This window comes from Botrytis sinoallii (assembly GCF_014898435.1).
Source record: "Botrytis sinoallii strain Bc 23 chromosome Unknown BSIN_022, whole genome shotgun sequence".
NCBI classification, from domain to species: domain Eukaryota; kingdom Fungi; phylum Ascomycota; class Leotiomycetes; order Helotiales; family Sclerotiniaceae; genus Botrytis; species Botrytis sinoallii.
Window position 1 is genome coordinate 97,668 of NW_024066049.1, and position 72,089 is coordinate 169,756.

Below are 72,089 nucleotides of genomic sequence, written 5' to 3' on the forward strand. Positions count from 1 at the left end.
TGTTTTCCTACCCGCTGATATACTTCTAATAACCTAATTTAACTAAATGCCAGAAATATTAAAACCCTGTGCCTACAAAAAAAACTTGATTGGAAGAACCTTGGTTTATTCAAGATTCTAAGCCTGATAGACTTTTATGTCTATAAACTGAAACTCTCTGTTTTTATAAGGATTTACTCTATTTTTATATCAACCTGCTATATTCTGTATATAATGATTCTGTTCCTGGACAGTGTAACCTGCCGCCATTGTCTGTAGAAGTCGATGGCTTGGAGTATTTCGAAGTTGTCGAGATTCTGAATTCCTGTTGGAAAGAAGAGATCGTGGAGGACCTTGCTTGAAGTATACTATCTATTGGGTTGACTATAATGAGTCAACTAAAGAATCTACTAGCTACTTGGAAGGTATATAGAAACTAATCCACAACTTTTATTGTAGATATCCTGATAAACCTGAACCTACCTGATTTGAATTGTCTGCCTATAAGATTGTAAACTGTAATGTATTGCTTTATCGGAGTTTGGTTTGAAGGAGGGGGGTAATATTATAGTATGGATATATGTAATCGATAAGTAATAACTAGGCTCTATTAGGCTAGTTTATAGTGAAAATTCTATATATCTTTACGTTGGAATATCCTGTATCATAGTTTTTCGAGCTATGTTTTAGTCTACACCCTATACCTACTGTTCTTAGCACTGTCGAATATAGATTCCTGATCCCGCCTGCCTGCCCCGTGACAAACCAATATATTCCTAAATATTCAAATAAAACGATATCGATAAAATCAATCACTTAAAATACATTAATTGAATTATACAAAAAAGATCTTACAAAGATTTGGGATTAACCTTATTGATATAAAAGATTTGTCCTTACCTCCTGATATAGCTATACAAAATATAAACAAAATGAACTTCTTTGTCAAAACAATATAACACTATATCTTCAGATTGTTGGTAGTATTATCTATCTCTTAAACTATATTCGATCTAATATAATATATACTATTGGCTAGCTTGCTCATATTATACATACATCAAGGGAAAGTCATCTAATACTTACAAAACACTTACTTCAATATCTTGCTAGTATATATTCAATAAGTATAATCTATTCAAATCAACTAAATATGCTTATATACGAATATCGAGCTTATATAGATTCAACTTAGGGATCTATAACCGATAGGAAATCTATTTAAGGAGTAGCTCTTATTAGATATAAAGGAGCTATAATATAGTCTTCAATGAAATAGAAATCGATATCTTTTTATATAATAGAAGCTGAGATTATAGTAACAAATAAGAATGTAAAGAATTAGTTTGGATGGAAAAGTTAATAAAAGATTTAGGAGAATGCTTTGAGGAAGAGCTTTTTATCCCAATTTTATATTACGATAATACTAGTGGAGTTGATTGGATATAAGAAAATAAGTTCTATAGTAAGGTAAAGCATATCGATATTCGATAGTATTATATTCGAAAAGATATAGTTGATATCAAAAGACTATATGTCATATAGATTTCAGAAACTAAACAGATAGTCGATATCCTTACAAAACAGTTCATATATCTTGGCTTTATAACTTATGGAAAAGGTCTAGAATTAGATCTAGAATGCTGAATATGAATGTATCAAAGAGAGTCAATAGTTACATTTGATCAAATTAGTTATCTTGGTCGATTTGGTTGATTTAACTCAAATTGATCAAATTGATAAAAATTACCAAATACACTTATTTCAACAATTTCATCAGGTTTATCAGATTCACTATATTCATTAGATCTGTCGAATTTATCAAAAATTGTCCAAATTGGTGAATTGGTTAATTTATTATGAATTAATCAAATTAACTAAATTGACTATTTTAAGAAAACCATGTGGGGTAATAGATAAGCTAGAGATCTGTTTATATAAGATTGGATTTGGATTGTTTATTATATTAAAAAGGTGATCCTATAATCCGAAGATAACGAATTCAAAGTAATCTGTTAGTATATATACAAAAAGAATTTTACAAAAACAGATTGATATTCGAATTACTAAATAAATTGAATTCAATCTGATATAGGTAGGGAAAACAGGATTTAGATAAAGAGTACTCTTATATTGCGATACGATATTAAATCGTAAGACTGTCGAACTCCATTAGAAATGTAGACACTACAGGCAATTCTAGAATGTTGATATTGTCGCAGGAGTTAATGAGGCTCTTCACAAATATGTATATATAGAGAGTTTATGTGATTTAAATAGTAGATTCCTATTATAGGGGGGATATTGGAAATCATATGTGTAGTATGTGTGTGGTATGTATTTTATTTATTTATTTATTTATAGTGATTAGCGTCTATTATCTGACCTCCCAAGGGGTATTCTAAACATACTAAGGAGCGGGCCTACGGGCTGCTAGCGTTCCAGCCGCTCATAGTAGTATAATGTTAGCTAATCAGGGGCTTGTTGCCTCTGGTATTCCCCCACTCAATACCACTCATAGCGATCCTGCAGCTATTCTGTCTAAGGGTTTGTAGTCCTGTTTCAGAGGGCCTTGTTTCGTATGCCATCCGAGTGTCGGCGGATAATCAGGTCGATCGCTGTCGATCGGGAGAGCACTCGGAGCGCTTATAACTGTTCGGTGCGGGTCTTAGGTTGATTGAGGTGGAGAGCTCATCCTCGAGGTATTGGAGCAAGTTGGAATTCGCGTAGTTTCGCGTAGTTTGAGCATATCCTAGTATAGAATCTGGATCTAGCGAGAAGGTCAGTAAAGCTATATTGTATTCACAGAACGCGATTGACATATACTATCGCGTCCCATTCGGATCAAAATCGATTTGGTACAAGCGGCCAGTCGCTGCGTATCCGATTATTGATTGAACATTGAAAGAAATGCAGTGTGCTTTTCTCAATTCTGTATGTACAGGTGTTTGTACTATTTTTGTGATTGAATCTGATGTGATAGGCTGCAAAGTCACCATGTCCGGTCCGCATTGCTATGAGTTTGTATAGTACCCCACAAAAAAGCTTGAGGTTTTCCGGTTTCGAGGTATTATATACCGGTTTCCATGCATTATACGTTTTGGAGATCAGGCCCCTTTTTTCCTTCCACCATCTACTCTCGAAGCACTGATATTTGACACATAGGACAGAGTGGGAACTGCTGACTGTAAAAAAGCAGGATGGGTTAGGGTTAAGTGGCCCAACCATACCCTGATCAGTGAGGTGATTGGCTGCCTCGTTACCCTCAATCTCAGTATGCCCAGGGAACCATTTGATTACAATATCGTAATGTTGCATCGCTTAATAACACTTGTAGTATACCCATTGAGAGAAGACAACAACGCTTCCTCACATTCCCCAGATTACTGAGGTGCTATCAATACATAACCATATTCGTCCCTAATAGGGGCGATCAATAATACTCAGAAAGCATTCTAATCCCCGCCACACACCAATCGCCTCAGCGTCAAAAACATGCGACTGTTCGCGTACACGGCCGTAGCCGGTATCGATCTGTTGCTTGCCGCGGTAGATTGCAAAGCCGTACCCCACGCGGTGACCGTGTTCGTCGTATTGTTCAGACCCGTCTGAAAACACAGAGTAGTCTTCTTGGGGGATTAAGTCCCACCATTCCTTGAATGCTTTCGCGACGTCCTCTTTGTCCATACCATTCGTTGGATCGGTGCGGCACTCGGGAGAGAAATAAAGCCGTAAGAGTCTGGGGCGCTCGGTGGCAGGGATCGCCTATCCCATTCTTTGCAGTTTTGTATTGGGACCTTTCAGAGTACCTGTACCTTGTCCTCTTTTCCTGATGTATAACTTTAATCGATTTACAAATAGGTATTGTACATCCACTGTCTGAAGCCGAAACACAAACCTCAGTCTAACTTGCTCTAATGCAACAATTCCAGCTGAGAAACCAGCTTCTACGAGAAATGCGATCGTCGGGGTCGTTTTGTAGACGAGTAAAGCTCCCCGTGCCGCACTGTGAATCGTTTTGCTGACTAGATCGACATGTTTCTTGATCCCAATGCCAACCGGAATATAGCCTGCATTTGGGCGTTGTTTGTATAGCCCATCGAACTATACTTCGGAGCTGAAGAGGGCGACAGGGAGTATACAGGTAATGATCGCTTTTCGCAAGCAGGCTGCAGATGGTCCGTGGGCTGTATGAGCTATTGATCGGATGTGGGATGCAACACGCATAGCTTTCGCGGTGCGCGTTTTGACATGCTGTAGGAACGTTAGGCGCCGATCAAAAAGGACGCCAAGCCAGCGTAAGGTCGGTTGTGCTCCGTTGGTGAGCCCTAGAGGGGTTGGCGTGATGACTAGGTCCCGACTTATCCTTATAGCCGGGTTTGCAATTTCATGCTTCCTCGATATATGAAGTAGCTCAAACTTTTCCGGAGCGAAAAAGACCTTATTCTGATCTCCCCATCGTAGGATGCGTCGAACGGTTCGGCGGAGCATACGTGTATTCGTGGATAGGTCCTTAGATGTGTGATATATAGCTATATCGTCAGCATATCCGAAGCGCTGTGCTCTATCTTGATTGAGAAGCTCAGCAAGATAGAGGGTATACAGGATAGGGGAGAGTGGCGATCCCTGGGGGGTACCGCATGCGACCGGGAAATCCTGTGTTGTGATCCCCTCAAGCCTTACACGCACACGTCTCCCAGTCAGGAATGAATCAACGAGTCGCAAGAGCGCCATAGGCCAACCCTGCTTTTTCATACGTTGTAGGAGCCGTCTTTTAAGGAGTGCATCATAGGCGCCTTGTACATCCATTGTTACTAGTGTGACCACTTTGCCAGCTGCTAAAGCACGCTCAGCATCATGAGTGAAGGCAGCTGTGAGATCAATACCGGCTCTTTTCGGCAGCGCTCTGCAATGCTGAGGGCTGATAACGTTGTATCTCATGGCCGTCCATGCAATTTGACTGGCGATGTACCTTTCTAGTCCTTTTCCAATACACGATATCAACGCAATCGGCCTCCACGATCTCGGGGACGTCCTGTCCTTCTTACCAACCTTGGGCAGCATGACTACTTCAGCGAGTTTCCACTCGTTAGGGTAGTAGCTGAGCCTGAGGCAGGCCGCGAAAATCTCATGTATTACACTCTTCGTGCTAGGCCAGCACGCCTTGAGGAGGCGAACGGTTGCCCGATCGACTCCGGGTGACGTGCTCCTGACTCCTATTACATGTTTTTCCACTTCCTCCGCGGTGATCGTTCTTTTCCATGGTAAGGTCGTCTGGCAGCCCTGTTCCTGTAGAGGGTCGTGCTGTAGATCGTCCGATGCTTTGAAGCGGTCGAGTACCGTTGTAAAGAGTGCTTCGGCTTTTTCCCTGGTATCAGTGATCTCCTGGCCTTCGATCACCAGAGGAGGGGCCTTGAGGCCTGCTTCTGGGGTCAGCTTGTGCCAGTTCATGACTTTGTATAGTTCCTGATCGTCCTGTACATCGTCCAAGCGCTTAGTCCAATAGGCTCGTTTCGATGCTCGCACGACCCTCTGTAGGTCCTGCTGGGCAATTGCCATTCCGTCAGCAGTTCCAGTTCTCCTGGCTTGTGTGTATGTTCGGTGTGCCTCCTTACACTCGTCGGTCCACCACGGGGATGATCGGTAGGGTTTGCGGCCTTTCTGCCCCACAGCTACTACAGAGGCGCTCAGTGCGCTTGTGAGTCTGGCGATCAGTCTGTCGACATCGTAGGTAGATCGGAGGTCCGGGTTCTGGAGGTTCGCTAAGCGGTTGGCCATTATGCCTGCCAGGCAGGGTAAATCTGAATCGCGTATCCGGATGTGCGCTTGCTCGTATTCAGAGGTTCCTCTATCCGAGATGGTAGTGACTTGAGTGGCGTGATCGGAGCCGTTGTGCAGATCGTCATCGATCGCCGTCGTAGCGGTAGTCAGGTTGGAAAAGGTCAGATCCAGAACATGTCCCCTCGCATGCGTAGGGGCACCAGGAGTCCCGATATACTCCATTCCCTGTTCGGCAGCCCATTGTGCAAGCGTGTCACCTTGGTTGGCAGTTGCTACTCCGGGTTCCCACAGATCATACTTAGCATTGAAGTCACCTCCGATGACCGTACCAGTCCCTGGGGCGATCTCTAGTCCAAGTATGTATTTTATTGTCAGCGGATCGAGCGGGGCGCGGTAGGCATTGAGGATCGAGTACCCGTTAACATTGATCCAAAGTAGGTCCCTGCTTCCGGTCTGCCTCATTTGTCTGACCTTCAAGTTGCCTCCTTTTCGTACGTAGGTGATCACTCGTGGCCCATGCTCAGGGCCATCAGCCGCTCCCCAGGTGTCGATCGGCTGGTATCGGTCATATGCGGCATGATTTTGGGTTGCCGAGTTATCGTACAGTCGGGGTTCTTGGATACAGATGATATCCATATCAGCCTCTCCAGCGACCTGTAGGAGGGTAATATGATTGGAGTGTCCGCGCCCCACATTCGCCCACGCGATCGTGAGCCCCCTTCCCCCTGTTGAGTTCGCACTGGTTGTGCGACTCATACAGGGGTGGTGGCGGTTTCGTCGGCGTTTGACTCACTCCCCTCGCTCATTTCAGAGTCGGGAGGTGAGAAGGCTTTTTCAGCTATAGCTGCTACATTATAGTTTACCCCTTTGTTAGCACGGCGCGGAGGGTTACGGCCCGGGGTGTGAATCGGACTGTTGGAGGGGCCCTCCCCTGATCGGGCCCGTTTGGGTGATCGGTCCACCAGTTGCCATTCGTTCTCGTAGGCAGTGATGCGGGCCCCCGGTACAGGGGGTCTGGGGATGACCACTTGGGGCTGTTTGGCTGGCGTTGGAGCAGGTGCCTTTCCCTTGCGTGTTTCCTGAGTCTCCCTTCGGCCAGCGGTCCTGACTTCTCTCACTTGTCGGTGGGTGAGCCTGATCAGTTTTCCATTGACTGATCGTGGTGCCGCTGGGCAGTTGCTGTGCGCGGATCGGAAGGGTCCTAGGCATCCCGCACATTGAGCATCGTTTTGGCATTGCTCATGGATCTTTCCGTCGGTGTGTTTAGCAGTCAGTTCGCTGCACCTAGAGCAGCGAGCCGGGCGATAACACACATACGGGTTACAGTATAGCTGGCACCCGTTGGAGTGCTGTTGTGGTTGAGGGCGTCGCGACCTGTCAAGGGGCTTCGAGTATTCACTGACATTAAATAGCCGGAATGGTTTTACTGTCTTCTTGAAACTAACAATCCAGTTGGCCCTCCCTGTGAAAGGGTTCACCCCGTACTTAGAGACTCTGTATTGCATTGGTTCCTCTCCTGCCTGCGCCTTGATCTCTTCTCGGATGATCGTGTCTGGGAGTGTTGTGAGCGCGCCCAGCGTGTTGTGAGGGACCTGAGGCACAATATAGTTGTACCAGGTCTCCGCGGCTTGAGCATCATCCGCACCAAGCGCGGTGATCAGCCGTATGCGATTTTCGTTTCGCAAGAGGTTCTTGCATTCCTCTGGCGTCTTGCATCCCAGGGTCCACCCCGTCCTGTTGCGATGGAGCGAGGGGATCAGTTCGAGCCTTAATCCAGGAACTGCTTCTATAATCTTCAGTCGCAGTTCGAAGGGGTTATTGGCGATCATCTGTTGCCCACTTCCCATCTTTATAAGGATCGTGCGGCTGTTTCGCTCCCGTCGTTCGCGCTCCTGTATCGTCTCCGTCGTTTTGGGCGTGCTCGCCTTGGCGCCCTTCGGTGCCTGAGGCGCCCCCCCAGTCTTGAGCGCATCAGTATAGGATTTAGCAGTTCCCTCTGGGGTTGCTCTTGTGATTGGTGTAGGGGTTCTCTGTGTAGGCCCGGCTTGTCTTATAGTCTTGATCATGCCATCGATGCACGCAGACCTCAGCGCGTCGGCGTGGCTCAGTTCCGTCTTGCTCAGGGTTTTAATGCACGCGTCGATCGCGCTCGCGATCTTTAGGGTTACTCGTCGCTTTCCGTCCTCTTTATAGAATTGATCGGTTATTGCTTTGTAGATAGACCGTGTGTCGCCACCTCCACTCGCTTCAGTTGTCGATGTGGTCGTCGTCGTCGTCGTTGGAGCGATTGGGTCGCGACCCGACGCGCTCGGCGGCGCGACAGGTCGCTCACGACCGCACATTGACGGTGTCATGGTATTGTAAGATTCCTTCAATATGATTTGTTATGATCGTCGTATTTGAGATCCTGATTTTGTATGATTAAATTGTTATTGTTGTGATTTATTTTGATGTGTGTGGTATGTATACACCACTATAAAACTCCTTCTTCGGACTTCCCGGATATATAGATCTGATATACATATTTCAATATATCACTCCTTATGCGTAACTTGCTGTCTATTTCTGACAATTATATAAAATGTTTCTATAAGATTCGATTTAAATCGATCTTATTTATAAGCATAGAAAATACTGGAATTTCATTATAAACTATATAAACCTAGGATATTCTTTAAAGAAAACCTAGAAAAAGCAAGCAATTTCATCTTATTTAAGCCTAGCTCTTCCAAATTGACTTCAATTCAACCTTTATTATATATATTCGATTTATCCCTCAAGCTTAAATTGACTAGATCTTCTACTATTATTGTAATAATAATTATTCTTATTATTATAAGAGCCAACCTCCAAGAGTATGCTACGTCTCGGTTTGTACTAATTAGTCACAATCTCATCGTTAGCAATTTCTTTAAAAGCGGTGGGCGTCTGTTCTAAGTCATCTTCTGGGTGTCTATAATGTTTGAGGTATCAGGTATAGTCTAGTATATTTAAGTCGAGAAGTAAATCGATCTTTCCCTTTGAGAATATGTTATTATCCGATCCCTAAGTTGATGGAGTACATAATTATCGTAGGTCATGAGCTAGTATATGAGTATATAGTATATAAGAGGGAATAGACTAATATTAGTCTATTATGGGAAGCTGGCTCGTATTAACAACTAAATAGCTATGAAACACGTGATTTTCATAAAACAGTATATGATATTCTTATTTTCTTTTATCTATATTCGAGGGGCAATTCGAGCATTTTACTTCTAAGTGTTGATAGAACTTTCCTCTAATATTATATACTATACACAAGTGTACTGATGTAATATACTCGTTGATAATTTACATATTGACACCACCTTAGAGACTACCAACATATCCCCATTCTTCAGGATCTCAAATACAACAATTATAACAAATTATATTGAAGGAATCTTACAATACCATAATACTGTTAATATACGATCGTAAGCGACCTATCACACCGCCGAGTGTATTGGGTTGCAACCCAATTGCTTTAATGATGATAACGATAATCATATCGATAATTAAAGTGAATAAAGATAGCAATATACAATCTATTTATAAAGCAATAATTAATCAATTCTATAAAGAGGATAGAAAACGATAAGTAACCCTAAAGATCGCGAGTGCGATCGATGTATATATTAAAACCCTAAGCAAAACAGAATTAAGCTATATCAATACACTGAGATCTGTATGTATTAATAGTATAATCAAGATTATAAAACAAGCCGGGTCTATATAGAGAATCTCTATATTAATTATAAGAGTAATCTTAAAGGGAACTGCTAAATTCTATATTAATGTGCTCAAGACTGGGGGGGTGTCTTAGGTATTGAAGGGTGTTAAGGCGAGTATGTTCAAAACGATAGAGACGATATAGAAATGTGAATAACAAAAGCGAAACAGTTATATAATCCTTATAAAGATAGAAAGTAAGTAATAGATAATCATTAATAATCCCTTCGAATTGTGACTGAAGATTATAGAAGCAGTTCCTGGATTAAGATTCGAACTGATCCCTTCGCTTTATCACAACAGAACGGGGTAGACCCTAGGATATAAAATACTAAAGGAATATAAGAACCTCTTGTGAAACGAAAATTGTATATAGTTGATCACTATATTTGGTATAGATAATGCTCAAATCACAGAGATCTGGTATAATTATATTATATTTCAAATTCTTTATAATATACTAAATACATTTACAATACTTTTAGATACAATTATCCAAAAAAAAATCAAGATATAAACAGAAAAGAAACTAATACAATATAGAGTCTTTAAGTATGGGGTAAACTCTTTTATAAAAAAAGCCAATTAGATTATTAATTTCAAAAAAACAATAAAACCATTCTGGCTATTTAATATTAATAAATATTCAAAGCCTTTTAACAGATTGCAATATCCTCAATCACAATAATACTTCAATGGGTGCTAGCTATATTATAACCTGTATATATATTATTACCCGGTTTGCTGTTTTAGGTATAGTGAATTAACTATTAAATATATTAACAGAAAAATTCATAAGCAATACCAAAACGATATTTAATGTATAGGATGCCTAAAATCCTTTTAATTTATGTATAGTAATTATCTAGTAGTATTATAATTAATCAATAAAAAACTAATTAGGCTTATTTATCAATAAATAAGAGAAGTCAGGACCACTGATCGAAAAGAGATTCAGAAAATATGTAAGGAAAAAGCATCTACTCTAATACCAGCCAAATAGCCTCAAGTAGTTATTCTTAAACCTCCTATACCAGGAACCTGCATTATTGCCTATAAGAATGAATGGCAATTGGTAAACCAATCATCCAAATAGGCCCGATCAGGGGAAGGCCTTTCTAATAATCCGATTCATACCCCAAATCATAACCCTTCATGCTATACTAATAAAGAGATAAACTATAATATAACAATTATAGCTAAAAAAGCCTTTTTATCTCCCAACTCTAAAATAAATAAAGGGAGTGAGTCAAACGCCAACAAAACCACTATTATTTCTGTATAAATTATATAATTAGTATAAACTTAATAAAGAAAAGAGAGCTTATAATCACATAAGCAAATATAGGGCACGAATACTCCAATCATATTACCCTCCTACAGATCACTGAAAAAACTGATATAAATATCATCTGTATCCAAGAATCCCGACTGTATAATAACTCGGCAACCCAAAATCATATTATATATAATTAATACTAGCCAATCGATATCTGGGGAGCAACTAATGGTTCTGAGTATAGACTACAAATAATCATCTATATACAAAAAAAGGGCAACTTAAAGGTTAAATAAATAAAGCAGACTAAAAACAGAGATTTACTTTAAATCAATATTAATAGGTACTCGATCCTCAATGTTTACTGTACCCCATTCAATCCACTGATAATAGAATATATATTTGGATTAGAGATCGCTTTAGAGATTGATATAGTTATCGGAGATGATTTTAATGCTAAATATAATCTATAAGAACCTGGAGTAGCAATTACTAACCAAGGTGACACATTTGTATAATGAGCTATTAAACAGGGAATGGAGTATATCAAAACTCCTGATACCCTTATATATATAAGGGAATATATTCTAAATCTGACCTTTTCCAATTTAATTACTATTATAATAATAATCGATGACGATTTGTATAACAGCTTCAATCACACTATTTAAATCATTATCATTTCGGATAAAAGAATCTCTAAATACGAGTAAGTGCACATTCGGATATACGATTCAGATTTACTCTGTCTAATAGATATAATGACCAATCGCTTAGCAAACCTCCAAAACCCAGATCTCCAATCTATTTACAATATTAATAGACTAATCACTAGATTTATAAGTGCACTGAACGCCTCTATAATAACTGTGAGACAAAAAGGCCGCAAATCCTATCGATCATTCCTATAATAAATCAATAAATGTAAGGAGGTATATTGAATATACACACAAGTCAGGAAAACTGGAACTACTGATGGAATAGTAATTGTCTAGTAGGATTTATAAAAAGTTATACGAATATTGAAACAAGCCTATTAAACTAAATACTTGGATAATATATAAAATAATCAGAAACTATACAAAATTATAAACTAGTATAAACTGATTCCAAAAGTAAACCTCAAGACCCCTCCTTTAATAATCAAAGACCAAGAGATTATTGATATTAGAAAAAAAGCCAAAGTATTCTTTATAATAATATTCGATCGCTTCAAAATATCGAATAATCTATAGTACAATCCTTTATAGGAATAAGGTTATCAGACAATTTTATTATAGAAAAAAATAATTATTGTAAAGGAAATGGAAAAACATGTAATAAAAGTTAGAAGTATATCACCCAAAGTTAATTGAATAATTGTTCATTTTTTCAAGATGTGCTAGTCTAATATAAAGAATATAATATATGAGATTTTCATAGCCTACCTCAGGCTTAGCTATTATTCTAATAAGTGGAAACTCACTAAAGTAATTATACTACTTAAGATTAATAAAAAGAATAGAATATTCCCAAGATTGTAGAGGCCGATTATATTGATATTATGTATTGGAAAAGAATTAGAAAGGTATATCATCAATCAAATTATATAGATGGCTATAAGATACAACATTATTAGCTCTTAGTATTACGAAGCGTTACCGAAAAGAGCCGGTATTGATCTCACAGCTGCCTTCACTTATAATGCTAAGCATGCTTTAGCAATTGGCAAAGTGATCATACTAGTAATAATGGATATATAAGGTATCTATAATATACTCCTTAAAAGATGGCTTCTATAATATATAAAGAAATAGAATTGGTTTATAATACTCTTATAACTTATTGATTCATTTCTGACTGAGAAATGTGTATATATAAGGTTTAAAGAAATCACAATATAGGATTTCCCGGTTATATACAGTACCCCCCAGGGATTGCTATTTTCCCCTATCCTGTATACCCTCTATCTTGCTAAGCTTCTTAATCAAGATAGAGCACAGCGTTTCGGATATATTAACAATATAGCTATATATCATATATCTAAGAATCTATCCACAAATACATATATACTTCACCGAATCATTCAATATATCCTATAATAAGGAGATCAGAATAAGGTCTTTTTCGCTTTGAAAAAATTTGAGCTATTTTATATATTGAGGAAGTATGAAATTGCAAACCTAGCTATAAGGATAAGTTGGGATCTAATTATTATACTAATCTTTTTAGAACTTATCAACAAAGTATAATTAATCTTATATTGATTTAATATTTTTTTTGATTAACATTTAATATTCCTATAGTATATCAAAATGTATATTGCGAAAGTTATGCATATTGTATTCTATATCTGATTAATAGTTTATATAATCTATGAATCATTTGTAGCCTGCTTGCGAAAAGCGATTATTATTTATGTACTCTCTATTACCCTCTTCGGCTCCGAAGTATAGTTCGATGGGCTATACAAACAACACCCAAATGCAGGCTATATTCCGGTTAGCATTGGGATTAAGAAATACATTAATCTAGTTAGTAAGATGATTCATAATGCGATACGAAAAGCTTTACCCGTCTATAAGACAACCCCGACGATCGTACTCCTTGTAGAAGCTAGTCTCCCAGCTGGAATTATTGTATTAGAACAAGCCAGATTGAGATTCGCATTTCGGCTTCAGATAGTGAATATACAATACCTATTTGTAAATCGATTGAAACTATATATCAGAAAGAAAGGACAAGATACAGGTATTCTGAAAGATCCCAATACAAAACTGCAAAGAATGGGATAGGCAATCTTTGTCATCGAGCATCCCAGATTTTTATAGCCTCATTTCTCTTTTGAATGCCATATTAATCCAATAAATGGTATAAACAAAGAGGATACCGTAAAAGTATTCAAGGAATAATGGGATTTAATCCTCCAAGAAAACTATTCTGTATTTTCAAACAGATTTGAATAATACAATAAATACGATTATTATATAGGATATGGCTTTGCAATCTATTACAATAAGTAATAGATTAATACCGGCTATAACTGTGTATACAAATAATCACATATTTTTGACATTAAAACAATCAACGCGTAGCAGGGACTAGAATGCCTCCTGAGCATTATTAATCGTCTCTATCAGGGATGAATATGGTTATATATTGATAACATCTCAGTAATCTAAGGAATACAAGGAAACACCGCTACCTCCTCTCAATGGGTATATTATAAGTGTTATCAAGTGATACAATATTACAATATTATAATCAAATAGTCCTTTGGGCATACTGAGATTGAGAGTAATGAGGCAGCCGATCGTTTCGCTGATCAGGGTACAGCTGGGCCACTTGACCCTGGCTCATCCTGCCTCCCCACAGTTAGCAGCTCCCGCTCTATCCTACATACCAAATATCAGCACTCCAAGAGTAGATAATGGAAGGAAAAAAGGAGTCTGATCTCCGAAATATATAATATATAGAAATCGATATATAATACCTCGAAGCTGGAAAGCTTTAAGCTCTTTTGCGGAGTACTATATAGATTTATAGCGATGCGGACTGGATATGGTGATTTTGCAGTCTATTATATTAGATTCAATCACAAAATAGTATAAATATCTGTATATATGGGATTGAGAAAAGCCCACTGTATTTCTTTCAATATTCAATCAATAATCGGATGTACAGCAATTGACTGCTTATACCAAATCGATTTCGATCCGAATAGAATATGATAGTATATATCAACCGCATTTTGTGAATACAATATAGCTTTATTAACCTTCTTGTTAGATTCAGATTCTATATTAGGATATATTCAAACTATACAAAACTATACGAATTCCAATCTATTCTAATATCCTGAGGATGAGCTCTCCATTTTAATTAATCTAAAACCCATATCAAATAGCTATAAGTATTTTAAACACTTTCTCAATTGATAGTGATCGATCTGATTATTTGTCGACATCCGGATGGTATATGAAATAAGGCCCTCTAAAATAAGATCACAAACCCTTAGACAGAATAGCCGCAGGATCGCTATGAGCAGTACTGAATAGGGGAATACCAGAGGCAACAAGCCTCTGATTAGCTAACATTACACTACTATAAGCGGCTGGAACGCTAGTGGCCTATAGGCCCGCTCCTTAGTACGTCTAGAATACCCCTTGGGAGGTTAGATAATAGATGTTAATCACTATAAATAAATAAATAAATATATTCGAGGGGAAAGGCCTTATTTTATGCTTTTTCCTACTAATCTAGCTTTTCACTTTCGTTTATTTCTCGTAGATCTCTTCCTAATCCGGCCATTCCATCAAATAAAGCTTTTCTTTCTTATTCCTTATTCGATTTCGCTAGTACTATGTCGATCTTACTACGAATGGATTGAAAGAACTAATAAAGAGCTAATAAAGAATTGATTTTCAGGCCGTTCTGGGCTAAGAGCTCTCTTAAGCGACGATCATGTGATTTGATCATGTGATCCTGTGATTCGCTCTTAGTATACTATATGAATATAGAACTATATATATAAAAAGATATATTATTATATTATTTTTTATATAAAAACAATAATAATAAATGAATATTTAGAGGTACTAACAGTACAGTACAGCAGCTGAAGCATAGAACTTATCATTCCCGTCTATGAACATGCAAATATATAAGATTATTCACCTTCACTTGTGATTCATATCCATACCTATCTAATGGTGTTTCTGAACATGAATGGAACTATGTTTCAAAGGGTCTTTGACCCTTTGATGTGCATCTCTTTTATAAGACATGTTACTCTTTGTAGACTAAATAGTAAGAGTTCTGGAACCTACTTACCGCACCCCTGTGACAAATATGACAAAATCCCTGAAAAATTCATGTTTTTCTATATAAACCAAAATATTAACGTGGTTTAACAGTGGGTCGGCCATATCAGTAGGTCAGCTATTTTTATTTCGAATTATTATTCTATAACGTAACGTATGAGGAACTCGGACATATGAGGAACTCGGACACTTTTAGCCCATCACCAACTTGAAACCGCAATAACTTTTATTATGTATACTCAATCACCTTCTACATCTGCTCAAATTGAAGAAAAGCTTCAAAAAGCTATAATTTCACTTCAATTGAAAGAATTTAAATCAATTAAAAGATTGCAAAGCATTTTAAAGTCCCTAAGTCTACTCTAACTAATAGGCTGATTGGAAAGAAAACACATTCCCAAATCCACAAAATAACTCAAATTCTTTCAAACATAAAAGAAATACTCTTATACAATAAATTTCATAACTTACTATTACTAAATTCCCTGTTATATCTATATTGATAAAAGAAATAATCAACAAAATTTGTCTTTAATATATTCGGATTGTATTATTTTGAAATCCTATCTTGATAGAAATTCTATTTATAGGTTATAAATGGATTTATAGATTCCAAAAACAATATCCAGAATTTAAAATATACTATTTATATCAATTAGAATCTAATCGAATTAAAAAAACAATTCCAGAGAATATTCAGGTTTGGTTTGATGCTGTTGGTTCGAGAGAGATACGGAAGACGTGGTTCCCACTATCAGTAGGCCCTTAAATGTCTATTTGTATTCAATCTAAAGAGCTAGCTAATGAGGGGAAATAGTAGGCCTTATATAGGCACTACTGAAAGAGCTAATCTCCTTCGCATTCGCTTAAATATCTTTGATATAATAACCATTGTATTGAAATCATTCTTTTGAAATGAATTCTCTTATTCACACACTCAGAACTTTTTTTTATAGTTTCAAATATAATAGCTAAAAAGAAATTCGTAAAATCATAAAAATCCTCTATCTGCTAGCTAAAGTCCCTGACCTTTTATTAATAGAACTAATCCTTTTCTTTAATCCTATTCCACCTACTTCATTACCTTCATCTATTCTATAGATAAGGATCACACAAGCTCATAACAACCATATCTACAGATATCCCGAAATCACATTATATAATACATATCAGTACAATCGCTGTAGCGCTCCGAGCTGCTTGACTCAAGAATACTGTCACAACAGAATCAAAGAGAGCCGGAAAACCAACTATCACCTATAGGAATAACAAACTCTCTGATCGATTTTGATAATCGCTTCTTAACCACCACTCCGAAGAGAATACGGATTAACAATAAAAATACTAATCCTCTTTCAAGTTTATTCAAAAGCAACTAGAATATTATTGAAATAATTGTAAAGACAGCTATTCAAAAAAAGATCGATATATAGTAGAAGCATATTGTAAACAAGGCTTTAATACTTATCAGCTTCGAGATGATTCTTGTATAGTTTGCAGTGTAATTTGTGGAACAGAATCTGAGCTAATTAATAGAAAAATTGGTATATAAAGCACTAACAGCTATTATAAATAATATAAAGGAATTTACAACTTGAAATTAACAATAGAAAGCGTAAAGCCAATTATATAGATATATATAGGAATACTTTGAATCTCTAAAACCATAATCATTATTCTCTCTAGCTTAATTATAAAAGTAGAGATTGCAAACGGATTCAAGTGGGTGATTAATGGAATATCGAGATTAGAATATATAAATGAAAAACTTTCCCTCTAATTTGATAAACAAATCAAGATGGAGTCGTTTTTATAAGGGATCAAATAGGTATTAATAAAAGTGGTCTTAGAGATTACTATTCTAAAGACTAAAGTTATTATAGTAATAATATTCACTCAAACTGGGTGGGTAATTATAGTTTTCCCAAAAGCCTATATATGTCACGGGGTGACACTAAGCCCTTTCTGTCCTGTCCTGTCCTGCTATATATGTGAGAGTAAGGTAGAACTTCCAGTTCTACCTCCTAGTCTTTTGGGCGTTTAGCTCAGCGGTAAAGCTTCTGAATACTCCCAGAGGTGATCCCGTGACAATATAATCCTTTTTATAAACAAACAACAAACTATAGCAACTATTAAAACTACAGATCTTGCAATTAATGAGCTATAGTATATATATATAGCATTAAGGGTCCCGATAATCATTATTAATCTTCTAGAAATATTTATAGAAATTGGAGAAAAACAAATAAGGGAAGAAATCTGGTATCAAATAGGATTATGTTTAGTACAAATAGCGAGATCTAAGTTTAAAGTAGATAAATAGAATCGAATTATCTGAATATTATTCTTTTAGGAATAGCCACCCTCGTTATAATCTATTTAATGAGATTCAAATGTTTTCAGTAAGTAGAAGACGAGCCTTAGAAAAATACAATCCAGAGTGTTAGCAATACTATGAAAACTGGAAATATAAAAGAAAAGCGGTATATAGAAAGTGTATATATCTATTATTTATTTATAAGCCAACCAGGGATTGTAATCACTCAATACAATATATAGGATACTATAGACCCTTTCCAATAAATTATAATAACTATCTCAACAAACCCTAGTGAGTGAATAGTAAGATGGTATACCCAAATCAAAAACAAATTTAGATTATTCGATAAACAGAGGAGATTAATATTATTATTGTTTTAGTATTAATAATAATAATTTAAATATTAATAATAGTATAAAGAAGAAAAAGAAAATCTAGAATGAATATAATTTCTTGATATGAAGATGGTAGCAATTCGAAAAGCGATATTAAAAAAGAGTAAGTGAATGATATCTTGGGGAGTTTAATGGATAAAGAGTGGGATGTGTAAGGTCAATGTATTATTTGTAATAGGGCAATTGTCATGGTACGGGTAAAGACTTATATTGTACCATAAGGGTAGAAGAGCTATGGAAGAGTGAAGCCCTACTTATAGGAAGTAGGGCGCGCTAGTATTCTGTGCCTGAGGTATGAAGGCAACTATAGATCATATAATTGGCGCTATAACAGTACCCCCTGCTCAAGGCAATCGGTTTACAATCACAATACCAATTAATCTTTTAGAATACAAAATAACACTAAAATACTCTAATTTCTATTATTGGATTAAAATGAACTTTTTTAGGAATAGTAATCAATTGATGGAGCTTTTTAGATCTACCTCAACCTCGATTCAGGGATATGCTTGGTATAAGTACTAGCGGGGGATCAGGAGTAGTAGATCTTTTGAAACCTACCCAAGCAGACGGTTCTAGCTTATCTGGATTTGCTAAGTGGAAAGCAATAATCGTGTCTTCCTAGCCGCAAAGGTTTTCGGCAGGTTATCAGAATACTAGATGATGTTTCTATTTGATCTAATAGTGAAATCCGTCCTCATTATAATAGTCGAATAGTTTATCGAATTCCCACCGCTTGGTTTCTTCGTTCGTTTCGTTATCTCTTTCTAAAATACATCCTTAGTTCCAGCGGGATTCAGTATTATTGATCGTTTCTTAACCGGCTAATTCGGGTGAATAATGTGAGGATTCATAATAAGTCCACTAAATCACTTATTAATATCTTACTAAATAAGGGATATCTTGATGACTAATACACATATAATATGATCTTATATTATAAAATCATATTATCATATAGTTGTATAATAGTATCTCTTATCAAATTGATTTATAATGGAATAGAACGAAATGGAACTAGATGGAAGTATACAGGAAATATCGCTAAATTGATTGGTTGTACTTTCTTTTTATTATCTAAAATGATTCTATAAGATACGATTTAAATCGATCTTATTTATAAGCATAGAATATACTGGAATTTCATTATAAACTATATAAACCTAGAATATTCTTTAAAGAAAATCTAGAAAAAAGCAAGCAATTCATCTCAACTCAACCTAGCTCTTCTAAATTGACTTCAATTCAACTCTTCTATATATTCGATTTATCCCTCAAGCTTAAACTGACTAGATCTTCCACTATCATTATAATAATACTATTCCTTATTATTATAAAAGCTAACCTCCAAGATGTTCAATATGCTTATAGATCGGAATGAAAACTCTTTATCTTTAAGTACATCAGCAATCTCTTTGTTTGTCCACACTCTATATGGTGATCGAATTGCATCAACTAAAGCTTCGTAAACAGATCGTATTGTATAAATGCAATGCTTTGCAATAAACAAGCCATATGAGCGTAGCTCATATCGAAGCTTGTATAGCAAATGTATACCGAGAGCTTGAAAATACTCTGATATGAAATATTTGAATGCTTGAAAATAATCCAACCATAATTCGTTGTTGAAATAGCTCTTTCGCTGATATTCGTATAGCTTGTATCTGCAGAAATCTCTAATCTCCTTTATATTCACTCCAGCAAGATCGATAGGGTGATCTGGCCATCTCTTAGCCAACCTCTCATCTTCGCGTTTCAGCTTGTACTTCATAAAATCGTCTTCGTATGATCCTGCCATATCGATGGATAGCAGGTAGGAAATGAAATGAATACCAAAATATAACTTTGCCAAAATTTGACAAACTTGTTGCTTTTTCATAGAAAGTATGTGTTTGCTTGATTCGAGCTGGTAGCTACTGGTTTGTACTCTTCAACACACATTACCTTGAAGAATAAAATATAGACTAAGGTTAAATATAAGGGTTGTCGCCACATTGCCGACTAAACTCGATTTTTGTTAGTATTAAACCATATTAGATTAATGCTGAATGCAAAAACTGCCGCCACGTTGCCAATGATCCTTATTCACACAAGAGCAGATATCAAACCATATTACTTTGATACAAGAGCTTATACCTCTTCAGAGAAATACCAACTTTAATCACAAACCCACATTGCGTTTGAAATTAAGGTGCCAGGCTCCTGATCTGTGATATCACTGATCAGTGTTGGTATCACCATGGGGATGGTGAAGACAATATAGTACTATGGTTCACACTGTTGTAATATTGCTTGAGGTTCTAAAAGCTAAAGGCTACGAACGTATATGCTATAGTGCGGGGGCGCTAGCGCATGCGCTAGCGCGGTCAGTCACATGATCCCTATCCCAACAGTTTTAATTGGTTTCAAATATATAAATGAAATATAGTATTCTCGATTGTGATTTTTATAATTTTAATGAAACAGGCTTTATGATGGATATAATATATTCCGGAATGATAGTAACTGGTATTAAATGAAATAGCAGAAGCAAGATAATATAATCAGGTAATAGATTGATTGATTGATTGATTGATTGATTGATTTCATTTACGTCCACCTTCAGTCTAAGACTATATAGGACGGCTAGGCCTCTAGAGGCTCTAGTAAATAACTTTTTATTCTACAAAAATGGATATATACGATTTTAGGGAAATGAAAACAAATACTGGGGAACAGTGCCTGCTTATTATATATATTGTATATAATAAAAAAATTATAAAATCAAGAAATTGTAAGGAAATCAAAGCCCTTTCTTATTTCCCTAATTATTTCTTCTTTATTCTCTTTTCCTTTCTTCTCTTCTACTATTATTCCTTTCTCTATTTCGTTTTGTATGAGAGCCTTGGCCAGGTATTATACTCTTGTAGCGATTTTGGTAATATTGATGAATTTAATAGCTAATTCAATATCTACTTTTGTATAAAATAAGAACTGTATAGTAATCTTAGATAGTGGTATATTTTTGAATATTTCTTTTCTTTTTGTTTTGTATATAGGACAATTAATAAGAAAGTATTATAGAGCTTTAATATTATTATATATACATTTGTTATTAAAGAATTTGAATTGATGTAAATAAGATTTGATATATCTATAATCTAATTTGAATTGAAAATATATGTTAGTAGTGTTTTACTTGATTTCGCTTGATAACTTGATTTTCGATCCTATCTTTTATGGAAATAGTTTTGAATAGATTAAAGGGGATTGATTTAATCTGAATTTGTATTGATTGAGAGTAGAAAGCTATTGATTTGAATTGTACTCTTTGATTATTATATCTAAAAGTCCAAAACTTGTTTTGTTTGAAATAAAATATATTGTGGTTGCTTTCTTTACTAGTTTATTTGCTAGCTCATTTCTTTTTATTAAAGTATATCCTGAAATCCAATTTAGAAATACTTTAGCTTTTTTTGCTTTAATGATTTTTGTTACTTTGATTATTCGAATCTGATAGATCTATCCAGAATAATCTGATAATGTTTTTAAGTGATATAGATTAGTTTAATTATTCGAATATATCTTGAATTTGTTATCAATACAGATAATTGTGCTAGTATATTCAATAGCTTTAGTAACCCTATAAAGCTCTTTATTATACACTAGTTGATTATTACCAATATTCAATTATTATTAATATAAAATTCGATTATTTGATTGTATTGCGATTATATCTATATCTATATCTATTCCTTTTTCAGTAAAAGAGGTATCAGTATAAATATAGATAGTATCTTTATTTCTATAATTGAAAACGATATTGTAAAGAATAGCAGTATCTTTTTTTGATGAATTACTAATATTAACTCTAAAGGGAGTTTCCTTTTTCCATAGGGGGAAATTGAAATGAATAATCTTTTCAAGTGAAATAGAATTGAGATCTTGATTTATTGATTCTTTAATTCTATCAAGTTGGATTGATTTATATTGTTTTTTTTGAGGAGTAGGAATTACTTTCAAATCGATTTGATATTGAGCTGATATTTCTTTTTCGATATTGATTGGATGGTTTGGCGAAAGTTTAGTTAGATGAAATGTGTATTGTCTAATATTTGAATCTAATCGAATTTTTGGGGGCTTTAGGCTTGTTTCTATTTTCATTGAAAAGATTGGGGCTGTTTTGAAGATTCCTAATATCTTTCGAAAAGCTAGGTTTTGAAGCGATTGTATTATATTCTTGAAATAAATTTGATCTTTTTATCAAATTATTGATTTGTAATTAGTTATACTGATTATATATACTATATATAATTATCTAAGGGCTTTAGAATTAAAGCTTTTTTCGATATTAGTTAATCAAGCCATTCGATGGAAGGCATTTTTCGTTTGTATGATTCGAATATTAATATATTAATCGAATTTGAGATTCGGATCGAATCATATTCCTAGTTATCTAATAAGAGATTGGGGTACAATTATTTCCAAATTGAATAGCATGATTGGATATTTTTTTATCAATTTGGATAATGAAAAGTGTATTAATTCTGTTTTTGCTAAATCGAATTGGATTGCATTTCTAGAACTGAGTTTATAGATTTGTTTTGTAATTTTCTCTAGGGTTTTGATATTCTTTTTTTATATAAATAAATATATGATTAAAGCAATATTATCTATATAGAAAAGAAACTTGATTGAATTGGATAAAAAGAGCTCCCTAATATATATAAGGAAAAGAATTGGAAAAATTGGGCTGTCTTGTGATATTCCAATCGAAATTGGTTTGAAAGATTCGATTTGATTATTAAAAGATAATTTCAATTATCTTTATTAAAGAAATGAAACTATCCAGACTATCAGATTTATAAACAGTTTTAACTTCTTACAAATATCTAATAGTCGATTTCTCGAAACATAATCAAATACTCCCTTTATATCCATAAATAATATTGAGATCTTTTTATTGACTTATTTGTTTCTTTTGATTTCTATAATCAATAAAAGTGTAGTATCGATTACTGATTTCTTTTGGTGTTTTTTTATTTGATTTTTATAAAGGAAATGAATTGTTTCTGTTAAATATCCTAATTGTTAAACTAAAATCCTTTTGCTTATTTTACCCAGGTAATTTAAGAGTATAATTATTTTATATACTTTTGAAAAGAAATAATCTGGTTTGAAAACTTTTTTCAGAATAGCTTTTATAACTTGTTTCCAACATTTCGAGTAATATCCTAAATTAATAAGTTTACTAAAAAAAATAAAAAAGATATATAGGATTGCTTTATAAGCCTTTATAATAATCTCTTGAATAATTCCATCTGGGCCAAAGGTTTTTTCTTGGATTTTGACTGAACAGGCATTACTTAATTCGATTTGAGTAAGATTAAACCATTCCCATTTCTTGAATTGTTTATACTCTTCCCATTATAGTTTTAAAATAATAAGAAAAGATGGAAACAGAATTGATCTGAAAACAAAGCATTTTCCTTCGAAAAAGCTTTCTATTACAATATTCGATATTCTTTAATCTTAAAAGTTTTTAATATAAACTATTACTTTGAAAATTGTTTTTATATCCTCCTTTTTTAGAAACTTATTTTAATAATCCTTTTTTATTGTTTTAATAGCTTGAAAGTATTTATTTCTAGTAATTCGATATCCTTCCTTAAAGCTATAATTCTTCAGATCTGATTTAATTCTTTGCTTTGCTTCTCTTAATTCTTTTCAGAAATCTTTCAATTCAGATATTCACCATAGTTTGGCTTTTTTGATTAAAATAATTTTAGGTATACATCTTTCTATTACTTTTTGAATAATCCTAATAAGTTCGCTTACTACTTGATCTAGAATTAGATAGTGATTGTCTTTGTTTTTCAAAAGGTTTAAGGAATCCTCTTTGATTGGAATAATTAATTTTAAATTAGATAGAATAGGGGAATATAAGAATTCCGATTTGAATATTAATTCGAACTTTTCCCAATTCGTTAACTTAATATTATATCTAGCTATCGATCTAGTATTAGAAGTACTTAGATCTTCTTTTTCTTTTAATTCGAATAATATTCCTATATAATCAGATCCTATATCTGAAAGTGTTTGCTAATTGTGAATTTAAAAAGAGATTTCTTTTAATACTAGTATTAGATTAAAAATACTTGAATTAAGAAGATTAGTTTGATAGAAAATACTGATTCCGGGTTTATTTAAAAGAATAAGATTCTGATCTTCAAACCATTCAATTAATTGATTAGCGTTTCTGCTTTTTTTCGAAAAAGAATCTTATTATAAATGATAAGCATTGAAGTTGTTTAAAAGAATAGTTTTTTGTATAATAGATATATTATACAAGTATCTTTCAATTGTGAAACCTTTTTCTTTAGTTTAATTAACTTCATTATATATATTGATAATTTGAAAGGTTTTGTTTTCATTTTGATAATTGAAAATCTATATATCAGAATCTATTAAAGAATCGGAAGTTAGATTGATTATAGCTTGAAGAGTTTTTGATATATATAGTAATGTACATAGCTGGTAATTAGGATTAAATCTTGATAATATTTGTATAAAATTGAAGTATATAATGGATTTTGAATTTGAGTAATTAATTTCGTTTTTAATAATTTAAGGTTCTTGAATTATAATGAGATCGATATTAAGTTCTATTATAAGCTATAAAACATTCTCTATAGCTTATAAACTCTGATTGAGATTTATTTAAAGGATTCGAATATTAGTATAACTTATTAATGAGTAGTATTCGATTTTTGTTGAATAGTCTGATAGATTTTATATGTTTTCGAATTTGCTGTATAATTCTCTTAGCAATTCAAGCATTTTACTTTTAAGTATTGACAAAACTTTCCTTTGATATTATATATCATATACAAGTATATTAATATAATATACTTGCCTTTACATAATCCACAAAAAGGGTTCCTTCTACAATAAGCATTCTAATACCCAAATCCTTGACATTTCTGATATTGTATAGTTGGTTTTGATTTGTAAAATTATTCTATTTTTATATTATTTCTAGTAATATATAATCGCTTTCGAATAGTTAATTCTGCTTTTGATTTTGTAGTAAAAGTAATAATAATAGTACCCTCTTGTTAATAAGCTTTTCTAGAAACAAATATAAACCAAAAGAGGATTCCTATAAACTTGAAGTCTGAATTGAAGATTTTGATTTTATTGAGTATAAGATTCATTCCTTTTATACCTGAGAATTCTTTAATTGAGATTTTGTGAATAATGACTTTATACCATTCTTAATCTTTTTGGATTCTTTTAAATTTGATAATATTATTCCAAATCGCTTTCTTTTTTAATAAGAATTGTAATATAAAGGGATTATTTGTTATAATAATAATATTATTATTGAAGGATATAATTACTGTTATAATAATTAACCCTTTGATTCTGATTTTTTGAAAGGCTTTATTTATTTTATTTCGAATAATTAGAAAGGAAAAGGAGATAGGATTTGGAAAATCTGGTTTGATTAAGATAATTTGTTTTTGGATAAGGTTAGATTTCTTTTCTATATTAATAGATATAATGTTTTTCTCTTTGGGGATTAAATTCCATTCTTCTTTTTTTGAAATATCAGTATATATTGGTTTCAATATAGTGGTAGTAGTAGTAGTGAACGAAAGAGGTTTAGCTAATACTTTTGCTTGTGATTCGATTTTGTATGTAACAATTTTCAAATGGGTGATTTGAGAGGTGATGATATTCGAAATTGTAGTAAGCTTCCCCTTTTCAGTATATTCTCTAAAATCTCTAGAAGATCTAAAAGCTTGGATTATTCTTTATATAATTAGGAGAAAAAGAAAACTAGCATTATAAGATCTCTAGCTTTCAAAATAGCTTCCTTGAATATATTTGGGTTGTTTTGTATTCTAGATTGTTTGTTTTGATTGCTAAGGGGTATTATAGAGCCTTGTTTTTATTCTAATTGAATATATAGATAGTATTGGTTGTATTTTGAATAATAAAGGGGTTACTAAGTAGATTGAACTCTTCAAATCTTTTTCCAGTATTAGCTGGCTGATTAGTTGATAGAATAAGACTAGAGATTTCGAATTAAGGGTTTTCAGAAGGCGAAGGAGGGTTTGAAGGTATTAAGGTATTTAGGATAATAATAGGATAAGTGATTGATATAATAAAGGCTTCAAAAGGAATCTTCATTATAATCATATCCCTAAGTATTGATGGATTGTTAAGAAAGCTCATATTGAAAATCTTATTCTTATTCTGATAATTCAAAGTGAGAAAATTTTACGCGAATTTTCGTATATGTTTTGTATTCAAAGTGTTGATAATAATAATATAACAACTATTAATTAGAATCACTAAAGAGCAATTATAATCAATTTGGTTTAATAATTATAATCTAAATCGATCACGAACAGATTGTATTTCAAAGAAAAAGTTTCCTTCGAAATTTGTTGTGTAATAATCAGGTAATAGGGAATGGGCTATAGTGATTATATATAATAATAAGAAAAGCGAAATTATATCTCCATTTCTAATAATTCAAGGATAGGTTTATCTTTCCAATTGGTATATCGAAATCGATTTCTCTATAGATTAGATTATTAAACTTATATCTAATAAATAAACAAATAATAAAACAGATTTAGAATAACTAAAACATTTCGATAAATATATTAAGAATCGAAAAAAGGGTAAATATCGAATGTTAGTATTAGATAGGTATAAAAACTACAAATCAAGAGCTTTTCAAGTATATTACAAAGAGAATGATATTATATGCTTAGGTTTATTATTATATTTAAGTTATTTAATTTAACCATTTAATATAAATTATTTTAGCAATCTGAAATGTTTATATAGTAATCAAATTAATAAATTTATTAAAATATATATCAATTATATTTCGAAAGTTGAATTCTTTATAGCTTTCAAAACTACATACCAAGAATTAATTACAATTCAGAATATAAAATCAGAATTCCAAAAAGCAGATTTAATATCTTTTGATTTTAAAATTGTACTTTCGAAATTAGATATTTAAATTCATATATTTACTCCCTTCTTTTTCGATTTAAATTAATAAATTTCTCAAATCTTTTGTAATCTAATAAAAACTCTTTTTTAATCAATATTAATTAAATTTCAAATAATTTATTATTAAGCAAGTTTTTCTATAACATGTTTTATCAGTGAGTGGGTCATATCAGTGAATAGGTTACTTTCACCTCAATTCATTCTCTCCTCTTTCAACACACATTTTATCAACAACCCATAATGAATCCGAATAATCAAGAAGCCTATATACTTCTTACTATTAAAGCTATTCAAAAAAACAAAAAAATAAGTATTCGAAAAGCTGCGAAAATGTATAATATCCTGAATACAATATTACAGTATAAAATCAATAGTTCTATTCCTTGTTCCGAATATCGATCTAAATCTAATAATTTTTTAGAACTAGAGGAGAATATCATTTCTGAATATATAATTGATATAAATATAAAAGGATTTTCACCTAAATTAAGAAATATAAAAAATATAGCGGATTATATTCTCGAATTGAGAAATGCAAATCGTATTGAGAAGCTTTAGGTATATTGATTTGTAAAACATCAAATCAAATTAAAGATATATTTTAGTTGTATTTATGACTTTCAAAAAGCTCTCTACAAAGATTCCAAGTTTATTGAAGATTGGTTTCGATTGGTTGTGAATATGTAAGCGAAATTCGGTATTTTGAATAGCGATTTCTATAACTTCGATGAAACAGGCTTTATGATGGGTATAATATATTCTGGAATGGTGGTAATTAGTGCTGAACGAAATGGTAGAAGTAAGGCAATACAATCAGGCAATAGAGAATGGGCTACAGCAATCATATGTAGTAATGGGGAGGGTGAAACTATACCCCCATTTCTAATGGTTCAAGGACAGGTTTATCTTTCCAATTGGTATACCGAAACCGATTTTCCTATGGATTGGACTATTAAACCTATATCTAATGGATGGATAAATAATGAGATGGATTTAGAATGATTAAAAACACTTTGATAAGTATACTAAGAATCAAAGAAAGGGTAAATATCGAATGTTGATGCTAGATGGGCATGAAAGCCACGAATCAAAAGCTTTTCAAGCATACTGTGAAGAGAATGATATTATATATTTATATTTATCATCACATTCAAGTCATCTAACTCAACTATTTGATGTAGATTGTTTTGATAATCTGAAACGTTCATATAGTAGTTAAATTAATGGATTTATCAAGGCATATATCAATTATATTTCGAAGGTTGAATTCTTTATAGCTTTTAAAGCTGTATATAAAGAATTGATCACCTCTCAGAATATGAAATCAGGGTTTTAAGGAACAGGTTTAATCCTATTTAATCCTAAAGCTATACTCTCGAAATTAGATATTCGAATTCATATACCTACTTCCCCTTCTTTCAATCCGAATTAATGAATCTCTCAAACCCCTCACAATCTAATTAAAACTCTTTCTCAATCAATATTAATCAAATCTCGAATAACTCATTATCATTCAAACTCCCCTACATCTATATTTGAAACTATACTAACTCTAGCTAAAGGTATAAAGAGATTAGCTTATAAGAATATACTTTTAAGTACAAAGATCCATACACTTCGGGCAGCAAATAAAACATTAAGCAAATATCAATACACAAAAAAAACCCAATTATATTAAGGAAAAATATTTACTAAACAAAAGGCTCTTGATATATTATCTCAATAAAAGATTGATATTCAGATTCAATACAATGAATATCAAAAAGAGAGGAATCCTAATAGAGAAGTATCTTTTAATCGATATTGTAGTAAATATAGAAAGACAGATCATAATACAAGAACCTATCAAAATGATATAATAAATCCTAGATTATTAGAATCTTTATAGTTTCAATTAATTGATATTGTTATTGTTGAATAATATGGTTTTGAATAAGTGAATTGAGATAAAAGTGACCCACTCACTGATATGACCCACTCACTGATAAAACACGTTATCTATATTTAAGATTATATTAACTCTAACTAAAAATATAAAGAAATTAGTTCATAAGAATATACTTTTGAATACTAAGATTTATATATTTCGAAAACAAATAAAGTATTAAGTAAATATTAATATATAAAAAAAACTCAAATATATTAAGAAAGAGTATTTATTGAATAAAAAACTCTTAATATATTATCTTAATAAAAAATTGATATTCAGATTCAATATAATGAATATCAAAAAGGAAGGAATTCTAATAGGAAAGCATTTTCCAGTTGATATTGTAGTAAGTGTGGAAAAACAGAATATAATATAAGAACTTATTAGAATAATACAATAGATTTTAGATTATTAGAATCTTTATAGTTTTAATCGATTGATTTAATTGTTATTGAATAATATAGCTTTGGAATAACAATTCGAGATAAAAATGACTGATCCACTAATATGACTAATCCACTGTTAAACCACGTTATATAATTAATTCAATTATTAACATTAAATTACAAAAACTTTTTAATTAATAACATAAATCATTTTTGATATATAAAAATTTCTAATCTATTTTTAAATATTTTTGTTGAAAAGTTATATAAGCTTTTAGTTGAAAAAGTTCAGAATTTTTAACTTGTAACGCTTTTCCCATACAAAATAAGCGAATTTTTCGAAATTTTTCGAATTTTCAACTTTAATCCTTCAAAAATACTATTATAAAAATATTTAAAAATAAACAATTTATTTTTTTTGGATAATTTAAGTAGTTATTAATCTTTCTATAATACTATATTCGATTTTGTCTCATATAATTATAAATAAATTAGGGTATAAAAAGCTGAATAATTGTATATTTTAGCTGGAAAAGCGCTACATGTGCGGTGAGTAGGTTCCAGAACTCTTACATGGGAGGAGGGATGCAGAATGTGGCAAATGTTTCCCACACTGTAAGTCTCAGATATTGAGTTATCCAGCCCCAACACTGGTACAGGTGGTTGCTCGTGAGACAAACTGTTATCTTTGACGCTATAACAACAACAATGCCGCAACGATGGTAGGAGCAGTTTGAGCGTTGGGGATGATTGAAGATGGCGATGTTTGATGGCTTCCCTAGAGTCTCAGATCAGCAGAGCTAATTTATCTCACAATGTTTTATTCATTCCAAGGTGGAGTCAATGAAGTCCGAAGAAGCCCCTGATAAGATCAAAAGTCAATTTTCACATTTCACAGCTTGCAAGATTATGCCTGTTAAATGGATCCTTACTTTTCTATAATAGCATAAATGATTCTAGACACAGCGCATTACATCCGAAGAAACACAGTTGGTTGATTAAGATGATTCACATATTAATTATGTACTAAATAAGGAAAAGACACCATCGACTCGATAAATTATCAGCATTCATTCATTCATTGACCACCGGATCACAATCCTAAAGCAGTCTGCATATTTCTAAGGAATTGGATTGTAATTAAGCCAAGTTGGCGACAGCAGCGGCAACGAGGATGCTGACACCACTGATGAGGAAACCGCTGGCTGAATTGATTTGCTGGATCGCACCACTGGTAGAGGTAGCCTTCATAGAAATTAGCAATCCCTCAATCTATTAACAAAACAAAAGAACACATACCGAAGCAGAAGATCCAGTGGCAGTGCTGCTGGAAGCTGATCCGGAGCTAGCAGTCGACTCAGAGCTAAAAGCTGCGGCAGTTGTTGTTGCAGAGTTGCTGGAAACAGTTGCAGTAGCGCCGCTGGCGGTTGTAGTGACGTTTTGGGCGAGCATGGCGCTGGCAACGTCGGCTTGAGTTCCGGTCAATGGCACAGTGGAAGATCCACACTCCACAGCAGCAACAGTCAAATATGGACCATAGCATTGCCAGATGTCCTCGTTATTCTCGCCAGAGCATTGGAGACAGGCAGCGTAGTCAGTGGAGAAGATTGTGGTGTTGCAGAAGCCATCGATTTCAGATTCGAGGATGGCCTCACCTATGAAGGATGTTAGTATCGATCTTGAGAAGTTTATTTGGCTGTGTGTATGAAGAGGAGACCTGATGGGAAAGCAAACATACCGCAATTGTCATGGCAGTTGTAGGAATTGGTACCGACGGCGTTATCCTCATCTTGACGCTTGACGATCAAAGCTTCTGGTAAAGTAGCAAGGACTGTTGGAGCGAGAAGTCCGGCAAGAGTCGCGACCTTGATAATTGACGTGATGAAAATCAAGATGCTGATTGAGGTGATGATTTGTCTTGAGTTGACGACTTGGGTGGTATGATTGAGCTGTCTAAGATAATGAATAGATGCATACTTGATCGGCGACGTGCCTTCATATATAAGAAAGAAATGAAGGGCCAAAGTTTACGGTCCCGAAGATTGAGACACGGTCTACTTGAATCTCCACTTTGACTCACGACATTGGAAATGCCAAGGAGATTCGGCGACATTCCGAAAAAATTCCAATATGGGTCGATGAGGTCGATGGACTATTGAAATACAAGCAAGATACTTTGTGCCGCGTCCCTGCATGTGGACGTGGTCCGATGATTCAAAAAACGTCGCACTTGACCTAACGTTCGTGAGAGAAAAGAGCGAGACGGGGAACTCTAGTCTAGGCTATTCCTATGGACGGAGATCGATTAGATTAGATAAGATCGAATCAGATTAGATGAGGTGGAGAAATTTTCTGGGGTGGCTTCAGAGTACCACAAAAGATTGAGACTGACTTCAAGTTAGATGCCCCGTTTATGCCAATAATTGTCTGACCGGAGAGTTCTTTGGAAAGAAGCCAAATACGTAGTGGACGGGAAAATTCTTGATCCAAGTGAAATGATTCCTGTTGGTCCCAAGAACAAATCAAAAATGTTAGCTTGACGCCGATACCATTTTGCGCTGCCATAACATCAGATTTTCATCTGATAAGTTTGCACAAATTTATTGGCTGATATCTACTCCACCCTCTCCATTTTCCAGTACCTCGTAGTCACATCTGATTAGATTGAAATTTCGGATCAGATAAGATGTAAAATTTCGCGAAAAAGTGGGATGTGCATGAATATTTTACCAAATCACATATCAGAGTGGAGAAGAAGACCAGCCTACTCTGCTATGTCAACCCTGCTGCCACATTCCAATAGCTTCTTTTACTTGTAGAGCTTATTTTCCAAGTCTGATATGGCCTGTCAAATCGTGTGAATATACCCGACTCCGACCGGTCTACTTGGCAGCGTTGTATGCTTGTGACTCTGTTTTGTGCTATGGTTCAAACGCACACTTTCACATGCGTAATTTCGCATGGAATCGAGGCCAAGAGCTTTCATGATTGGTACCTTGCTACGTTTCGTAATGGATAGAAATCATTACTCAGAGCAAGGTGATTGAATGTTTCATTCTTGATTTTCAAGCTCTATAACTTTCGGGTTCGGACCCGCAATAGTTTTTGGTTTGGACGCGTGCATATATGACCTAGTTCTCTCTTGTCTTGATAATTGTCGACCGCTATCCTTCAACCGAAAGAATCTAAGACAGTTTGTTTCAAGATGCTCTTCAAATATCTTCCTGTTTTGGCTTCATGTCTCATTCTCAACCTCGATCGTGTATCCGGGGAAGCAGAAACGGCGAACGGTCCAGTTGAGTTCGTGTGGCCAGAGCAACGTACTTGGTATGCTGCTTGGCAAAATAACAGGCCCTGTGGAAGAAATGATGGAACGGTTGGGAACCGCACGGATTTTCCTTTAGGTACGATCCTCTTGAAAATTGTAACATAGTCATGGCTAATATACTTCAAACATACAGACTCAGGGAAAGTTGCACTTGTGGTATCTGGAGAAACCTGGGATGTCGTTGTTCGTATAGCATATATGGACAGTAAGACATAGCTGACGCATCTTTTCTTACCAAGACTAAATGTATCTCAGAGCCAACCACTCAATCGGATTTTACTACCCAGATTTTACATACAGTCTCCGAACTTGATGCCGGACATCAGTGTTACACTATACCAGACTCTCCATCCGATATTGAAGCTGGTACAAACGCGACAATCCAGCTTGAATATACCTCAACATACGATGGGAGTGGGAACGAAACATTTTATGCTTGTGCAGATATTGTAAGAACCCCGATTGCAAAAAACTGAACACATCGCTACAGGAGACTGATCAGGTTATACATTTAGACTTTCATAAAAGAGAGTGATTTTACTACAAGCGTCTCCTGTTTCAACGCTACTGTCACTGGTCCCTCTACTGAGGGCATTGCGAGCTTTGTCGCAACATCAGCTGCAACTTCTACAGCGACAGCTTCATCGTCTACCACCTCAGACTCGTCATCGTCGGGTTCTATTGGGCTGTCTAAATCAGCTGTTGCTGGTGTTGCAGTCGGTTGTATTGCGGGTGGTCTAGCTTTGGTTGGACTTGCAGTATTCTTGTTGATAAAGAAATACTCGTATAAGCCTCGATTCAGAGGAAGAGAACGTGTCGAAAGCGTTAGATTGAGTACGATTGATGATAAGATCACACTGTAGAAGAGCCCGGTATCTCCTAAGGTGCCAGCTACTGTTATATGGATATATATATAGTAGTAAGCTATCAGGAAACAATCCCTGATACTGTGCCTTTTGGACAGATTGCGTGTGTGGCGTAGTGGTAAAGCTTACAACTCCTATTGTGTCCGCTTACGTAACAGCTACAGCCGGGTTCGCTTATAATTCCTTATCAGCCAATCAAAATATTGTGATCTGAGAGTTCTTGAAATTATAAATTGTATTTATTTTTGTAATAAAATATAACAATGTTTAAAAACTCCACCAAATTTATTCTTAAAATAAAATAAATAAATTTATAATTAAACTTCTAATTATTATTACATTAATAAATTTTAATCTTAAATTTCAATTATATAGTTTTTATATTTGATATAATTTGTAAAGCTGTTGATATTCTTACTTATGCACAGGCCACATTTCCCGGCCGTAGTTAGCACCTTAGGGGATAGAAGCTGGGCGGGGGATATAAAATTCCATTTAGGGGACATAGATATGTATTGGTTGGAGATGATTACCGTGCTTTTGATTGGGGAAGCATTCATAATGGATAAATGGGCAGGAATGGTAGATGTCATAATGAAAGTTAGAAAGAATATGTGATCGTGAGGAATGAATGATGATAATACAAATATTAAGATACCAGATGGATAAGTGCAGTACGTCGATGTATTAGGTATCGCTCTATGACTTAGATAGAAATCGAAAGTAATACAGATTTAGACATGCATCTTTGATCGATCCACTTGATTATTGCAACCAAAATTGCAAGACCTCCCCTTATGAATTGTCAAAATCTGCCAAATAATTGCCAAAATACAAGAAGGATATTTGGCATCGTTTAATGTGTTTAAGAATAATGTCTCATCTCTCCACTCCCATTGCCTTTGCAGTAGCACGGTCGCGAAAATTTCAGCTTGTGTGAAGTCGATATGCTTCGATTTCGAAAGGCTTCTGGCCAGCAAGCGGGGATCTAAGTTTGTGCTTTTCAAGTGTCCAGTCAACCGAAGTTAGGCTTGAAAGTGAACGTGATATTGCCAGTAGATGTATATTGGGTATTCCTGTTAACGATCCTTCATTGAAAGTAGTGAACTCACGCCTGGCAAATGAAGATGCATCCTAGGCGCTCTTCAGTAATGTCGCTTGTGCTCTCCGATTTTGGACTTAAGAAGAATGTGAAAAGAATCCACAATACGATTCTGCATAGAGAGGACAAGTACGCCAGATGGGACGAAAACGCTGCCGTCCAACGAACACTACAAAATTTAAATCACGATCGGTTACACGTATTACCCACCCACGACTTTGGTATCTAGTTTATTCCAAAGCATAATTCGAAATCTTGGCTTGATCATGAGGTTTCTCGTGACCGTTGAAATGCAATGCGGCAGCTTAATAATTTGGCATCTACAGAAGTAGACTTCATCCGGTACAATAGTGACATTTGGCCAGCTTCTAGCGTTTGTACCGAGTTGAATTGGAAAAATATGTAGTATCTGTTTTGCAGGGTTTTTCCATCTTGTAGAGATGTCGAATAACCTTTCGAACGCGATGAGTATGTTCTTTCTAGGAAATTTGCATATCCAGCACATAGGAGTCGGATACTGGCTACTTAGTCTGATAACTTAACGGGAGATGCCACAATCAGAAGATCGAATCAAGATTGCTCTCTGACAAGAAGAGCAATGTCCATCCCGTCTCTACGTAAAGGTGGAGTACCAAAAACACGCATGAAGGGCAAAACGAAACGTGCACCACTGGAATGGGTTCGTCTAATATTAAAGATGGAGCTTGAAACAGTAGAGCAGAATTTGAATTACATAATTCATCCAGAGAGTGTGTTTGAAAGTATTCTGATGTTATGTCTCCTATCACGGATAGTATACATAACCATTGCCATGATCGTCATTTGTGAAACGCACCCAAGAACTTCATAACCCTTTCATATAATAACCTGACATCTCTAATCTTAATACCAGTTGTCCAACTGTGTTTTCTTCTGCCAGATCCGCAGCGTCAAACAAGCCTCCGCTTCCTGCTTGGGCATTGAAAGTCTTCTCGCCGTACCCCTTCTTTTCGGTCAATCCCCTACAAACAGTGACAAATACTCCTACTCTCTTTTTGAATTTTCCATACATCATTTGGATATTCTCATCTTCGCCTACATCACCCGAATTTGCCTTTGCTCCCGAAGCCTTCTCTCTTGAGTGCTTCGAGAACCGTAGGATCAGGCCGAATATTTCTTCTAGTAGTTGCATGACTGGTTTCTGTCTCTTCCTTAAGAATAATGCAAATAGCATCTTATCGAGCACACGTTCATGATACTCTCTGAGACTCTCCAGCCCCTCGTTTTGACCGAGCGAAAAATCCTCAGAGTCCATGCGTTCTTCAATCTCATCTAATTTCCTCTGGAAAACACCCCATGTTGTTGCGATTCCAGTGTCGAAAAAATATCCACAGACCGCAGAAACGAAATGATGAGCCTCGATACGAAACTTCTGAGCAGAGGGATGTATATTTTGCCACGAGGATGTCCTATCCGTGCCATCACGGAAAAGTGCTGACACAACATATAGCATTCTGAGAGTACGAAGGAGTTGTTTGAAAAGCTGATCATACTTGTAGAGGATAATGGGAGTTAGAATCGATTCCAACGGCGCAGGAGGTTTGTATGAAAGCCGTAGGAAATCTAGGGCTTCGATTGAATTGGGGTCCATACACCGCTTGATTTCTTCTTCGGACATATCTCGAACAGCAAAACTCAGATCTCCTGGCAGAGATTTTTGTCTTTGAAGATAGCTATCAATGGAAGAGAGATTCGCAGGTTGATATGATGCATAACTTTCGGTTAGCACGCCCATCAAGGCAAGTCGTAATTCAGAGCTCGCTGGTGGCCATGTATCTCTACCGCCGAGTCGTAAGCCCATGGTTCCACCAGATAAAGCCACTCCCTTTTGTCTCTCGGCACTTTCTAATTCCGGGTCAAATAGTGCATGAGAGAGTCGACTTGAGAAAACACCGTTTCCCAACAGATGAAAGTCTCTTTGAAGTGATAGATGATCTCGTAACTTATGAGACTTGAAGAATAGTTGCATGCAAACACCATTGACCACTCTAGCTTGCGCAGAAATGATTGGATTGAATGAGAGTATAGGGGCCAGCGAAATGGGCGGGGAAAATATTGATTTATCCACTCGCGAAGACTCCGGAGCCGATGAAAGACAATCCTGCAAAAGACGTTTAAACTTAACAGGAGTTAGTGGCTCCTTTAATTTTGAGTCCAATCGATTGATGGAAGCTACAACACGATTTTGAATCTCTTCTTCGGGTCGGCCGAAGAAATCCATATCAAAATTGTAAAGCTCAAACCTGGACTCGGTCGCTGTGGGTTCCTCCGTCGTTGAATGATCTCCCGAGAACTTTTGGAGCGCGGCTGCCAAATCCTGTTCGTATCTCAAGGCTTTAGTCTCTACATCCAGTATATCCTGCCAAGAATACCTCCATTCAAGAACTGGTGGTGCAACTGACTCCACAACCTCCATTTTCGACAAAGGATGGTCTATATGGTGAGTACGTAAAATTCGAAGGCTCCTACCCACTTCAAACATTATTCTGGCATCTTCAAGTGGCATGAACGAAGGAACATTTTCAAGGTCCAATATAAAGTCAGGTTCATTCAATTCGAGACCAGCTTCATCCACCCATTCTTTGTTGTCGACCCTCACAAAGCTCTTCCCAGAACCATCCTTGGTCAGCGGTACGCCATCTTCTCTTTGTAACCCAAGCCATTCACCTGTAAATTTAAGCCAAGGTATTGATACCCTCGAGAGCATTTCAAGAAGAATGTCTCGGAGAGAGTCTGTCCTATGTTCTAGAAGTTGGATCTCTTCAAAAAGCGTTGACAGTATTGCTTCATCACTTTTCTTTGGCAATGCATTCGTCACCAATCGTTTGAAACATGTAAGAACTGAGTGAATTGGCTGAAACAATGCTTGCAGCTGTAAGATGCTCTCATAATCAGAAGCGCTTACATTCAGCTGTGACTGGATTGTTGCAAGAACAGTTGAAATGGACTCCGCCATAGCAATTCGACCTGGTGACTTGTTTGATGAATAGGTCTTTTCGACAAAGTCTTGAAGAAATCTGGTAATATTTCCGCACTCATAAAAAGGAGCCAAAAAGCCGGTCAGAGATTGTGCAGTGTGACCAGAGACTCGGAAATTCTGAAGGGTCGCATAAAATGATCGCTTCTCTACGTCCCACACGAAGAAGGTCGAATTTCTACCTAGTCCCAGTGCGAGGACCGAGGTGGCAAAGATCTTCGAATCCACTACACGATGAACAGTATTTCCAGCATTCAAAAAATCGTCTTCGGCAGCTAATGCGGTATCAAGTACTCGAGCTCCAGCTTCGGTCAAATAAGCCGTTTGAGGTTCATTAAATTGGTCGTTAGTAAAGGAATCCCAGGTTTGATAGTTCACAGGCTCCTGTAAAGGCTCTCGCTCCTGTACCATCCAAATATCGAAGTCTTCAACTTCCTCGGGCCCTACCCGTTCGTTGCAAGATGTGTCGCCAAGAGGTTCATCAGATTGAGATGGAGGAACAATTGGCTCTGCTGGGCCTATGGGTAGTTCCGGTATACCAAAGAACAATTCATCATGTTGACATTGCTCTGCAACGTCTGGTAGTTTAAAGTCAATGACTGTAAATAATTAGCACAGTATATTTGTTTACTTCACGCAAATAATTGGAACGAACCAGGGAGTCTAAGATCTGAGAAAAGACTATTTGGTTGTACTACATCATCAACACATCTAGATAGACCCCAAAGGTCTGGAATTGCAAACACATCCCCTGGATCCTTTTCGTCATCCATTTTCATCATCTCAACTGAGATATGAATGTACTGTGCTCGCAGGCGGGGGTTGTGGATGTTTGACGCGCTCCAACGCGTCTGCGGGTTTTGCGGACGTTAAAACCCGCTAGCGTATTTATTGCAAAAGGCTGATGGTGAGGCTGAACTTAGTTGCAATTTGATGTCATCCTTCAATTCATCATTTGGCAATAAAGATAATACCGCCAAAATGCCACCGAAAAAGAAGAAAGGAAGCACACGAGCTGCTTCGACGCCCGTTGAAGATCAAGATGTCATGGCAATTGATACTCCCCAAAAGGCCGAACCACTAAAACCAAGCTACAATATCTTGAAAGACCCATGGACGGATGAACAAGAAACCTCATTGTTCAAAGGTATTGTCAAGTGGAAACCAGCGGGTAGGTCGATAATCGTTCTTCAATGTATGGTTTAGCAGATCGGATGGACTAATCATTGAACTCAGGTATGCACAAACACTTTCGCATGATTGCACTTTCAGAACATCTACGGAATCACGGTTATGATCCTCGTGTTGAACGGCATACTCGGATCCCTGGCATATGGGAGAAGTTACGAACCTGTTACAATTTGGATGTAATCGATGATCGCGAAAATTCATTCGATTACGAAGAGGATACCGAAGATCGGTTTCCCGAGTTTACATTGCCCGACGAGGAATATGGAGAGATGTGTTTCATGCGAGGGAAACGAACGAATGAAGAATTAAGCGAAGCACCTTCATCACCTTCAAGATTGATGGAAACTTCGGAGCCAAAGGAGTCACCAGAGCCCGAGGTTCATGGAACCACCAGAAAAAGGAAGAGGGGAAAAGAGAGAGCAAGTACTGTCGATACAACGGAGACGAGAACGTCACCACCTGCACAAAGTTCGCCACCAAAATCTACCAGAGCGGGAAGGAGTGCCAATAGAGCTGCGGGAAAGGCAAAAGCAGAATCGAGTTCGAGGCAGCAAAGTGTTGCAACCGTTACAACCGTGGAAGATGGAGCCGAGGACGACGAAGAAATCGATGAAGGCCTCGAGGGAACACCGACGAGACCTAGAGGAGCGGATACGAAGAGATCTAGGGCACAGTCTTCCAATAGGAAAAGCAAAAGGAAGAGATAATGTATGCGTAATTGTGTATATCTGTATTGTACCAAGACATGATTATGAGGAGCGAGGCGTTCTTTGGTGGTTGCTTATATCTGTACATAGTGGTTCTTGTATCATATGGCGTATGGCTTCATAGCATGAGATAGAGATCGAACTGGATGTTTTAGTAGCACTTTTACCAGAAACATGACTGGTATGAAGAAGTACCTACTAGGTACCCTGTTAAAAGTGGCTGGTTTTGTACTGTAGAACAAAAAGCGGAAACATCTTAAAAAGCCTCGAGAGAGCTTCTGCTCGGTTTAAAGGAGATGTGATTACGAGGCGAAGTATATATGAGCCGTTTCTATAGGTTTATCAAATTCTCAAAACCCCATATCACGATCACAACTAGGTCTATTACACAGCCACAAATTTCATTGGTTTTTGTCTGCCCAATGTTGAGCCACCTTCGAAAGCCACCCGACTCCCGAGGTCACCAATAGAACTTCACCAATTTCTAAAAACCTTAAAACCCCGGCATAAATTCGCCGCCAAGAGTTGCCGAAGCTCCAAAGCTTAAGATTCCTAAACGTCACGATTTATCTCAAGATAACGACTCTTGACAGTTTAATACACCCATTGAAGTTGCCCAATATGCGTCGCACATTACGGCAATTTGCAGCTGTTAAGCCTGCCAGATATCTCGAGGCCAACACACCTACTGGTCTCACTGGCCTCCATACTCATCCTTCGCCCCGCTCCGCTCTACTCTACCTCTACGCCTCTACCCTCGACAAATTGAAAGAATTCCCCTCCACATCTCTGTACCGCCAATCCACCGAGGCCCTTACAAACCACCGTCTAAAAATCGTACAATCTGTTGTGCCAGCTGGATACGATGAATGGGCAGCGAAGGCGAAAGAAACTCTTGCTGCGCATCCAGAAGTTTTCACTACCCCAGAGGGTGGCATACACTTTGATCAAGGGAAAAATAAGAAACTGAATGCCGGAGGCAAGGTCTTCGTACAGTCGGAAATTGAAAAGGAGGTTGATTGGAGTAAGGAGGAGTGGGACGGAGAGGAAGGGAGTGCAGAGTTGGAGGGTGTGAGGACGACACAGGAAAGAAAGGGACAAAGTGTTTTGGCTAAAGAGAGACCTGGTGAGGATGAAAAACAGGTCGTCTGGGAGAATGAGCCTGCGTTGAATGTCGATCAGTGAGTTTGATTTTTCTGCTTAAGATGAGATGTGGACGTACTGACATGCGCTGTTAGAATCGAGGAAATCGAGAATAAGATTGGCGCTGGATTGATCGAGGAGGTCATTCAGGTCGCCGAGGGCGAATTAACCCTCACTAATGTCTTATTGAAGGCCAAAGTGTAAGTGAAACATCACAGCGTCTTTCGATTCTTCGTGACTAATTGAAAATTGTAGATGGGAGGATCTCGAGGAGAAGCCTGTCGAGGGGCAATGGACATATTTCATGCGCGATAGTGGTACCCCAACTACCCAACAACCACCTCAAAAGTAATGCTCTACCTAAAGGTTCGGAACCAAAGAATGTATAGTAGAGTCTGTACATAGAATAAATACATGCAATGAAGATCGTCCAATAGAACTTTACCCTTTTGTAATGACGAAACCATAACCACATCTGCAAGTGCAGGCACGTATTCAACCATTGGTGCCCTAGCTTCTCAATTTTACATGGACATAGCATGCAGCACTACATTCTCAAATTTACGAGCATTCAGTCATCTCATCGATGCCCATTCAAACACTCGACGATGAACTACTTCCACCACTCCGTTTCTTCACCTGTATCCCCGGCTTCACACCAACAATGGTTCCCAAGGCTCTCACCCACCCCAACTCCTCATTAGGCTTTGCTGCTCCCCCAATTCTGCCACCGCCGCTTGTTCCGTGTCCATGTCTGTCGCTCATACCCGTTTGTCTTCTATGAACTTTTAGTGGCTGTTCTTCTGTTATGACGACAGTATCAGATCCTCGTCTTCCAGATGCCGGTGGCGGTGGAGGAGGCCCAAGTCGTATCGGTACCGACTTCTGTTTATTGCGGGATTTCGAGTGACGTGCTGCCATCCAGCCCATAGTTTCAGTCTGCGTAGATTTCTTCATTCTCGGAGTAGGTCCACTCATCAAGCCACCAGGCTGGGTTGCTGTAAATCCAGGTGGTGGAGGAGGTGGTGAAAAGTTGCCGGGATGTCCTGGCCTAGGAAGCATAGACGCGGGTGCTTGCCTTCGCGGCTCCGGCATTGGCCACATGTGCATGGTTATCAACCAGCCAGGCTCAATAACTGATTCCCATACTTGAGGGAGGATAATTTCGCCGGTGGGGCCAAGGAGATCGTAGTGACCATCATTGACGTGAGGACCAATGATATCGACATGAAGGAAGGCTTGTTTCACTAAGCCTTCCATTCCCTAAGATGGTAGTAGTCAGCGAGGAATCATGCAAGTGTCAAGAAACAATGAGGATTAATTGGAAAAAAAAAAGGAAGGAAAAAAAGGCATACAGCCCATGTGGACACTAAATGAAACGGAAACGTGAATTTCCTTCCCACAGCATCCTTGAACTTTATCGCTGGTTTTACTCCCTTGTCATCGGATACCACGGGGGAGTAAGCTCGATCTTTCTTCCCTTGGCAGCTTTACTTTCTGCAGCTTTTTTCTTGTATTCCTCTTCGGCTATTTTTCTCGCATACTCCTCTTCCGCTCGCCTCTTTGCATATTCTTCCTCTGCTCGCCTCTTTGCATGTTTCTCTTCCATCTCCGCCATCCTCTTATGACGTTCTTTTTGCCTCAACTTCTCAAGGTATTCGAGTTTCTCTCTCTCTAGTTTCGTTCTAATGTGTTCCTCCTCTGATAGTTCTTCTGGTGATGGGTGACAATGGTATCTCAGTAGGATCAGTGTTTGGAGTTGGCCGCCTTGGGTAATCATAATAAGCCCTATGATAGGACCGTCGTATTGTAGATCGTCTTCGTGGTCTTCCTCGGTCTTCCGAAACATCATCATCATTCTTTACGATATCATCTGTCGCACGTTTTCTTTCCTGCTCTTCGACAAGCTTTTCAGTCGTTCTGTCGATTCCATGTTTTCTCTCCTCAGACGTTACAGAATGCTCGGACCGGCGCCGGCGACGTAAAATGATCTCTCCCTCGATAATGCGCTCGAAACCATCTCCACTGCTTGGATATTCTCTGCTTCTCCTTCTGGTCAGTTGCCAGTCATCATTTTCTCTCATGCGTCTTTCTAAAGAATGACGTTCACGATCCGTGGCATAATCCGAGTCTGCATGACCTGGAGATACAGATCGTTCAGGGCGTATCCCCTCAGAACTGTCTTGCTCCCGCCAGTCATCCGAATCTGAATCCAATGGAGGTAGTGGTATCTCTGCAGGGTCTGGTGTAGATGGAGGATTGGCTGGATGCGAATGGTCTGGGCTATCGAAGTCATCATTCAGACTTATCGTCTTGCGCTTGCCCTTCTTGCCTTTTTGGCTTTCTTTGAAGGAGTTCCCCAAGATCCCCAGCTTGGCTCAGAGACTACTGGCTCAGGGACTATTGGTTCAGGGATAATTTGGTCAAGATCGGGCGACGGAAGGCTAATTGGGGGTGTTTCTGGCGGTGCTGGTCCGGCGGTTGGAGAGTGATCGGAAGAAAGAGATCCTGGAGGATTATTTCCAACAGGCATGGGTCTCACCGGTGTAATTTTTGGTGAAGATAGAATAGGATGAAATTTGGATGGCGGAGAAGGTGAAAGGGGCGCAGAAGGTGAAGATACATTGTGATCCGAATGTGTAGGAGAAGACAGGACGTTCTCCGGATCTGAATTTCGATCCAGAGGTTTCCGTCTCCAAAATCGCCAACTCCTCAATCTTGGCACCCTTTTCTTTTTCTTGCGAACTAATAAATCTCCATCTATGGACAGACCTGGAGGCAGCCGAGCACTACTTATAGAGGATGAACCATCATCGCTATCGCTGTCGCTATCTGTATAGCCAACACTGGAGGAAGAACCAGCTCTGCGTGGATTCCAAATATCAGGAATACGCGATCTAAGACGTTCTTTGATGCCTGCTTTGTATGAAATGATCTCACTGCCAGAAATTGATGAGGTAACCATATCATCAGCTTCTACCGTCACTGCAGCATACCCGTACTGTTGAGCGAATTGCTCCAAGGTCATTCGCCGAATACTATCCGCATATATTAAAACTGTTGTAAGCATACATACTGGAATAGCAATGACCCAAAATATGAAGAACTGATCTCCACCCGGCTGAAAATTCCCACCCATCGAAAATATTGCCGCAATTATGGAGAACGGGAGCAACACACCGCCAAGATAGGTCACTCTGTTGATGCTTTGGCGGGTTTCCAGATCTAAGGCTTCTCCTCCACGAATATGCACTCCCGACTTAGAAGAAGCCGTGGAAGTGGTATCGTCGTCATCCTCATTGTTGCTCCCACTTTCAGTTTTGGCCTTCGTCTCAAGACCCTCCTCCAAAATTTGTCCCCATACAAGTAATTCTGCATAACGATTTGCTTTCTCCAAAAGTCTTTTGAATCCTTCCATCCTAACGACATAACGAGGGCTCCGGGAAGCCTCAGTACGATCCAAAGTCCAAATATTAGACTCTATTAGATCACATACTTGATGTACTCCGTGATAAGGAATCGATCTAGATGCACATGCATGTTCAATTACTTCGCCCAAGGCAAATTTCCATTGTCCGAGTACGGTATCAGCAAGTATCTCTGTGAGGTTATCCCAAATCAGGATGCTACCTGGAGATTCTATAGAATTGAAAATCTCGTCTGCTAGAGTCAAAGCTGGATCATGTTTTCGAGATGGTTTCCATTTTTGCGTTCCTTCTGGAAGACTCTTGAGGGCATTTGCAAGAATACTATGGTAACCCGCAGTTTGAAACTGTGCGCCTCTTCTCGCCCACGACTGATTTTCTAGAAGCAATAATACTTTATATAGCCACTATTAGTATATCTTCGAATAGAAGGAACGCTCAATCTTACAAGTTTCAGTTCCATCTTCTTCAGCAAAGCACGCTAAAGTCACGTGACATAATCTCACACTTATTCCATTCCACCCTTCATCGGAGATCTCTATCGTTTGACACGGCAGCATGAAATCACCAACAACTCCATCATTGGCTTCTGGTGGCGGAGTAATGTTTACCGTAATTTCAGGATGGTCCAGAGCAAAAGTTCAAACTTTCTTCTCATTCCCTGGTTTCGTTGAAAATTTCAGCTTATTCAATTGCACACTCTTTCTCATCGCATGCGAATCAAAAATATCCACATCTATGTTGAAGTGCAGCCCAAACACCTGTACAAATTCAATCGGTAGCCCTTCCAAAACATACAATTTCCTCTCCTTGCGACGCGGTATGGCGCGCTTCAAGTGATTTGCGAGCTCATCTGGGCTCGTAAAGAACTTTCTCGTGAGGCTACCATTTTTATCTTCGGTGAAGCACGATGTGGGTGGTAATTCGACGTTGAAGCGTGGGGGGTTAGGAAGAAACTTGGGATCTGGGGGGCTATCGCCTTCAATCTCGACGGCAATGCGAGCCATTTTGAATGTGGCATTTATCTAATTACTTACGATGCTCATTATGTGGGCTTCTTCACTTCTTATTGATTCTTGCGGTTAAAGGTTGTGCCTGGTAAGAGCAATTGCGCCCCCAAAAAGCCCTGACAACATGGACAGGGGGTTGTGCATTAGCGATGTGCAGCCACCGATATATTTCTCGTTCTACGGAGAAGAGAGAAAGTTTATAACATTCAATCTAGATCAAAAGATACGAGTGCTAAATAATTGCTGTTTAGATAGGAATTCGAGTAATTTTTCGTTATTGAATAAAATGAGAAGAAAATTCTGTATATGTCAAGACTTTTGAATATTGAACTTGGGTGACGAGGGTCCACTTCCGAGTCCAGTATGAACACAGTCCGTAACATCACGAAATTGAGGGAAGCTTTTGCGAGAGAAAAACCATCAAGATGACGGGGTAATAACTTGTTACAGTGCATAAAATAGCTAACGTTTGGCTATGGAATTAGATTTGTGACTCCTTGACATCTTGCTTTACCTCTGGAATTGGATTCAACATCGTCAGTTCATGTTGACGTACATAAAGATCTCGATAGGTCTGTATCATAAATTCGTATACCGCTCAGGAATGCATCGCCAGAAGCCAGTCATAAATCACAGGAATCATCCTTGAAATCTAATACATTTTTGTTATGTGAAGTCATCTAATTGGCCCTAAACTGGGGGCATAGAGGTATCTGGGTTGCGCTTTGGGATTGTTCCACAGTACCATTGAACCCCATCATGGCCCGTACGTGGATGTGTGTTGGATCTCATGAGCTTGCATGGCTGCTGTCGATGTTCAATCTCACATACCAACACTTTTAGAATTCTAGCAGCTTTTTCATCATTATTAAAGAGCCTTGTTTGCCCTCTTCAGTTATGGACCCTTCATCTCCAGTCAAGATTCTTATATAAATCCACGCAAATATTTCAATCCCTGTTCTTATTTCCAATATGGGTACGCTAAAAGCATGTCACATTCTTTCAAAGCCTGTAAAAGATATCATTTTGACCTGAAAAAATCGTCACGGCAAATTGTATAGCCTTTTACCGTCAACGTGATTAAACCACGTAGTAGTCACTTCAGTCATAGAAAGATTTCATAGGCCACTTAGGCTGGGTTAGGGTGCTGGTATGCTCATATTCAAACATCAGAAATGTATATGTCATCGAAAATAGTTAAGAAAACTTTGCAAAAGATCCTAATTTTATAGATGAATCGCCAGCAAAGTCTAAAAGACAAAGGTGATCGACAAGATTCTTCAATATGATTGGTGGGAATTGATCATTTATTACTAGTGTGAAATATGAATGATTCACTGCAATTTCTAAAATTAGCGCCTTTTTAGTTGGCGAGATTACATTCAAATTGAAACTCAAACCCGCTCAAATTCACACGATTGATCAAAATTTGGGAAACGAGGGGCCCATTCCCTATCAAGTCACTATGGAGTTATTTTAATTGTAAGCATAGAGATATAATCTGAATATCGCAATACAAACGAAAGAATATGAGTCCCACTGAATGCACTCCTGTCATATTGGTCCTACCATTTATTAGTGTTTACTAGGCCCAAAATAAGCGAGACTAAGGAGAAGCTAAAGCGCAGACGACATGTGGTTCAAAATAGAATCTATCTACAAAAATGGTTATGATGCCTCGATAATCGTCGAGTGTTAATTTATATTGCAAAATTGGTCAGAATTCACACACAAGTGACGGATTTCCATCTGAATGACGTATAATGCCTTAAATATTTATTGGCTTCTCGAATTGTGAGAGCTCTTAGTATCTCTTGGCTTCTTAGTATCGAAAGTAAGAGCAGAGATTTCAATATTCGTGACTTAATTCGTGACTTGATTCGTGACTTATCCAAAACTAGATCAAACCGTTTGAAGCCGCGTTACCACTTTCAGATTTCCTAAACCCGATTCTGACAACCATTCGCTCATCATGAGCACTCATATCTATTGTGGGTTGTGTAAGAGGAATCTGGCATGTTCTAATATGAACTAAGAGCTCGAAAGAGTTTGCGGGGGTGGAGAAAATTTCGTAGACTACCTGGACTAGTCAGTCTGTTGGAAATCTGGAGTCTACTTAAGAAATCCTTCAGCCAACTTCTACATCGAAACACGACCACATATACATCCTACATCGTACACCATAACTCAGATAATTGCCTTATACTTGTCAGATTTCTCAATCAATTATCCCTTCAAGAATACCTCATACACAATCATATTCCATTGTTGTACATACCACAATATCGCCACCAGTCAGAACTAAGTTCTTTTCTCAACTCAACGTAGTTGTGATATTCACAATCATCATTACCAATTCAAACATCTTTTTTAATATCACGACACTTACATTATATCCGCCCTACCACTATCGTTATCAGCAATCATTTCACAATCACATACAAATGTGTTACATCTAATATATCACAATTACCATTGCCAATATCAAAATATCGCCTTACACTTAACGAGATTTCGCAACCATCTCGAATCTACGCCTTCACCGCCACAACTTCGAATAAATCCAACAAAACTACAAATCAAGTCATCACAAACCTCGACTTCGTTTCGACATAAAATTCTTCAATTGAAAGCAAAAAGTCACTTACTCCAAACCCCACATCTTATTTCGCAATGTCCGCTTCAATTCTATCGCCTAGACAATCGAGCCGATTGACTTCCCCGCGTGGAGTTTTTCGCTTCCGCGATCTTCCTGGCGAAATCCGCAATAAAATTTACGAGATGGTAACTTGTGACATCGAAGATCCCGAGCCACTTAATGATTTAGACACAATATCTCTCCCTGTGTTTAAGAAGAATTTAAACCCCAATCTATTGCTAACTTGTCGTCAAATCCACGACGAAGCAAAATACATTATGATGACCAAGAATCTTTTTGTGGAAGTCCAAATATCGGGGGTAGGAAGAAGAATGAATAACAATTTCGAGTCTATGCTTCGTTTATACAGAGTCCCAGTTGTCTATATCAAGAGAGATATAGATCCTGAGAGACTTCCTTTCGATGGCTGTGTCGTAAGATATCGCATATCTTGTGATGAACGAAGCAGTGTATGGGAACGAGACTCGATTGATTCTTTGGTCATATTGCATCGTCACATGAATCAATTTCTCGAAGCTGTCCACCAGACTCAATGGTTTATCTCAACATGCACAAAGATACGTTCGTATCATGTCATCACACTTCAAAACCCTTTTGTCACCAGGTCCGCACACTTTGGTGACAGTCGCAGTCAATTTTCTATTGAGGCCTTACAGAACAAAGAAGAAGCACTTCTATCTCCATTCTCCACTATCAAAGAAGGCCCAACATATATATCCAAGGACTGGTCTGGATCTTATTTAAGATTAAATTACAACAATACGAGACGTCTCGCCGTGTCCTCCATCACCAATGAAAGCGTGTTGGAAGACTTAGAAGAAATAATAAGAAAGGGACGAGACCATCACCTTCGAGGTATATACTTGTATGCCGAAGCATTCTACAAGGTTGCCGACTACAAAATTTCAGTTCTGATGAACTTCTTTCGCAACACGACAGTCACCAGACTTTTTGAAAGGGTAGGACTAGAGCCTGAGGATCAAGTAATCGAAGGAGAAATATTTGAGGATCAACTAGCCGAGATATACTCCACAATATGCTACCATCGTGCACAAAATGCTCTTGCGGATATGCATCATCTTATAGATAATGGCTTGGGTCAACATTCACGCGATGCGTGTGATATTATTCACAAGATGGCATCACAAGGTCGAGCTCCTTTAGCATTCCTTCGTTCCATACCAAATCCAGAGCGAATTGCAGATCACATATTCATGGAAGCCGTTTCATTCAGGCTATGGGAAGAAGTACGCAAGGGAGACCGATGGAGCATTGATAAGGCTTTGGAGAAGGTAGAATTAGGTCTCGAAATGGCTCCTAATCACCCTGGGTTGAAAGCCGAGAAATATCGTATCGTTCGTCGAAGAGTGGCATTGGTCCTAGATTTTTCTATCGTTTTGAACGTGGTCCATCCTATTGTTCGCCGATAGCTCCTAGTTCTACTATGAGTAGTGTTATTCAACTTACTCCTTAGATTGTTAAGAGAGATGAAGGATTTTCTTTTGGGTCTCGGTTGTAGCATCTAAATGATTCAGCGTTGCAGATGGATGGATATTTTTTCTTCAGTTACAGAATTTGTATTATCGTGTACTCAAGCCGCTACGATAGATGGTCCTGAATGAGCAAGGACCTTCTTAGCTGATTATATTGTATTACCTATGGATGGGTATACCCTTTTTCAGTTACAGCGTTTGAATTATTTTGTACTTAATCCGCTACAACAGGTGGTCCTTAACGAGCGTGGGGCCTCTAAGCTGATTATTGTTTGTTTGTTTCTCGGAGTACAATAGAATAAGAAAAGCATTTTCGCAGACTTTGTGTAATGACCACTATTGAAACAAGTGACCTTCTTCAATGATTCAACCACATTTGATACGAATTTTATTACACTCTGATCTAGCTCAGTGCTGCATTCCAACTGCATCAATACATAATTATACAAAAGATCATAACGGCTGAACTTTACAAGCACAGAATCCTCGACACAGATTGAGATTATAGTTCGAAAAACTACCATCTACCAATTCCTTATTTCTCACCCCGACGATAATGATACCATACCGACATGAATCTGTGTTCTGATACAGAAAACAAACCATCCCATCCTTCAACATCTCTGAAACGCAAGAAATTGTACCATGCATGCATCGATATTGACATTAGGTATCGACATTAAGATGTATAGAAAATGCACATTTACAAAATATCAACATATATATGAATCAATAACGTCATTATATACACCATCAGCCGATTACCCCGCCCCCTCTCTTTCACCGAACGGTCATGTGTGGAAACTGGGAACGATGACTAGAAACTGCACAACTGTATACAAGAAAGTAATACGCCGGGTACTATGAAGGTAGTGATAAGTTAGTCTTCCCTCTTGAAGGGAAAGTACCTCATGAGTTGACTACTTTCAAAAAAGAGGCGCATGATTAAGAATTCCCACTGGCCTATTCGTAACTAAGTGCCGGCAGAGCGACGGCAGATATCATCGGATGTCCGCAAAGCATCAATAGCTTTGATATTACAGCACCTACTCGGCGTGGAGGCGCGTCGTAAGGACTCATTAATCTTAACATAAACGCGACGATTGTTCTGTGCGGGAGGCGTGTGGGCTGTAGAACGCCGCGTTATTAATGCGATATATTATCCCCAAGGATTGCTCGATAATTCCCGTTTTCGAGATATATTTGCAAATAATTGAGGCAACGATATGTTTGGCATGAATTCGTCCCCTTTGGAATATGCTCGTCAAGACATTTTGACTTTGCAAACACCCTGATATGTTTGACTTAGCTTGTAAATTTTGGTAGGAAGCTCTGGAAGACCCTTTCCGAAGTCATGTCGGATGAACCAACGGTAAGGTTTATATTTACTGACCTTGAGGCTAGACTAAACCAAAATATGGGATGAGCCTCAAAATATTATCTTATTTTGCTTACATATGAAATACAGTCCAAGATGGAAATGATCTTGGTCGCTGGTACATAAAAACCTCTGATTTCAGCGTCGGTATCCATACGCGCCGTAGTGCTGGTCGAGAAGTTCACGAGTCATGCCATGCAGATTTTACCAAAGGCTCCATCTTGGCCATCATCTGCAAAGCTAAAGATGCGTTGAGAATAGCGGGTCTTCATAACTCCGACTCGAATACTCTGCCGTCAGTCAATTTCGATAATGGGTCTCAGGAGAGAGACAAACCTTCACGTCCCTTCTTCCGGCGAAATTATTCAGGGACAGAGATTTCTTTTTGATGAACACTATGAAAACCCCTATATTCTTCTTCCTTGAGCGGCTCTATAGTGGTAATAACGAGTGTGAGGTGCTTGGAAACGCGATGATGAGTTGTTAACCAAGGGTTCTCACAAAGTTTCATACGCCAGTCTGAGCTGGGCATTTGTGTGTTCCCCGTCATGCACGATTGTGAACTTGACCTCTCGGGTTATCGACTCAAATCACCGAAAAGCACATGAAGATCATCTTTTTTGACAGTTTGAAGCGATTTGTACCGATGCGTAAACTACGTTTCAAATGCTAAAATTGGCAGCGGTTTCTGGACGAGGTGGCCACAGAGATGGCATCGAACCATCTCATCTGACGGATAGCTAGCTTTGAATTGATCAGAAATGGGATGAACAAATGCAATGGCTATGAAACCGTTAATATCTGGATGCCATAGATGTAGTTGCAACTTACGTGCAAGTTTTCACAGTTCATCGGGACCGAGAATTTGACAAAGTTGTATAAATGATTACACTATTACAGACCCAGATTGAAATTGATAAATGCAAATCACCTGATGTATACCGTTATCGCAACAAGTCCCTTTCTTATTTCCAAGCATTATGAATCAAACTTTTGCCATAGCTTCTATTATTCCCCTCTGGTTTCTGAGTGTATGTCATAGCCAAGCCACCGGTATAGACGTGAGGGATATGATGACAACTATACACCATTCAAAGTATGTCAGGAGACAGCATCTCAAATGAAATGCAACTCGTTGTTTGAGAAATGATGGAAGCTTTTCCAATACAGTAACTCTCTCTGATACGATCAAATCTATGGAATGGAAAGCAGTGGACGTAATGATGGATATCTCCTTGTCTGGAGATGTTTCTATCTCAGGACTTATCTGAAATCTCTACACGACCACTCAGCCTCCAAAAACAGTCTCATATAACACAATGTCTTCCACTGGAAACTCCTCAACTGGCACTAGCAGTGATTCATCTGGTACTGGGGCTTCTATCTTCGGCTCGACTACCTATTGGCCATTCAATAGTACGATTGCTTCCGGGGCGATATCTTTGTCCTTCAACAATGTGTCTTATCCAGTCAATGACAATATTTTGGTCTTGCCAGCACAATCTTCCTTCGACTCAAGCAATGGATCTATCACTGTCAAAAGCGCTGCTTCAACATCCACTAGTGATAATGGGGATATGACAGCTGTTTTGTATATTCCCACCGAGCAAGAAGGGACTATAAGGGCTAGTTTGGATATAAAATCCGTGCTGAATCCGCTAAAATAATCTGCACTTTGTACCATTACGAATTCCGCAGTAATATCAATCTGCTTCAAAAAGAACGGATTATTAATCTATGGTTTTATAGTTTAAATATCAAATCCATCAAATAATTCGTGATTTTTCTAGAATATTCAATTTAAACTTCAATTCAATATTAAAACTCTATATTTAAAATTAAAAACTATATAAAAAGCTTTAATAGAGTAATAATTTTGAAAAAAATACTTAAAATTAGAAAAGAAACATATTTTGATTTTATCTTTCTTCTTTCTTTTCTTTTCAAAGAAAGAACCTTTTTTTTTTTTAAAGTATTTTTGAAGCTATTTTCTATATATAAAATTATTTCAATAATCAATAATACAATTATGACAAAAAGACCATTGTCCTCCGCAAGGAGCCCGGCTGGTTCAATAGTAAAGTGATCGGGCCACTCTCCCACTATTTTACGATATAAGGCTATAGCAACGAAATTTTTGTATATATAGGCCAATCCCTATCTTTAGGATCCATATGGATTCACTCTATATGCTGTCTTATAGGTTACCTTAATGTAAACCTTATAATACAGCTTTTCTGAGTTTTAACAATTTATTACTAACCCTAATAGAGTTTCTTTATTATAAATTGCAAAAGCGATCAATTGAGTGTTAAAAAGGAATTAGTGATTCTCTTTCTAGTCACTACTATTGTGTCTATGCGCTATTCCACTATCAAGCAGAATCATTGTTCCGGCTGCTCCTCTTGAGCGGTCTAATAGTTGAACCTTTCACTTTTCTGGAGTACCATTACACACACACCTGCTTCTTTGAAGCGACACACCTGTATATATTACTCCTATCCATAAAATATGGTTTATGATAGAAGTAATTGTATAATCAAAGTGCTTCTTTTTATAAACAAAAAGAAGCGCTAGAAATATGGGCCAATCAAATAGCCCTATTTGCGATTATTATACTGGCTTGTTTAGGATATATAGAAGGAACTGGGTTTACTCTATGAGGTTTTACTAGCGTACACATCAGCGCCTTTCTGTATTTGTAACTCTAGATCTAGTCATATCTTTCATACCCCTTGGGAGGTCCTTCACAAGACGTTAATCACTATAAATAAATAAATAAATAATAATACAATTATTATTCAAAATATCTTGAAAGCATCTAGAAAGTCGAAAATTATTGACAATGATGGCAATCGAAGGTTTATATCTATATGAACATGTGTATAGCATCAACTTGTTTTTTGTCTGTTTTATTGGATTATTGATATAAACAAATCGCGAGCTCATAACAATCATATCTACGGATATCCCGAAATCATATTATATAATACATACCAGTACAATTGCTGTAGCGCTTCAAACTATTTGGCTCGAGAATACTGTTGTAATAGAATTAGAGAGAGCCAGCGAGCTAGCTGTTATTTACAAGAACAACAAACTCCCCAATCGATTTCGATAACCACTCCTCAATTATTGTTTTGAAGAGAGTGTAAATTAGTAATAAAAGTACTAATCCTTTTTCAAGCTTATTCGAAAATAACCAGAATATTATTAAAATAATTATAAAAATAGTTATTCAGAAAAAAATCGATATATAACAAAAAGCATATTATAAATAAAACTTTAGTATTTATTAGCTTCGAGATAATCTTCATATAGTTTGTAGTACAATTTGTGGAACAGAATCTAAGCCGATTAGTAGAAAAACTAGTATATAAAGCATTAACAGCCATTACAAACAATACAAAAAGAATCTTCAATTCGAAGTTAGTAATAGAAAGTATAAAGCCAATTATACAAACATATACAGGAATACTTTCAAACTCCCAAAACCACAACTACTATTCCCTTCAATTCAATTGTAAAAGCAGAGACTATAAATAGACCCAAACAGGTAATTAATAGAATACTAAAATTAGAATATATAAATAAAAGACTTTTCCTCTAATTCGATAAACAAATCAAGATAAAATTGTTTTTATAGAGAATCAGATAGATATTAATAAAAGTAATTCTAAAAATTGCTACTTTAGGGGCTAAAGCTATTATAATAATAACATTTATTTGAATTGAATAAGCAATTACAGCTTTTCTAAAAACCTATATAATTCTTTTTGCGAATAAGCAATAGGCTATAGTAATTATTAAAGCTATAGATCTTGCAATTAATGAGCTATAATATATATATATAGTATCAGGGGTCTCGATAATCATTATCGATCTTCTGAGAATATCTATAAAGATTGGGGAAAAACAAATAAGAAAAGAAATCTGGTATTAGATGGGATTATATTTAATATGGGTAGTGAGATTCAAGTTTAAAATAAATAAGCAGAATCGGATCACCTAGATATTATCCTTTTAGGAGTAGTCATCTTGTTGTAATCTATTCAACAAAATCCGAATATTTCCAGTAAGTAAAAGATAAGTTTTGGGAAGATATAATTTAAAGTATCAGTAATATTATGAAAACTGAAAATACAAAAGAGAAGTGATATACAGAAAATGTGTATACCCATTATCTACTTATAAGCTAACTAGAAATTGTAATTATTTAATATAATATATAGAATGCTACAAACCCTTCCTAGTAAATTATGATAACTGTTTTACCAAGCCCTAATGAATGAATAATAAGATAGTATGCTCAGATCAAAAGTAGATTTAGATTATTCAATAAGTAAAGGAAATCAGTATTATTATTGCCTTAATATTAATAATAATAATTCAAATACTAATAATAGTATAAGGAAGAAAAAGAAAATCTAGAATGAATATAATTTTTTAATACAAAAATAACAGTAATTCGAAAAGCAATACTGAAAAAGAATAAGTAAATAATATCTTGGGAAGCTTAATAGATAAAAAGCGGGATATATAAAGCTAATATATTATCTATAATAAAATAATAAAGATTAATAAGAATCTCAATTTTGAAGCTTTGAGTAATTAGATTATAACTAGGGAATATAATATAATAATAAAAGATCTATATAAATAAATCAAAGCCGCTATCTATTACCTGAATAAATATATGAAAAAGCCTTATACTGCATGCAGTAGTATTGCAGTAAACGTTTGAGGAAAAGATCGATGTAATATATATACAAGAGCCCTGGGTATTAATATATATACTCAAATATATAATGGATATTAATATCTATTCCCAATAATCTCCTAAAGAGAAACAGGATGTATGAGAAAGAGTAAGAATACCTACAAATAATAATATATATTAGAATTGAAATTAAATTATAAGTATTATAATTAGTAGAAGAGGAGTATAAAGACTATATATAGCTTTCTATAAATGGAATTAAATTATTAAATCTATATAGAAAACCGAATACCTTAAGAGTTCTAAAGATAATCCTCTTTTCAACAAAGCGTGCTGCCCATCCCTTATAAACTCATCACTCAACTGATCACTCGAATACACTACACCCTAAAAACCGCAAACCCAATATATAACACAAGAGCCCTGCTGCTCGGCTAAACAAATAGCAACCCACTCTCGCTTCTTCTCCTCTACCATAGGGATCGAAGCCCACAACGAGCCTATCCACCCGGGAACCAAGCTCTGCCTCAACAACAACCCGGATCAAACGTTCCCTTCTGGAAACAGAAGCGGATCGCACCCGCAGAGGAGCGAATAGCCCCTGGCATTGAAGTTAAATTGCTAAATTCGGTTGCGACGATTACGCCGCTCAAATAGTTCCTTATCTTAGCACGTCTAAATACCCTTAGGGAGGTCCAAAACAGACGTTAATTAATATAAATAAAAATAAATAAATAAATAAAGATAATCCTTAATCTAATATCAATTAGAGATATAATCATTAGAGGAGATTTCAATATTTATTATATACTATTCGAGCTAAATATGAATATAGTATATGGTAATAATTAGCTTATAGAATAGTTTAGTGATAAAGGCCTCAAATTTACAAACATTCTGGGGCAAGTAATATATAGAGCAGAATACATAATCGATCTAGTCTTTTCCAATATCCTAGAAATATATATAGAAGTAAGGGCTGATATATATTATAGATTTAATTATAATATCCTCCTCATTATTATACAAAAAGCAAGCTTAGTACCAAGATCCCAATATATATATTGTATCAGAAAAAAAGATCTATTTTTGTTTCAAAGAATAATATTAATTAATATAATAGGAATCAAACAGAAGGTATAAACAATAATCATAAGTATAGCCCTGAATCAAGCTATCGAAAATATATAGAAGGTATTATAATAAATAATCAAAATGATAGAAAGACTGGATTGAAAGATAGGAAAATCAGTCTCCTAATAAACACCCGATTATACAATTGCTCGAGATATATATCTCCAGAACTGTATAACCAATAGTGATTACTCTATAGAATATAGAGTATTCTTATTATGTATATGACAAATTAAAAAAAGGGTATTAAAGGAAATTCTTTAATAAAATGAAATCAGATTGAGATTTGTATAAAATAATTGAATAACACAACCTGAGCCTTACATATCACTCTCCACCAATCATAATAAACAAACGCACCACTATATCGAATAAAGAAAAGACCAAGTTACTACACTTAAAGATTCTATAGCGCTTTAAAGCTATTGATAATCTTCCGAACTCCGGATATAAACAAAATGAGGAAAAACTATTTTAGAAAAAGCTCATTTCTATAAAGAAAATAGAATATAATATTATAGGAATCTCAAGTATATCCCCAGGGATAGACCGGATTATAATGAAATTACTAAAGACTATCTGGATAGAAATAGGTCTAATTCTATATACCATTTTCAATAAATATCTACAGTTCAATTACTTCCTATAATATAAAAGCAAGTAAAAATAGTTATACTATCAAAAATGGAGAAGATAAACCGAATATCTCTATGATTATAGCAGCCTATCGCTCTCCTTTTTTATATTAGAAAGAATCTTAAAAGGATTATAATAAGATATCTAGTATGGATAATTTTAATATAAGAAATACTCAGTCTACAATATTACAATACCTTTTTGAAATAATCAGCTATGGACTTAGTAGTGTTGTTTGTTTATAATATAGAAATAATGCTCAATAAAGGCTATAAGATTGTAATGATTATACTAAATATATAAGGAGTATTCGATATTCTATTAAAAACAAACTTTTGAAACAAATAAAGGAATAGAGATTCTTATAAAATCTGATGGCTTTGATCGACTTTTTCTTAATTCAAAGGCAATTTAGGGTTAAACTTAACAAAGTAATAACTAGCTATAATATAATAGAATGCAATACCCTATAAAGCTTATCCCTCTCACTAGTTCTGTATATACTTTATCTTACAAAACTATTTTAGCAAAATTTTAAACTCCGATTCGAATATATAGATAACATCTGTTTATACCAATTATCGATAAGTATTCAATAAAATGTTATAATGCTAATAAAAGATATAAAAAGTATATTCTACTAAAAAACTAAAAACAAAATAATCTTTATACCCAAAAAGATGGAAATGATTTATATAATACAGCATAAGCATTCCATCAACCCAACATACAAAATAAATTGCGATTGTATTATCTCTCTAATCATATCAGAATTGGCTTTATAATAACTAGGCATATGGTTTGATTGCAAGCTTATATTTAAATAGTATATCGAAACGCAAGTAGCTAAAAGCCGGAAATTAGCTTATCACATTCAAGAGCTAGCCTGGATTACAAACAGACCCCCAGCAGTATCCTTATAGAAAGCAATGATTATTTGTTTATACCTAACCCTATTCTATGGGATAGAGATATAATATACAGAATAAACAAAAATTATTGAACAGCATCGAGATGAAATACCAGTAATAATAAGCATTCGATTAGAAGAAGCGATTCTAACTATCAATAAGATCCTACAAATAATAATCAGAGAAGTCCTCCTAATCTAGCGAACAACTCCGAATACAGTGATAATGAGGGATAGCGCTTTCCCATTAGCAAAAATAGTACTAGAATAAATAAAATGAAGAGTAGCCTTTTATATCTAAACTATTGATCCAAAACACTTGCTTTATCACCAAGGGATAAAAGCTATCTACTCCTCCGATAATAGGAAAGACTAATTGTAATTAGTTAGAATAAAGGTTTAGATGATCAGCTAATGCCTTCCCCGAATTAAGGAGACGATTTTAGCAGGATCCTACTACATATTAGAATGTCGAATAGATCCTATTAAAGGCTTTATAAAAGAGACAGCAACAAAATAGTTTCAGAAATAATAAAACAAGTATATACACAATCAGATTATTATATTCTCTAATGAATCGGAATAGATTGATAAGAATAATAGATAAATAGGATATAAATATATTATATATAAAGAATAAATAGTAATATATAAAGGAAATAATAGATTACATTACAACTCTTATATATTCGATACAGAAGTGATTAGGGTATATCGAGATCTTTGAATAGTAATCAAAAATATTATTAATATAAAACAAATAGAAATCTGTATATATATTAATAATATATTAGTAATATAGGGAATAAAAGGTATAGCCTCTATTATATTATAATGAGCTTTTCTCAAATATTCATAAACTAATATAAATATACTCGATTTAGATTAAATGATTGTTAGGTTATACAGGGATTGAAGGGAATAAGTATACAGATATACTTGTTAATAAAGAAATAAGAAAATCAGTTTTAGAATATATAAATTGATTTATAGTAAGTGGTATCTATTCTATAACAAAAATTATTATAGAATCAATAATATAGATATAGTAAATTAAACAAATATCAATATTCTTTAAACAATATTAGAAATAGGATTCAAAGAGTATAAATAAATACTTTAAGGAACTAAAACTTTTATAAACAACTCTTTATTATATACTAACAATTTATTTAGCACATAACAATTTCGAAAATTATTATTAACAATTTAAATATAAAGAAACAATAATTTATTATTTATACAAAGCATTCAAATCCCCTGAGCATATTATATATTGTTATAAAGTCCTTACAATCTATAAAACCTAGCCCTCAGATATCAAATCCAAATATTTATTTTATAATCAAGCAGTGTGACACTTTGCCTTAGAAGAACTGCGAGAGCAGGGTACAATTTATCCTTAGAATCTATAACTACAGAATCGGGAGCAAAGCGCTTATAAAGCGCTTCTATATATTAGCTATGTATACATAATCATATATATACACAAGCGCGCACGTGAACGATTGCAGCTGTAATTAAATGCAATCCGTGACACTATCCCCCTTTTCGAAAAAGCTTGCCTTCAAGCTTCACAATTATCTAATCTGTAGATATATCAGTGATCCCAATGAGGCATTGTTGTTTATATTATAGTATAGCGTGATAAACAGGTGTGTATGCAAATTTTGCTTTTTTCGCGACGGGAAGGCGTATGGGAAACGGAGGAAACCATTCTGTAGCCTAGCAACAATGCGAAGCCTTCGAAATATATAGATCGCCCGAATTTCCCTTTCTTTTCTAAATCTTTTCCGATTACTCATCTTCTTTGTATTCCTTGATCAATAATCAATATGCTTTCCATATTATTAAGAAAACATAACAGCAAGAGCAAGTTATCATCAATACAGCTAAAGCAACAGAAAGATATTGCATATAGCAATAAATTGTTTATTTTTCTTTTGTATTTACTTTGTTAATATACTTCTTTATAGTTTATAATGAAAAGAATATTTGTCTTTTTTGTTATACAAAGCAAGTATCCTATTGAGAAAAAGAAAAAGTCAAGTTGCAACGGGAATAGTAATAATCCTGTCAACAAGGAGAAGGATGATGAAAAAGATAGGTTGAATAACAAAGATATATATAAATAAGATTTTCTTTTGGTATCTCCAATTTACAATTGGTTTATTTAATAAATGTGATTATAAATATTGAAAGCAATATGCCTAAGGGTAGGGTTAATCTTCGATATACTTATTAGATATATTTGTTTTATTATCTTTCAAGATAAAATTCGAAGGAAGAATATAATCCCTTGATCGATTATATTAATAATTACAAAAAGAAGTTCGCTAATAAGTTAATTATAACGATATATTATTTTTGTGATTTCAAAAATAATAATAAAATAGTTAAGAAAAATATCCTAAAGGCCTTATATCAAAATCAATCTGGTTACAAATTCGATACACTCTATTATAGAAATGTTGACTTTATTGATATTAATAAATAAGAATCTTTAAGTAAAAGGTTATTAAAAAAGATGATACTATAGCAGAAACAATGTATTTGAAAGAACAGCTGGGTTTATACTAGCTGTATACACAGTTATATTTCTGATAAAAGAGATAGTATTTGCTATCGATTTTTTGAATAATCGTCTAGTTAATCTCGCTATCTGCTTTATTTGGTTGACAAGTATAAATGTAAGCACTTGCCTGATGGGGATACATGCAAGATGTTTTTCCAATACCGATTAGCTATTGCTGAGTATAACAATATAACAAAGGTAAGTTATAATTTTGCTAGCTTTTAGTAAAATTAACTCTTAAAATAGCTTGATATGTGGGAGAAGCTAAAGAGTCGTGTTTCAAAAAAAATACTTTCTCTTACCCTTACTCGAGAAGCCACAAAGCGTTGCGTGGCGGAGGTTGCAGCGCAGGGAAACGAATTGGAGCAGCAGCACCAGTTCGTCCTAACTCAGATGGAAGTAGAGCTTTCGACAGCTCGTGAGCGGTTGGGTGTGACTAAACGCAGGTTTAGCCTTATTGTTGCACATACTGCAGCTAACAGTTATCTTGTCTTTCAGCTTGTAATTGTCCTATATATGCTTGTTGTTGCTGTTGGCTAAAGACTCGGCTAGTATTTCGGTTTAAACCATCCAGTCTTTGCTGTTGTACCTCGTCTGACTGTAACCATTGATGCCTATAGAGGCTTTCTTTCTAGTTTGATTTAAATCTGCTAGATAGAGAAAAGATTTTCTTTATTGATATTTCATCTTTATCTGATTGCTTTCAGCTTCTCATACAATTAGGATTTTCTTTGTTACAATAATAAATTAAAGAAATTCTTTCTATCTTTTTTATTTATATATTGATTATTATCTGTGAAATTGTAATTATTCTTTCTATTCTTATAGAAACAAATTCACTCTAATAAATATGCAGGGGGTCCTGACAAAATAGGATTTTGTAGATAGAAATCACGAAGGTGGTGCAAAGCAGTTTTTAAGTTAGAGATAGGGTACCAGATGAGATTGTTATTAGTGTTCAGCTATAATACTCTATACTTAAGCTATCAGCGTACTTTCTTTATAGCTAGAATATACTCCACTTCCTATTCGATATCACCAATGATATTTATTAGGGGCAGTAATTCAAGGATTTATCCGGGAAATAGATTGTCTACCGTTTTGCAAAGCTTGTTAGATAGAAATACAGGATGGACTTTCATAATAGACAATAAATCCAATCGAAAGGAATCTCCAGCCCAACCAATAATCTTGAATCTACCTTGAATAGGATAATCCAATTTTTTGAATAATTGTTATATTGGAAAGTCCCTTATACTGAGCTATATATAATCTCCTATATCGAAATCAACTAAGCAGTAATACGAGTTGGCCAATCAAAACATCTTTTCTTGTATATACAAAATATTTTCTTTTACTCGATCGAATGCTAGTTTATTACATTTGGTATACTTTCTAGCATTAATTATATTCAAATTGTTGATAGATGTAATGGAGTTGAATTTCCAATCCCAGGGATTGCGAGGTAGGTAGCTATACAAGGTCTCGTATGGGGTTTGATTATCTAGTGATTTATAGGAAAGTATGAATTGAGCGTAGTTTATTATTGATAAGAATTCAGACTAATTATCTTGATAATAACTTATAAAAGGTTACAAGCGTTATTAGAGATATTGATTATAAATCTCAATTTAATCATCAATTTGCAAATAATAAGCAATAGATAACTTGATTTGCATTTCTAAAATATTATTGAATTCTTACCAGAATTTGGATATGGATTAAGAACCACAATTAGAGATTATAGTCTCCAAAGTACTATAGTATCTATATATATAGTATAGATACAAGTAGGCCTAATCTCTCGAATCGATTGATTTATAATAGAATATCGAAATAGCTTATTTAATTAATCGATTGATAATAATAAATACATTGTCATAATCATATTATCCTTATTGAAATTGTAATAGTTTATGGTGATATATTGCCATACTCGCATAGAAATCAGGAGCAGATAAAGAAAACCGAGAATACGATTTCTTGATACGGAGCTGCGTTTATATTTGTAGCAATTCCATATATATTGGTTAATTGTATTATTCATATTCTTTTAATAATATTGATTAGCTAAAAGAATATAGATCTTTTAATACTAAAGTGTATAATGGAGATTGAATTATAAAACTTCGCAAATCAATAGATTTGCAGATTTTCGATGTCCGGTATATAAAGTCGATTGTTATAAAACAAGAGTCCTTTCTTGAATATAAAATGCTTGTATAATTTGGTAATCTGAATATACAAAGCTTTAAACTTGAATAAAATCTATTTACTTCAATGATATAATTTATAATATCAAAAAGCAATGTGATTGTATATATATCGATATTTGCAACTACATCCGGGTCTTGCCACAGAGATTCGTATATGATCTTTATATCCACCTGATCATCTTTTATAGCTGCTGAAGACGATTCTTCTTCTTAGTACTATTCTGTTGATCCTTTGGCAAGGTTCTCTGTGATTGTATTCTTTAACGACCTCAAGCTGTTCGAGCGATATTTTATATAGGGGACTATATTTGAAAACTTTTTCATCTTCTCCTTCAAGTATAATCTTATAATTGTATAACCGGGAGAGAGATAGGATATCGGACTCGCATTTGGAGAACACTTAATGATATTGCTGATAAACTTTAAGGATCAGAGATTCTATCTTGATGTCTGCAATGACATAATTGAGAATAGCAATAGTTTTCTGATTTAGAATTATTTAAAACAATAACTGCAGTTGAGATTTAATGATTATTGTTTAACTAGATTTGTGAATCGAGATAATATTATCAATTTCTGTATATATAATTGTAAAGATCTTATAATCCTTACTTTTTTGCAAGTAAATTGAAATTGAGTTGGCTTGAGTGTATAGATGTTAAACATATTGGAGATACAAAGTGAGAGAGATTCGTAAACAAATTGAATAAAGATTTAACCAAAAATAGATTTCTTTTTCAGATTGATTAAAAACCTAAGCTTCGATTGTATCTAGGATTACTATATTAGTTTCTTGAAAGAAATAATAAGTATTTCAAGTACAATCAATGTTATAGCGATTGTCTATTATCAAATCGGTAATACATCTTTTCCAATCAGACATTCCGATTGTTAGTATCTTTTTATCTTAAGTGACTGATTCTGGATTATTAAAGACTGTTTCTGATTAAAAGTATATTTTTTGATAAGGAAATAATAGAAGAATGCTTAGGAGGCTATTCGAGGTATCAATTAAAATAATCGACTTTAACTTAGATCTCTACTAACTATTTGCAATCTAGGATTATACTATGTGAACCCAAATTAATGATAAGAAATAGTAAATAAGATTGTTGTTGAGCATCAATCGTGAAATTAAGAAATATGAAATAAGTGATAGCTTCACTTTGTATATTATTGTAGCTTTTGACTTCAATCGGTGGTTCGAATAATATAAAGTGGGGTTTGAATATAGGGAATAATAATAAAAGGAGTGTTTTATTGATAAAAGCAAAGCTATTCGCTTTGGAATTTATGAAAGATTGAATATTATATGAATATCCATTCTTTGAAAGTGTGTATAGTAGGTTTATGGAATCATTTCCCATTAGTTTTATCAAATCGAGGAATCTCATATCCCGGATTACACTTAGAAGGGAACTTTTACCTAAATGTATTGATTTAAATATTGATCTTTAGCAATACAAACAGACTCGACAACTTCTGTTTATACTTCTTGGTTTATATCCTTTTTGATATTCTTTTCTACATTATAAAACTCTTCGTCTTCTTCAATCTCTTGGATCTTGGCTATAGTGTTTATATTACCTGTGTATAGTGTGAAACTGCGATTCACTCCTGATACAAAGGCAATAGTACTACGATTGAAATTGTTTTCTGGAGATGGAGTGTTATTTGACTTGAAGGTTTCTGTATAGCTAGTAGGAATGCGAGGAGGATATTGAGTATAAAACTAAATAGATAGGTTCGAATTATCCGATAAGCGGAGAGTGCTTCTAGGGATAATCGATGAATCGATATTACTAGATGGCTTTCTAAAAGGTATCTCTTTAATCGTTTTGTAACAATTGCATTTTCGAAGTATAACTTCGAGTTCATCGATTTCAATAAGCTTGGTAGCTAGGTTCTTGATAGTATAGTATTTGTTAATATGAAGGCTAATAGCTTATCGGAAAAAATCGGATATTTTTCTTTCCAGATTGCAAAGGAAAGTTGTTGGATCAGTGATTTCCACCTGTATAGCTAATAATCTAAACCTGCAATACCATATTAGGAAGTTTTCTTGTTAGATGTTATTAGGTATAATCCAGTATTTATACTCAGTTCATACATAATCGGCTTCAGTCGGGTTCTTGTAATAACTATAAGCTGATTAATCAATTATTGTTCTATTAAACGAAATACTTGAATATACAATGAGAATATATATTCTTATACCTCTCCTTCCATCTAATCTACTACATAAGATCGCCATTACATTTCCGAGATAAGCGAATTTTCGTAAAGTTCGAATCGTTCGATAATTAATAGCTGCCAGAGGCTTGCTTTCAGCTCCACACCATCTTTGAATTTGGATAAAAGATTAATGGGCTTCGGAATGTACAAACGCTCTACTATAGTAGTAAATGAACGAGAATAGAGTGTTTGATGAATTTGTAAATTGTTTGATAAGACAAACCAGATTTGAAAAAGGTTTGCTATTAATACTCGAAAGGGATCGTTACGAAGACTGACTTTGCAAACAGAGGTTTTTCTTGTTCTTCCTTTTCCCAGTAATAGGAAATGCTTTTTCAATAAAATCGATTAGAATATTAGGAGTTCAAACTTCATGATTTGCAAGGGAATCTGTGTGATATTGCTATCGATATCTTAGAGATTGAGATAGATAAGTAATACTAAGATTATACTATAGCAATTTATCTTTGAATCTTGTAATTTCGTTTTATAAATTCTCAAAATCTTTAAGGATTAATATTTGTTCTTCTTATAACAAAAGAATGTATATCAGTATACTATCCTTGAAAGTTAATACCTTAATTGAGGAATCGTTTTCAGATTGTTTACTCTTTCTATATCTATTAATATTTATATTAAAACTATAAGGATTATAATTATCATTTCATTAAGATTGACTATCATCAGCTAGGGGCGTTTGACTAGCAAAAAAGAAAGAGTAATAAAGTCTCTTTAAAATAAATAAGTCGGATATAATAGTAATACTTGTAACTCTGTATATTGAGAGTTTATTGTCTTCCATCAAATAGATTTATTCGAAATCAGCTCTCTTCCTATAAGTAATATCGAATATCCTCGATATACTCAAAAAGGTATTATAATTATAAGGTATTATTTGATCGGCCACCAAATGGCTATACGATTATATAATGAGTTGTAGATAATATAACATTTGCCTTAAAAGAACTACGAAAGCAGAATACAATTTATCCTTAGAATCTACAACTACAGAATCGGGAGCAAAGCGCTTGTAGAGCACTCCTATATACTAGCTATGTACACATGATCGTGCACGTGCGCAAGCGCGCACGTGAGCGATCGCAGCTGCGATTGGGTGCGATCCGTGACAAGCAGTTCAAGAATGACTATTGAAACAGTTAATACATATATTAGCCAAATTTATTAAATTTATTATTATAATAGATTTCTATAAAAGTATATACCCTAAAACACTATTAGAAGAATAGAAAGAGAAAAGGAAAGGGATCGATTGATCCAAGCGAACATAAGTATTTATTTATTTATTTATTTATTTATTATTTTACATCCGGGGGGCAAGCCACAGGGGCTCGCCACGACCTCCCAGGGGGTACTAGGGATGGACTAAACTAACAATTCTATATACATACAATTGCTGGCATAGCCAAGCGTTCTGTTCTTCTACAGCTATGATACTAGTAGCAAGCAGAGCGGCCACGCTATGAGTACTCTTGCCGCTCCACTCCAACTTACAAGTTCGGGCTGTCCAACTCACTTCATGCTGAGAAGTCTAGGGGTTGTTCGGGGCCTTTGTGAAAAGGCAGGGGATATCAGCCGGTAAGGGCTGGGGTGATCATAGGCTGGTAAGGCCGGAGTGATCGGACTGTTGAAGGCCAAGGTGATTGTAGGCTGCTGTAAGCAGGCGATTATTATTGTCGAAAGAGGGAGATATATTGTGACCGCTCGGATACGGGTGGAACCACTTTTTCTAATAGGGAGGTGGGGTAGCAGTGGAGCGGAGGCTTCTCCATATCGGGGCTAGAGGATCAGGAAGGGGGCACGATGCCCTTCTTTGATTGTATGCGGATGATGAGCTGTGGATTCGTAGGTGACTAGGCTTCGAAAAGACAGATATCGATCGGGATATGGCTCTGAGCAGAAGTGGGCACCAATCACTTTACCACTGAGCCAGCCACTCCTTACGGAGAACAATGGTCTTTTTGTTAGCGAACATAAGTAGGGAATAGGAGGGGATAGATCTAGAAAAGCTATATGAAAGAAAATTGAAGCATACAGTATACCATACTGCAATAGAATGTATACAAAGCTACCCTTATAGAATAAAGCAGCTTTCAAACAATATTATATAGGAGATCGGAAAGTATATATGGAGGCGTTCAAAGGATTAGAGATAAAGGCATAAGTGTACTAGTTATCGCTTGGGAGCTATTGAGGGTATTAAGACCCTATTCTTAGAAAAGGGGGATCATGTAAACTAGAAGATCATTCTGCAGATAGCCTAACCGTAATGCCCCCTGGGAGGCTCGCCTATACGGCCCGGTTGAAAATTACTAATAATAATAATAATAATAATATCTATATGAAAAAGAGATAGAAGATCTCGAACTTGAAGTCCCTTTTCTCTAATTCGTCATTTCAAACAAAAGCCTAATCTATAGTAAAAGCAATCAAATCTCAAAGCCAACTTTGAGATTATGATACCTCCTCCTTTTCTTTTATTAGAGATTCACTATCCAGCTTCTTTTATAATAACAATACTATCTTCAATCAGAAGAAGATACTCTCTACAAAAAAGAAAAGCTATATACAGATATTTGATTTAAATAAAGCTTATTTTAATTATATTAATTTATAATATATAGCAGGATTCCAAAACCGATAAGAGATTTTTAACAAATATTAATACAGATAGCAATGAGAACGATGATAATAAGAGGGATATCGATAATAGCTACAACACCAATCAAAATCCAAAACATAATATTTGTAATGATTCAGAAAGTAAAAAGAATCCCTTTATCAATACTATTAAAAGAAAGAATAAATCAATAAATCCGGAAACTGAAATCAAAGATATTTCAAAGAAATCTACAAATTAATTCAAATGGAAACTCTACGAAAAGCTTCTTTTAAATTTAATACAAAGTTATTTATAAAAAACTAATCAATAATCAGATTAATTCATTGGATAAAAAATATTTCATTATAATCAATTTGCATAAACTATTATTTTAGAGTATAAAACACGTACTAATAGTAATAAAAATCTAACTAGTAATTAAATTAAAAAGAAAATCAATTCGATATAAACATCCTCTTTTTTTATTATTTATTTAATCTAATTGATTTGATTTAGATCAAGGGATATTATATAGAGTATCAGTATCTTCTTAACCTATCTGGTTAGAGCATTAGATTCAATAAAAAGAATAACACTATACAGTCTTATACATCTGATTATCTATAAAAAATACTTCTATAAGTAAGCAAAACTAATAATCGAAAATATCGTTAGCATCGAAATTATTATACAGAGAGCTGGTCGATTCTTCAATTTCTATTTAAAACTTGTATAGCTAATAATAAATTTGTATATCACTCTATAGCTTTAATATAACAATTAATCATTTCTTCAAATAAGGAGGATAATCTTACTAATTTAATATGCTCTATACCTTTCTTAGATAAGAATACTAAAAAGTAAAATAAATATAGCTCTGGGATATATAAAGTAAGGAATTTATATTTTTGAGATATATTTTATTATTAATTAATTTATAATTAGAAATAAAGCGATATAAATAATCTATTGCGAGCTACACACTATCAAAAAGGCCTCGAAAAACTATCTCTTCTAAAATTGCAGATAGTTTACTTTATATTAATGAATCTTTAAGAGATTTTAATAAATCGAAAAATCACTTTAATGTCTTATATATTTAAGTCGATAACCTATTGCTTCTTTGATATTAAGTATACTATATAATCACACAAAACTACCCTAGCAAATATGAGTCTCTAGAGGCTGATATTGCTTTTAAGCTTATTGATTTCCTATAATATCCAATACCTGGTGTTTGCCAATCTTATGGTGAACTGTTGATGTTTATGTGTATAAGCTCATTTCAAATAGAGTTTGTAAATAAGATCTGTAGAGAGCTTAAAGAGTAGTACGAAAAGGAAAATAATGAAATACCTTTATTATCCGCTCCTTTATAACAAGCTTTAAATGAAGGGTGGCTTCCAAGTTCTAATAGCTTTTGATTTGGTAGTTTTATTCACTCTATTCTCTTTATTATATATTTTTATCAATATAACCTTTGTATTTATTCAATTAAATATTAATATTATATCTTTCAATACCTTTGTCTTATTTGATATTAATAATATATAAGTACAAATGATATCTATTCACTAGTTCTAGATATGTAAAATAAAGAATATAAGTATATAGTAGCTGGCTAATAAGAAATGATAAATGAGAAACAACTGGTGAGAAATGGCTAGTGAGAAACGACTAATAAGAAAACTATAAAGTCTAGCCTCTCAAAGTATAATATCCATCAATAACAAAGGTTGCCAGCTTTATCATTCTTCGAAGAAAAATGCTATTTGTATCTTTAATAGTTTGTCTTTTTGCATGAAATGCATAATGTTGTAGTACTATAAATTAAATCTTATGTGGAAGAAAATTGAAGCACACAGCATACCATACTGCAATAGAATGTATACAAAAGCTACCCTTACAGGATAAAGCAGCTTTCAAACAAATACTATATAGGAGATCGGAAAGCGCGCACGGAGGCGCTCAGAGGATCGGAGACAAAGGCGCAAGTGCGCTAGCCATCGCTTGGGAGGCTACTGAGGGTATTGAGACCCCATCCCTAGGAAAGGGGGATCATGTAAACTAAAAGATCATCCCGCAGTTAGCCCAACCGTAATGCCCCCTGGGAGGCTCGCCTATACGGCCCGGTTGAAAATTACTAATAATAATAATAATAATAATAATATAAATTAAATCAACAATCTATTTAATTGATAAATAGAAAGGATAGAAAACGCACTCTCAAAATAAGTAACCATAAAGGATTCAGCTGCCTTTTGAATTGCTACAAGAGCAACAACATTCCATTTCCAATACTCTCCATCAAATACAAATTGATTCGAAATCTCTTTAACTAAATATTAAAAAGGGGCTTTTTTCAAGAACAATTCAATTGATTTTTAATATTTTTTAATCTCTTGTAATACAATCGCTATACTCAATTAATAATAAAAAAGCTTATAAATTAAAAAAAGGTTTACTTACTCCCTGCTTTCCATTAATAAGCTTTTTTAGCAATTTCTACTTTTCCTTTTTTAGACTACTTTCTTGTATTTTGAACCTTTGCTTTCGAAGCTTTCTTTATATTTTTATTTTTAAAAAAAGATAATCTTCTATTTATACCTAGCTCTTGTTTATTCATTGATCTCTTTCCGATATTAATATGTGATATAGTTTCCTTATATAGTGTATTTGTAGTTTATATTACAGCTACAGGATTTTCTGGAATGTAGTATTTTTAAGATCTAGATTTGAATTATTTCAGTTTGTTGTAAAAAAGGTTTCAAATATTTAAGAAATATATATCTAAAAAGCTTCAAGAATAAGGGTGAAAGGAATAAGTGTTGAAAAATTAAATATTTAGAAATGCATATTTATAAATTAATGTATCACATATCGCATAATTCAACCAATTATACTACTTATTTCTTATGGAATATAATTATTCTGAATATAAAAATATTACAAATAATACAAACAATATGCTTTTAGGAATAATAATAACAATAATAATAATAAGCATTATATTTATAATATTGAATTTCTTTTAAACTTCAAAAAATCAAAAAGATACCAATAATAATTAAATCTAATAAGAAGAAGCTACAGGGAAAGCAAGAAGAATATTTGCAAAAGCGAAAAACTAGAAATATATATAATCGAAAGGTAAGAATAATATCTAAAGAACTAAAAGTTAAAAAAGAAAAAGATAGAAAAAAGTATTAGATTTCCTATACTTTGAAAGTGCTTTACAAAACTTCTAATTTTTTAAAGATATTAAAGAATAAACAAAATGAAATGATTATACAAACTCGATTGAATATCGAAATACAATAATCCCAGTACATGGATTTAAATAAAAATCTGATTTTAATTAACTTTATTTAGAAAAACGTTAAAAGCAAAAAACCTTATTCAAAACAATAATAATTCTATATCAGAATCTGAATCAAATAATTCCGAAATAGATTTTGAAGATTGGGAAATCGATATTGATAAGAAAGAGGAAGAGGAAAAGGAGGAATTTGATAATAAAGAAAAAAATAATAAAGTTAGAGAGCTTGAAAAGATTGATTTGAAAGATTTGAATATTAATTAAGAATTAAAATAAATATAAAGATATAATATTTATTGATTCTATAAATGCTAATATATAAATTTAGTGTGACGGAAACGGTGTTGTAGACCACGTGGATCAGATCATGTGATGGTCAGGTATTCATTATATAGAATACTCCGGAGCGGAACAACGATAACCGGATCGGCCGCAGGACCGATCACCGCTCCCGTGATCGGTACCCGAAGATCACCCAGTATATAATCCGATCTCTTCTCTACGAGAAGAGATCAGTTCTAACTGTAGATGAGGAGATATACACATTCTTATACTTATACCATTATTGTCCAGTCATTCCCCTCCATCGTGATATGCTATTGTCCTGTACGATATTTAGATAATTGAACTTTCTGGAATTTTGATTTGGATTAGAGTTTGGAAAGTTAGTGTAAAGTAGTTTATGATTAATTTAAAGAATTTAAACAAAAAAATTGATAAAGAATCTTCGGATTTTTTATAGGTAAAAGATTTGTCTGGA

The 72,089-nt window shown here is 35.2% G+C and overlaps 7 protein-coding genes across 7 annotated transcripts; 4 read left to right on the forward strand and 3 right to left on the reverse strand.

The window, feature by feature from the left end:
• Positions 1 to 30,623: 30,623 nt before the first annotated feature.
• EAF02_009777 (uncharacterized protein) lies at positions 30,624 to 31,759 on the reverse strand (the record flags this gene model as incomplete). The annotated part of the gene is made up of 4 exons (XM_038905825.1): positions 30,624 to 30,891; positions 30,946 to 31,301; positions 31,385 to 31,595; positions 31,727 to 31,759. 4 exons carry the CDS (start codon positions 31,757 to 31,759, stop codon positions 30,787 to 30,789), a joined length of 705 nt encoding a protein of 234 aa, XP_038754248.1. The 3' UTR covers positions 30,624 to 30,786.
• A 1,031-nt stretch (positions 31,760 to 32,790) lies between these two features.
• EAF02_009778 (uncharacterized protein) lies at positions 32,791 to 34,039 on the forward strand. The gene is made up of 4 exons (XM_038905826.1): positions 32,791 to 33,050; positions 33,108 to 33,179; positions 33,230 to 33,423; positions 33,490 to 34,039. Exons 1-4 carry the CDS (start codon positions 32,852 to 32,854, stop codon positions 33,835 to 33,837), a joined length of 813 nt encoding a protein of 270 aa, XP_038754249.1. The 5' UTR covers positions 32,791 to 32,851; the 3' UTR covers positions 33,838 to 34,039.
• A 1,747-nt stretch (positions 34,040 to 35,786) lies between these two features.
• On the reverse strand, positions 35,787 to 38,740 carry EAF02_009779 (uncharacterized protein; the record flags this gene model as incomplete). The annotated part of the gene is made up of 2 exons (XM_038905827.1): positions 35,787 to 38,557; positions 38,614 to 38,740. 2 exons carry the CDS (start codon positions 38,738 to 38,740, stop codon positions 35,787 to 35,789), a joined length of 2,898 nt encoding a protein of 965 aa, XP_038754250.1.
• A 199-nt stretch (positions 38,741 to 38,939) lies between these two features.
• EAF02_009780 (uncharacterized protein) lies at positions 38,940 to 39,856 on the forward strand (the record flags this gene model as incomplete). Its single annotated transcript, XM_038905828.1, has 2 exons — positions 38,940 to 39,129; positions 39,195 to 39,856. The coding sequence occupies 2 exons, from the start codon at positions 38,940 to 38,942 to the stop codon at positions 39,854 to 39,856; spliced, it is 852 nt and encodes a 283-aa protein (XP_038754251.1).
• A 621-nt stretch (positions 39,857 to 40,477) lies between these two features.
• Positions 40,478 to 41,351, forward strand: EAF02_009781 (uncharacterized protein; the record flags this gene model as incomplete). The annotated part of the gene is made up of 3 exons (XM_038905829.1): positions 40,478 to 41,037; positions 41,095 to 41,199; positions 41,255 to 41,351. 3 exons carry the CDS (start codon positions 40,478 to 40,480, stop codon positions 41,349 to 41,351), a joined length of 762 nt encoding a protein of 253 aa, XP_038754252.1.
• Positions 41,352 to 41,593: 242 nt separating this feature from the next.
• EAF02_009782 (uncharacterized protein) lies at positions 41,594 to 45,431 on the reverse strand (the record flags this gene model as incomplete). Its single annotated transcript, XM_038905830.1, has 6 exons — positions 41,594 to 42,262; positions 42,355 to 42,487; positions 42,544 to 42,735; positions 42,800 to 43,326; positions 43,386 to 44,748; positions 45,223 to 45,431. 6 exons carry the CDS (start codon positions 45,429 to 45,431, stop codon positions 41,594 to 41,596), a joined length of 3,093 nt encoding a protein of 1,030 aa, XP_038754253.1.
• A 2,676-nt stretch (positions 45,432 to 48,107) lies between these two features.
• On the forward strand, positions 48,108 to 49,523 carry EAF02_009783 (uncharacterized protein; the record flags this gene model as incomplete). The annotated part of the gene is made up of 1 exon (XM_038905831.1): positions 48,108 to 49,523. One exon carries the CDS (start codon positions 48,108 to 48,110, stop codon positions 49,521 to 49,523), a length of 1,416 nt encoding a protein of 471 aa, XP_038754254.1.
• Between the last annotated feature and the right edge of the window lie 22,566 nt (positions 49,524 to 72,089).

Excerpts from the sequence above, each read along its gene's own strand:
- EAF02_009778 (XM_038905826.1), top strand. The coding sequence starts at position 32,852 with ATGCTCTTCAAATATCTTCCTGTTTTGGCTTCATGTCTCATTCTCAAC. Across the intron at positions 33,051-33,107 it reads CCGCACGGATTTTCCTTTAG|ACTCAGGGAAAGTTGCACTT; the intron begins GTACGATCCTCT and ends TCAAACATACAG. Across the intron at positions 33,424-33,489 it reads TTTATGCTTGTGCAGATATT|ACTTTCATAAAAGAGAGTGA; the intron begins GTAAGAACCCCG and ends TTATACATTTAG.